We start from the raw sequence: 72,089 nt of genomic DNA, 5'->3' as shown, positions 1-72,089 counted from the left end.
GCATACACAATCAATACACTTGCATTGAATCAAGAGGAGTTGGCTAGATTAAGCCTCAGACGACCAAGTGTCCCTTTCAATTGACCCATCAGGTACCATTCCGTGAGTGTAAACGGCTTCATAATCAGCTGTATCTCCGTATTTGACATACAATACTCAATAAACGGTTTCCATTTTTGAAACAACCTTTTTGCCTGTCGTTCCTTCTCTGCAAGAGAATTTAACCTTTCTATATGAAAAATATGCTTTAATTGCTCAATTATAACCTGTAACCTTGGGGTATCATTTTGAAGCCATTGTTGCAGGAGGCTACGCTTCACTACCATACATATCGTATGAAACAAGCGGGGTATCCCACCTTGCCCTACCTCTCCCTCCCCGTAGTGAAATAGATACAGTGTAGCTGATAACGGAAGCTCCCTTCCCCAAATCCCCCGAACCAAATTTCCCACTTCCTCCCATAACCTTTTACTATTTGGGCAGGTCCAGATCCCATGGAATAAATCGGGGAACCCTATTCCACATTTCGGGCAACTTGTAATCCTGTCTGGTTTAGCTGGATGAGGGGGAATATTAAAACCATAAATAGCTCTGTGCATAAATCGAACCTGAGTGTCCCTCCAAGACTCATTAATTATATGCCTCCTCACTACCTCCCACCCTTTCACTATCTTTGGTTTAATGTCATCATCACCCAGTTGCCTCGCCCATTTTCCAAAACATTTACTCCCATCCCTAATCCCTTCTTCCTTCCGCATATCCGCATATATCGCAGAAATCGAAACCCTCCCACCCCCCAGGTCCAAGATCTTATCCAGAGTGTTTTTTCGTATTTTCTTCTGCACCAATACTAGCTGATTCACCACTGCCTCCTTCACTTGAGACCACTGAATAGTCTGAAATGACGACAAAGAAAACTTTGCAATCACTTCCTCCCCAGTCAGCCACCTAGGATCCGAATCGTGTAATAAATGTTTCACGCACAAAATCCCTTTTCTCTTCCATTCCTCAAATAGCTTGTTCCTATTACCCTGTGGGAATTCAGGATTGTTCCACAATGGGAGATGCTTGGAGATTCTGTACGACAACCAGTACTTTTTCCTAAGAATCCTCCATGCAGCTATTGTGTCCTTAACCAATAAAGACTGTTTGATCCAAATAGGAATCACCTGCAACCGTGAATGCAGCAACGCCACCGGAGACCAGGGAGCACAGAATTCCTTTTCCAACAGTAAAGCTGAATAAAAGCTAGAGTCATTAATCCAGTCGCAAATATGCCTTGCCATGCATGCCAGATTGTAATTTCTTATATCAGGAAATGCTATCCCTCCCTGCTCGATTCCCTTCATCAGGGAGCGCATTAATATCCTAGGTCTCTTGCCATGCCACAAAATTTTTTTGAAAGCTTTGATAAGTTTGGAGACATCTTTATGTTTTAACAGAATGGGGATAGTCTGCATAGGATATAGCAATTTAGAAACTGACATCATCTTAATAAGATAATTACGCCCCAGCAACTACAACGGCAAATCATGCCACCTACGCAATTCTTGAATTATTTTAGTAAATAATGGGTCATAGTTAAGTCTATATATAGACTCGGGAGTGATCCCCACTTTAATCCCCAAGTAAGTTATGTAAGACCGAGCGATAGGTATACCCCCCAATTGATCCCCCATCCCCCTCTGCCCCCCACCCTTTAAAAATAGTATCTCGCTTTTTGATTTATTTATCTTCAACCCTGAGAGAAGACCGAACTCCTCTAGTGCATCCATAATCTTCCCAATATCCCTTTGAGGGTCAGACAAGAAAAGCAAGATATCATCAGCAAACAACGCCGTACGTAGCTGCTTCTTGCCCACCTCCAAACCCTCAAAGAAATCTCCTGAGTCCAGCCATCTAGACAATGGCTCTATAGCCAAGTCAAACAGGAGAGGAGACAAGGGGCATCCCTGCCTAGTTCCCCTTTTCAACATAAAAGAATCAGACTCAAAACCCCCTGTACAAACCCTTGCCTTTGGACCTAAATATAACCCATCTAATAGAGTGCGAAACAATCCTGTAATGCCCGCCGAATCCAAAGCTAGACCCAGCCATCTCCAATTAATGCTATCGAAAGTCTTTTCCGTATCTAAAGTGAGGATGGCTGGGTCCCGCCCCCGGTATTCCGCCTTTCCAACCAAAGAAAGATCTAACAACACTTTTCTCAAATTGGTGACAGCCGCCCTACCTTTAATAAAACCAACCTGTGCAGGGGAGATCAAAGAGGGAAGAACCGCAGCCAACCTATTGGCAAGCAATTTTGATATGATCTTAATGTCATGGTTGATCAGAGATATTGGCCTATAAGACGCCAAATCCTCCGGATCTTTCCCAGTTTTATGAAGTAACGTTATATGCGCCGTGTTCATATGCTCTGACAACGGAGTCCCCTCCACTATAGAAGAATACAGGGACGTCAAATAAGGCACCACCTGAGCATCTAATGCTTTGTAAAAGTCCGCCGTATACCCGTCCGGGCCTGGGGCTTTACCAGAAGGAAAGGATTTTATAGTCGCCTGAAACTCCACTGCCGTCAAAGGGGCGTTCAACACATCCAGCTGTTCCGCTGTCAAAGTTGGCAAGGACATAAGCTCCAAGAAAGCCATCCCCTCTTCCACCCTATCCCTAGTGTTTTGATAAAATGCTTCCATATAACGCTCAAACAACTTATTGATCTGTTGTGGTCTGTGCTCCCTGGTCCCATCTCCTTTCCTCACCACCTGGATATGATTCAGAGGACGTCTACCTTTAGCTAAAGAAGCTAGTAGCTTCCCTGACTTATTGCCAAATCTGTGCAACCTGGCCTCTAGTTGAGATCTCTTTGAAATCTCTATTTTCTCTGCCCATTCATCAAAGTCTCTCTTAGCCGAGATCCAGCGTTCTTTAGCAATCTGGGTCTGGGCCAAGAGAAAGTTACTATATGCTTCCCTTAAACATGTACTCGCCTTCTCATACTGATTCCTGGCTATTTTCCTAATGGAGGACACATATGCCATCAGCCTACCCCTCAATACAGCTTTGGCAGTTTCCCAAAATAATATCGGATCATTCACATGCTGCCCATTGTCATCAACAAATTCCATCCACCATCCTTTCAATAATTTTACAAACTCGGCATCTTTCACCAAATAATTAGGAAACCTCCATATATACTCCCCTCCCCCATTGTACACTTCCCTGATATCCATTAGGAGAGGTGAATGATCCGATATTACCATATCCCCTATAACAATATCAGTCACTCTATGCACAATAGCTGCTGATACAAACAGGTAATCAATTCTAGACCAACTCTTGTGCATATGGGAATAGTGAGTAAACTCCCGACCTTGAGGATTAGAGACCCTCCACATATCCCTGAGGGACAACGACTCGGCAAAGTCCCCCAGAGAATTATGACGACAAATATCACTGGTAGTCCTCCTGTCCTCATGCTGATTCATTACGGCATTAAAATCACCCCCTAATACTTTTACACCATGTGTATCCTGCAACACTTTGGTGCATAAAGAATCAAAGAAGGCTTTCTGGCCCGTATTGGGTGCATAGATATTGTAAAGGCTAATGTCCCCAAACAGGCCAGAAATATGCAGACGTAACACCCTTCCTGCATCATCTGCTGTTGCAGAGTGAACAGTATGTGACAAGTGACGACCTATCAAGACTAGGACACCCGCTTTTCTGTCCACCGCCGCGGAGCCATATACCTCCCCAACCCACAACTTCTTCATCCTGTTGAAGTCTTCCGTCGACAGGCGGGTCTCCTGCAACAAGGCAATATCTGCCTTCAATCTGCGCAAGTGCCTCAGAATTTTCATACGCTTATTAGGAGATTTCAACCCCTTTACATTCCACGAGATTATTCTCATAAACTGAATAGTTACGTAAGACCCACCTGGCGACAGAGAACCCCTCCCCACCTTACTGCCACAGTTTGAATATTATCCAAAAAAGCACTGCCTCCCAGCCCGACAGCACTCCATTCATTGTCATACATTGATTGCTCACAGATTGCCCTAGAACATAAAAAAATAAGCCACATAGGAACTATGGCTAAGCAATATAAGTAAACTAAGTAGAACCACATACTTTAGACACCACAATTAGTTCTAGAACTCCCTTTTTTCTAGCATTAGACACTCACCACCACCGCCTATTAGCCGATATTGACCAGAGTCCCCCGGCATTGTGGAAGTCACTGTAAAAACTTCTGTCATGGCGGATGTAACGGATCACCTGGTACACCGACCGGGTACCTCCGTTGAATGAATGCTCCTAGTGCTTTCCGAGGACTCCAAGCACTCCACTTGACGCCGTACGCACTGCAGACCCCACGAACCGCCGAAGCTTGGTTGAGGTCTCACCGTCTCCTACCCACCCTGGACCTACGACAAGGCTCCAGGCTCCAGTGGGTGGACCTCTCCTAAAACCAGAGATCAGGAACAGCCCTTAAAAGAGCTAGTAGTTATAGCCAGGGGAGTATACACGTATAGCAATCCCCACACACATGAGACGAGGCTCTATGTTGAAGGTGAAACAGGAACTGACTGTACTTCACGTACAGCCTCTTTTATTCACAAACCAAAAACATAGTACTGCCCACAGGGGTTTGAAATACAACCAATCAGTAATTAACAACACATACAATGCAACTACAGCAACCAATCGTTCACGCCCCCAGAGGACCAGAATGAAGACTGGGACATAGGACAACATATCCCCACAATGCATCATGGTCTCCTCCCCTCTGTCTGGAGACAACCTGAGGAGCAATCCAATTATCTCTCAGAACAAAGGGAGATCGCCAATACACATGTAGATACAACAGGACAGACATCACCATTTAAACACACAATGGGACAATGGCACAATAGAAACACACCCAGCATTTTCCTCCCAAGCTGACAAGTTACAATTATTATAGATTGTTACAACTTTGTGAGTTTACATTGGCCATACATATAACTTACATTAATTCAAACAGTATAACGTGGGGACAAACCTATCCAAAATTCACTTGAATCGGTTCAGGGGTTTAAAAGTTAGTATATGGCCCATAATCCTGGGGCAAGAGGCCAGCAGCCAGTCCTCTCCAAAACCCAGTGGCGAGGTTGGTTTCGCCACACATCTCCCCCTCCCAGGGAAGACTAACCAGATACCTGACCTCACGGTCAGTACCGGAGTTAGTCTGGCAGTCCAACCACAACCCAATACTGGACCTGTTGAATCTTGGGGCCTGGCTCTGTTCTGTATGTCCCCAGCTGTTGAGTGGGCATCTGCTACTCCTCGCTTCCTTGTGGTTCTCCAGCTTGGAGCTGTAGGTACTTGGTGGGCAGAGGCCGACTGCGCTCTGCCCAGATGCCAGCTCTTCTGCTGGGGTAGCCTGTGGGAAGTCCGGCTCTGGAGAAGAGGATAGGGGAGGGCAGAGGCCGACTGCGCTCTGCCCAGATGCCAGCTCTTCCGCTGGGATGTGGTCAGGGAATCCTATCCCCAGGACCTTGTTGCAGATCGGCTGTGGAGAGGAGGAATCGCTTACCTCCTCCTCCTGGCATTCCTGCAGGGTTGGTGGGGGATCTGAACCGGCCGTCCAGTATCTCTGTAGGTCTGGTGCAGAGACCGTGGTCCCATCTGCACCATCGGAGTTAGGGGTGCTGTCCCCCTGTGGTTGGGGAGAGAGATCAGTGGATATCGCAGGCTCATCCCCTGCCCCCAGAACTCGGTTGGGAAGTACCTGGGAAGGGGAGGGCTCGCTTACCTCCTCCTCCTGGTATCCCTGCGGAGATGGCTGGAGATCTGGACCAACCGTCCAGCATCCCTGTAGGACTGGTAGAGAGACCTCGGTCCCATCTCCACCTGCCATCTGTGGGTCCTCCCAGGACCAGTCTGTGAGGTCCCTCAACAGTTGCGAGTAAGAACCACCTGCGTCCACACCTGGCAACTCCGGCTGCTGTTGAGCGTCTGGGCCAGCTGCCCAGCATCCCGGTGGAGAGACCTCGGTCCCGTCTCCACCTGCCTGTTGTGGTTCCTCACAGGACCAGTCTATGAGGACCCCTACTTCGGGTTCCTCTGGCCGCCTCAGGGGGAGACTGCTAACCTCCTCGGATGCAGCCTCTGCTCGGCTGCTGTAACACTCCTTCCGCTGGGCAATTTCGCTCTCTTTCGCCAGTCGGAATTCTCGTTCCATCCTTGCATGTCGCTTGGCTGTGACCTGGTTCCAGATGGCCTGGTATATATCCATGGACACATTACCTCCATACTGGGCCACTCGCTGCCTCACCTCGGCCAGCCAGTCATCTTCAGAGCCTTCCATACTTGTCTGCTCCAAGTCGCTGGATACCTCTGCTCCCAGGGGCGCTGTACGGATACTAGCGTTGCCCTCAATTTGTAACTCCACGAACGGTGTCTCCGAGCTGCTTCTCCTCACACTAGGACGCCATCCCACTGCTTGCCACCAATGTAACGGATCACCTGGTACACCGACCGGGTACCTCCGTTGAATGAATGCTCCTAGTGCTTTCCGAGGACTCCAAGCACTCCACTTGACGCCGTACGCACTGCAGACCCCACGAACCGCCGAAGCTTGGTTGAGGTCTCACCGTCTCCTACCCACCCTGGACCTACGACAAGGCTCCAGGCTCCAGTGGGTGGACCTCTCCTAAAACCAGAGATCAGGAACAGCCCTTAAAAGAGCTAGTAGTTATAGCCAGGGGAGTATACACGTATAGCAATCCCCACACACATGAGACGAGGCTCTATGTTGAAGGTGAAACAGGAACTGACTGTACTTCACGTACAGCCTCTTTTATTCACAAACCAAAAACATAGTACTGCCCACAGGGGTTTGAAATACAACCAATCAGTAATTAACAACACATACAATGCAACTACAGCAACCAATCGTTCACGCCCCCAGAGGACCAGAATGAAGACTGGGACATAGGACAACATATCCCCACAATGCATCATGGTCTCCTCCCCTCTGTCTGGAGACAACCTGAGGAGCAATCCAATTATCTCTCAGAACAAAGGGAGATCGCCAATACACATGTAGATACAACAGGACAGACATCACCATTTAAACACACAATGGGACAATGGCACAATAGAAACACACCCAGCATTTTCCTCCCAAGCTGACAAGTTACAATTATTATAGATTGTTACAACTTTGTGAGTTTACATTGGCCATACATATAACTTACATTAATTCAAACAGTATAACGTGGGGACAAACCTATCCAAAATTCACTTGAATCGGTTCAGGGGTTTAAAAGTTAGTATATGGCCCATAATCCTGGGGCAAGAGGCCAGCAGCCAGTCCTCTCCAAAACCCAGTGGCGAGGTTGGTTTCGCCACAGCGGAAAAGGCAAAAAAACTCCCTCCCCCCTTCCCCAAAGCCATGAAGATAAGATCTAATATTTAGGACATAACCTGACATTATTATCACAGTCCACCCGTCTGCCGTGCAAACTTTGCTCCTGAAGATTTTGGCATCTTATTCATCCTCTGTGGAAGAGACGAGGAAACCTGATGCACCCGATGCCAACCATTAGCTCCCTGCCGCATGGAAGTGACTTGATGGTCCTCCACAATATCAACAGCTCCCGGTCCACGATCCACTTGGTTTCGCATAAATTCTTCCGCCTCCACTGGATCCGTAAACTGTTTAGCACCACCATCCGACAACTGTATCCGTAAGATAGCGGGATACGCTAGCTGAAATCTGGTTCCATTTTTATAAAGGCTAGAACAAATAGGCCCAAAAGCCCTCCGTTTACGCGCCACTTCTGCAGAGTAATCGGCAAAAAGCAGGACCTTAGACCCTCTCAATATTAACGGCTCCCGTCTTGCTCGGTAAGCCCACAGAATGTCCTCCTTATCGGAGTAGTCCAGATACTTGCAAATCGCCTGCCTTGGCCTTTGGTCTGTTCTGGTGTTAGCAGACGAACCTTGATCTCTCCAGGGTCCCACTCTATGAGCCCTTTCCACCTTCCTTCTTCCGCCCTGGAGCCCCAGGGCCTGAGGTAATTCTGTTTCAAAGACTCGGCGGAGTTCTGCCACCGGTACCGATTCAGGCACCCCGACCAATCGTAGATTGCTGCGTCTGGACCTATTTTCAAGGTCCTCAACGCGGTCATTCAATTTCTCAGCCAGTTGGTATAGATCCCGCATCCTCTGTGCGGTGTCTGTCGCCTCCTCCTCCATGCAGGCCACCCGTTGTTCCACCTCAGATACCCTATGGTCCTGTAATTCCACTTCCTCCTTCAGCTTATTTAGCGCAGCTTGCAGGGTGGTAGATAAAGAGGCTATAATATCGGGGGCTAGTTGTTTCGCCACTACAATGGCCAAAGTTTTAACATTGATCGCCTTAACGGAGGTTTCAAATAGATCCAGCTGCGTGTTAACTATCTGGGGATCTTGCTCCTCAGGAGACGCAGGCTTCGGCGAGGGGGGAGGGAACGGCGCCATCTTGAGACAAGTCCCACTTGCACTGTCAGCGTCGGCTGCCGTCTGGGGAAAAGCTTTCTGTCCGCTTCTTAGCAGGTAACGCTCCATACACCTTTCAGGGCTCCACTCTGCCAGAAGCAGCCCTCTCACCACTCTCAGCTGATCGTTATTAGCAGATATTCTCGGCGGTTGGACGGAGCAGCAGTCTCCAGCGTCTTCACATGCTAGCGCCGGAACCGGAAGTCGAGACATTTTTTTAGAGGGGGCCAAACACCGTGTTACGGTTCTTACTGACAATAAAAACCTAGTGTTTCTTGAAACCGCCAAACGCTTTAATCCTAGGCAAGCTAGATGGGCCCTGTTCTTCACTCGTTTTAACTTCTCCATTACTTTCAGGCCAGGAAGTAAGAACATCAAGGCGGACGCCTTGTCCCGATGTTTTTGCGCTTTCCAGCCTCCTGACACCCCTCCTGAACCCATCCTGCCGGCTGATATCATTGTGGTTTTGGTTTCTGCTGACCTTTCTTCCGAAATTATTTCTGCACAGCATCTCGCACCTGCACGAACCCCCTCAGATAAGTTGTTTGTCCCTGGGCACTTCCGTCTTCGACTGTTAGGTGAGTGTCACGACTCTGTTTTTTGCGGCCATCCCTGTATCAATGCTACCATGGAGCTGGTATCTAGATCTTTCTGGTGGCCCACCTTGTCCAGAGATGTCCGTTCCTATGTGTCCGCTTGTGAGGTATGTGCGAGATCCAAGTCTCCTGAAACTCGCCCTGTGGAACTTTGACCTCTACCCATTCCCTGCAGGCCATGGTCTCATATCTCCATGGACTTTATCACCGATTTGCCCGCCTCTGAGGGGAAGTCAGTGGTGTGGGTAGTGGTCGACCTTTTTAGTAAAATGGTGCATTTCGTCCCGCTGGCTAGACTACCCAATGCCAGGACACTAGCGTCCTTATTTGTTGACCTCATTGTACGGCTGCATGGCGTTCCTGAGAATGTTATTTCTGACAGGGGTGTTCAGTTTGTATCCAAGTTTTGGAGAGCTTTCTGTCAAAGGTGTAAGATTTCTTTATCCTTTTCATTAGCCTTCCACCTCGAGACCAACGGGCAGACGGAAAGGTTAAACCAGGCAGTCGAGCAGTTTTTCAGATTTTGTGTCCGATAATCAGCATCGCTGGGTGGGGGATCTTCCGTTGGCAGAGTTCGCCATTAATAATCAGGTAAATTCCTCCACGGGAGTGTCCCTTTTTTTCTGTAACCTGGGTTATCATCCTTGTTTTAGCTCAAATGTTTCTTTGTCCTCTCTCAACCCGGAGGCCGATAGCTTCACATCAGACCTGTGCACAGTCTGGGCCCAGGTTCAATCGAACCTGGAGAAGACCCAAGAGGCTCAAAAAGTTCAAGCCAATAGGAAGCGCTCCATGGGGGTTGACTTCGTGGTCGGTGATAAGGTGTGGTTATCCAACAAAAATTTGTCTCTGAAAGGGGTTGTCAGGAAGTTTGCGGCGCGCTTTGTAGGACCTTACGAGGTTACCGAGATTCTCAATCCAGTGTCCCTCCGCATCCACAATGTGTTTCATAAGTCACTGTTAAAGAGGTACATTTCACCTGTGGTTCCTTCACAAGGTCCTCCCTCTCCCGTGGAAGTAGAAGGCCATGACGAGTTTTTTATATCTAAGATCCTTGATGTCAGGAAGGTTCGAAACTCCTTGCAGTACTTAGTGCACTGGAGGGGTTTTGGACCTGAGGAGAGGTCCTGGGTGCCGTCACACCGGATGCATGCCTCCTCTTTGGTTAGAAAGTTCCACCGGGAACATCCTGAGGCCCCCCGTGGAAGGGGGGTACTGTCACAGGACGCTGGCGACGCGCGTCCTTCCCCTTGCGCCGCCGAAGTCCTGTTCCTCTCCGGCAGCTGCAAGAGGCGTCCTCTGCGCAGAGCGGGGAGAAGCTCGGCGTCTCCGCTGCCATGGCAATGGCTCTGTTGCCAGGATACCTGTGTTGGCTGAGCGCAAAGCCGGACACTCGGCACTCAGCTGGCCACATCACATGACCTTAGCCCTTCAGTTTATAAGCAGGCAACCTGCTGGCCACAGGTTGCCTGTGATATTGTTTATATAGGCTCATGATACTCTGCTCCATGGCTCTTGAATTTGACCGACAGCTAGTTATTTGACCACGCTCCTGCTTCTCCCTTGTACTCTGACGCGACCTCCAGGTTTGACCTCCGGCTTGTTATTGGTATTGTCTTTGCATCTCCCTCGTAGTTTGATGTGACCTTTGCTAGTTTGTTGACCCTTCTCGACTGCTGTACGCTCCTGTCGCTGCCCGTTGCCTGTCTCTGCTTTTCTCTGTCCCTCCTGCACTTACTCAAGTTAGGGATCGCCGCCCAGTTGCGCTCCGTCGCCTAGGACGGGTAAGTGCAAGTAGGCAGAAACAGGGGCGTGGGTGGCAGACTAGTGGGTGCACGATCTCCCTCTCTCCTTCCGGTGCGGCGTGACAAGTTTATTGCTGTTCATAATGGTGAGATGGGTAGGTGCAGCGCATCTAAGGGAGGGGTTAGACAATTAGTGTGTATTCTGTAAGAGGATGGGCTGCAGCTTTCACTTGTGACACTAAGTGAGAGCATGACCCATCTGGGAGGAGTCAGGGGAGAGCAGGGGCAGAATTGGAACTTAAAGTGGCCCTGGAAAAGAGACTAAAAGTAGTCCTCATGTTGTAGGTGGGTCCAAATTGACAGAAGGTGGGGTCTTTGAACAAGTCCTGCAAAGCGGCTGCAATCTTAGTAAAGTCCTGAATAACTCATCTGTAATATTCAGCAAAGCCTAAAAATTTCTTCACCTCATAGATATTAGTGGGTGCGGGCCAATCTTTAACTGCAGCAAATTTATTGGGGTGAAGGGACGACTCCATGAGCACTGACCACATGCACCAGATAGTGCACCTCAGACTGCAATAAGTGGCACATGGAAGGCTTTAACTTGAGACCATGAAGGGCTGATAGGGATTCCTCTATTCTTGGAAAAGGGTATGGGTGATGTTATTTAATTTGCGGTAGTCTATACAGACTCGTATTGTATCATCCTTTGTACACACAAGCACTAAGGGTGCGGCCCAAGGGCTATGACTGTCATGACGTTAGAGGCTTTCATGTCATTCTTTAGTTGTTTCACTTGCTGGTACATGGCTGGTGGTATGGGACTGTATCTTTTTTTAATGGGTAGGTGGGACTCAGTCGGGATGGTGTGTTGGATCACCTCTACTTTCCCAAAATCTGTGAGATGTTTACTGAAAGCAGCCTCATTCTCCTTAACAATTTTCAGGACACCCCCCTTCCACTCAGCAAGGGTGTTCTGATACCCAATATGCAGTTGCTCCCACCAGAGACCCTCTGAACAGACTTCTGCCTGGCTGGTAGACTGCGTGGCTGGACAGTCGAAGTGGACAATATCATCATTCCCAATATGTATTAATTTAGCGACAGTTTGGTATTTGTTCATCTCAATGGGCTGGTCACTAATGTTTAGCATGCAGATTGGCACCCAGCCACGCTTCACAGTAACTAGACTATGGGCAGCAAGCAAATATTCCTTGCCCCCCTCCAGTATAGATTCCACAAGGGCCTGGTAAGCTTGCCCATGTGGCCCTATATGTGCTTTACACCAAAGTAATGTCTCAGAGTGAGGTTGTAACCATATGGTTTAAGTATCAGTAACCCTTACATTTCCAATCTCACCCTTGTGATCACAGAAATTTTTATGCCCTCTGAGTGCTCTCAGTGTAGGATCCTCCAGAGGCTTGCAGCTGTACATAAACCTACTTTTAAGCCACCTCTAACCAGTGCTCAGAAGCTGAAACAGTTGCAGTGGGCCCAGACATACATGAAGACTCATTTTCAAACAGTCTTGATTACTGATAAGTGCTGTGCAACCCTGGATGGTCCAGATGGATGGAGTTGTGGATGGTTGGTGGATGGTCATCATGTCCCAACAAGGCTGCAATGTTAGCAAGGAGGTGGCAAAGTCATGTTTTGGGCTGGAATCATAGTGCAAAAAAATGCAAGACTAAAAAAGAAGAAAGGACAGCCCCTTGTGTTTGGTGTTGCTTGAAAGTATTATCGTATACAAATAAACAGTTTGCTGACCAGAGTCTACTGTGAGGTAGTCACAACAGCTATACAGGCTCCTGCTGGTGTATATCCAGACCAGCACACGGGGACTTGGCTGCAGCCTAGGTTTCTGTCTGCGCCCAAAAATACGGGTGCTGGAACTAAAGTACGACGTGGGTAAAAAGAAACCAGATGAACCTCTTCTGTGGGCGCTGTCAAGGATACCATTAAAGTCGAGCGTATAGCGCCCACAGAAGAGGTTCATCTGGTTTCTTTTTACCCACGTCCATGGTACAAAAATAAGAATTGTGACTTCCGTAGCAAATTCATCTTAATGCATGACAATGCACCATCTCATGCTGCAAAGAACACCTCATCATTAGCTGCTATGGGCATTAAAGGAGAGAAAATCATGATGTGGCCACCATCCTCCCCTGGCCCCTACTCTTTTGAGAACCTTTGAAGTATCCTCAAGCAAAAGATCTATGAAAGTGAGGCTGATTTCAGTAAATGTGACCTCTTAAAGGGTTTCTGTCACCAGAATTAACCCTATTAAACTAGCTGACATTAGCGATGAAACTAACGACAAATCCAGCTCACCCTGTATGTTGAATTCCTCGTGCACGGATCAAACCAGAACAAGTCTCGTGTCCAGTTGAACCTAACTAGCCTATTCCTACTTTTATCTATGCCCCCGTTACTCCACAAATATAACTTTTATAATATGCTAATTAGTCTCTAGGAGGCCATGTAAATCTCGCACCTGCGCCGTCCCGTTCAGTATTTGGTGCAGGTACGGTGAGTGAAGGGCTGACGCTGGCTTCCTCACAGTGCCTGCGCCGAATACTGAACGGCGCGAGATTTCCCCAGCGCACAGGGCCGGCAGTTGGAGGTGAAGGCTGCCTGGCCCTGTCAATCTAGTGTAGCAGGGTGTGGCCAGAGGTGGGAGAACGGAGCCTCTAGGAGCAGGGGCAATTCCCCCCTGCACCTAGAGGCTAATTAGCATATTAGAAAAGTTATATTTCAGGAGTAACGGGGGCATAGATACAAGTAGGAATAGGCTAGTTAGGTTTGGCTGACATTAGCACATCGCTAATGTCGGCTAGATTAATAGGGTTAATTCTGGTGACAGAAACCCTTAAATGCAGCACATTCAACAAATGACCATTTTTAGTTCTTTATTACAACCTATAAAATGTTTTGAAATGCTGTTGTGCACAATAATTTGAAACACTACTTTTTGAGTTTTTTTTATTTGTAAAAGAAATACTGTTAACATTGGAAGGTTTGTTCAATAAAATGTTATTTATTCTCTAATGGTTGATGGCTTGAAAATTATACTGACTGTCATTTGCATCAAACATTTAGTAGTGATATGGTCAATGCTGCTATAACTTGGGTATCTCCTGTATATAATTATATATGTGCAGCTTGTATAAGTTATACATCTTCTTGTATAGCCTGGGCATCTCCTGTATATAAGTCCGACACTGATCATAGTAATGCCCTTACAGAGCTAAGCTGCAGTGTAAAGCAGGACAAACAATGTGTCTCTACATCAGTGCATGAAGCTGACAGAGACACTTAGTGTCTCTGTCTCTAAGTGCAAAGAGCAGGGCATGGCAGCGTTATACTATGTCAGTGACTAAGAGGGTTAAGAATTAGGTTCATCTGCAGAGCTGAGAAGGTAGAACTCTGCATCAGAACTGGGGGTTCAATCAGCACTGGAGATGAGGGGTTCACTTCATACCCAAAACACATATTACTAACAGCAAAAGTTGCTTGCAGAGAAATGAAATCCCGATACTAATGTCTCTCTTCTGGGCGCTAGGCAAGCCAATCAGCAGCAGGCTCTGCAAGCACTGCTAATGCTGATTGGCAATCCCAGTGCCCAGCAGCAAGACAACATAGAGCGCAAGTGGGAAATTAAGTGGGTACAGCGCTAGCCACTGATGATGTGCTGAGTAAAGGGGGGCCCCCGAGGACAGGACAGAGGAAGCTGGAAAGCAGAGCTTGAGCCCCGAACAGGGACTCAAAACAGGAGCAAAAATTAAGTGTAATTTGGAGCCAGGGCCTTTTGTCCAAGACCAGGCCCCCTTCCTCCAGGGGCACCAAAGCAGCTGCGTGGTCTGCCTCCGTTGGAGGTGCACCGCTGACTGTACCTCTTAATTTTTTTACATTTTTTTTGCAATAGGATCTTTATAAGGCCTCATGCACACAACCATATCCGTTGTGCGGTCTGCCAATCGTGGATCCGCTAAAAAATATCGATGTGGTCTATGTTACATCCACATTTTTTGCGGACCAGTTAATTTCAATGGGTATGTGGTCCGGAGATAGTTTCTGTCAATACAAAACTTTTCCCTATATACAGAATATCTGGGACCACCACTGGATCCTGTATCCCCTATGAATGAAGTGGCAGGTCAAGCGTGCACATAGCTACTCTGTTCACTCTCTATGGGACTGCTGGAGATAGCCAAGTACAGATGCAGTGTCCACTCCTTGATATGCGTGGGCACTTTAAACTTTGGTATATGCTATTGTAATGTATTGGTGTATGTACCCTGTATATTCCAATAACAGGCTGTTAGGGTGTCATTTCAACTATTCACCCCTAGGTGGTGCTGGCATCACTTAGATATAACAAAAAAAAAAGGAAGTTAGGTTAATCAGGGAAAGTGAAAAAAAGTAGTAAGTTGCTGGAGGTGAGGAGCAAGAATTGTCTAAGATGTAGCTGCTATTTTAGCCATTAGAGGGAGCAGAGAGAACAGGATTACAGCTACCTAGCACTGATCAGAGAGTCATTACCTGGATAGAGTGAGTCTAGTGGAGATACAAGCAGCCTTAGCTCGTGGGCTCCACAAGCACCAGTGACTGGGAGAAGCCTAAAAGCACCTGGACACAACCAGACGACTAATGCGCAAAGTTGTCAATTGCCACATGCCTCTTTGGACATCGTGGATCAGAGTATATACAAGCATCCTGCACAAATAATGGAGTAGAAGGATTTTGCCTGCCATTAGGGAGACCGCCCTGTGGATTGCTTATAACAAGTAAGAAGTTATTATATCCAGTACCTGGCTGCAAGAGTGTGGACATAGTGTAGACAGATATAAGAAAGAACCAATCCCACCTGTTAGAAAGTAAATTCTGCAAGCTACAATTACCAAGCCTGTTATAAGGATTACAGTGGAGATATTATTGGGATTATCATCTTTGCCAGGTGAATGAACTGTACTGACTATTCTGAGACAAGGGATTCAAGTAAATGTTCCATTGTTTTCAACCATTGACTCCTCATCCTTTCTACAACCTTCCTTTGCACCTAACGGTGCTGGTGTCACGAACACTAGGCACCCTGCCTCCAAGGCACCTAAGAACCCATTCCAAAATATAACTAATTATGACTGAACATGGAGCAGTGGAAAATTACATATAAGTGACAGACAATTTACTTTTAAACTGATGATTTTAAACTGATGACAGACAATTTACTGTCACTGTGGGTTATTGTAATTCCTTTAACTTTATTAAACTTGGGCCAATGTTTCTAACAGCAATACCCACGCTTTTCAATGTCATTGACTGTTATAGCTGTTATTCTTGTTCTGGGACCCACTGCTGTATCCAACCTAAACAGAATACACCTTATAATTGTGGGCTCATTTATTTTCATATATTTTTTATAGGGTTTGGAGCTCAGCTTTCCTGATACAAATCGCCAAAACCCCTGCTTTCTTACACACTTCCACACTTTAAAATTCTGGGAGCCATTGCTCAAGGTGATCTACATATCAAGGTCAATGGGAGCTCCCCCTAGTGGTGACTGCAGGCAGTTAGAATTTTACCATACTTATATGCCATGTATCAGGGGATTTTGATGATTTTCCACTAATGGTCACTGCTCTGCTCATCTTCGTGAAGAATCTAAACCCTAAATTATTCTGTGTCATCACTCTGGTGTCTCCAGAACTTGGCATCATGTCTGTTATTATTATGAGCTCCTGTCAAAAATCACATTACATTTTAAGACTCCTATAACAAGGATCTTACCTTATTTAGGGATTTTTTGGGTTCTTAAGACCAAAACCTTCAAGCAGGGGTCACTGGTGAAGATCAGTAGATGGTTTATTCTGCGCCTCATTTTGTCTCAGACCCCTGGTGATCCGATCTACTGCAATTGTCTTCTTAACCCCAGGCAGTTTTTATTTCCAGTAGTGACCAGTGGATACCGCTGTGTCCAAGTTATACAGAAAACACCATAAATATTAAGAAGCAGAAAATCACAAATCATCAATATAGCCAATAAAGACACAAGGTCTTCTCATGGATGGGGTCCCTATCATCTGATAGATATAGAACAACAGACCAAGTTTATATGGAGACTGGACCTCCTATACACAATGCAGCTAAGCTGCAGTCACTGATCATAGTCAGACTCTGACTGGCCCACAGGGGTGCAGGTGAATCCCCATGTGGACCCCTGAGCAAGGTGCGCCCCTAGTCCCCCCCCCCCCCTGCACAAGTGGCACATAACACAGTAGACTTACCGCACTACATACATATATTCAATGTACAGAACCTCCACCAGCCTATGTTCATATAAAAAACTTGATAGATTATCAAAAAAACTACCAAGTTTATTATAGACATGATCAGAGCTGAGATGACTTCTAGGTATAGAGGAAAGCTAGCCAGTGTCTTCTTTTCCCCTAAGACCTTCTCAAAGTTGCTGCAGGGACCATCATCTGGTAGCATCTTGCTTCTATGTGAGCAGGTAATATTTGAATGTATCCGTACGGTGGGCCACCAAAATAAATTTTACTGGTGGGCCCTAGGCATCCCAATCTGACACTGCTGACATGGACAATGCTGGTATAAGTTAAATATTATATATAGTGATATGGACCATGCTGGTATAACATGGGCATTTCCTATGTATAATGATATACACTCACCTAAAGAATTATTAGGAACACCTGTTCTATTTCTCATTAATGCAATTATCTAGTCAACCAATCACATGGCAGTTGCTTCAATGCATTTAGGGGTGTGGTCCTGGTCAAGACAATCTCCTGAACTCCAAACTGAATGTCAGAATGGGAAAGAAAGGTGATTTAAGCAATTTTGAGCGTGGCATGGTTGTTGGTGCCAGACGGGCCGGTCTGAGTATTTCACAATCTGCTCAGTTACTGGGATTTTCATGCACAACCATTTCTAGGGTTTACAAAGAATGGTGTGAAAATGGAAAAACATCCAGTATGTGGCAGTCCTGTGGGCAAAAATGCCTTGTGGATGCTAGAGGTCAGAGGAGAATGGGCCGACTGATTCAAGCTGATAGAAGAGCAACGTTGACTGAAATAACCACTCGTTACAACCGAGGTATGCAGCAAAGCATTTGTGAAGCCACAACACGCACAAGCTTGAGGCGGATGGGCTACAACAGCAGAAGACCCCACCGGGTACCACTCATCTCCACTACAAATAGGAAAAAGAGGCTACAATTTGCACGAGCTCACCAAAATTGGACTGTTGAAGACTGGAAAAATGTTGCCTGGTCTGATGAGTCTCGATTTCTGTTGAGACATTCAAATGGTAGAGTCCGAATTTGGCGTAAACAGAATGAGAACATGTATCCATCCTCTGATGGCTACTTCCAGCAGGATAATGCACCATGTCACAAAGCTCGAATCATTTCAAATTGGATTTTTGAACATGACAATGAGTTCACTGTACTAAAATGGCCCCCACAGTCACCAGATCTCAACCCAATAGAGCATCTTTGGGATGTGGTGGAACGGGAGCTTCGTGCCCTGGATGTGCATCCCTCAAATCTCCATCAACTGCAAGATGCTATCCTATCAATATGGGCCAACATTTCTAAAGAATGCTATCAGCACCTTGTTGAATCAATGCCACATAGAATTAAGGCAGTTCTGAAGGCAAAAGGGGGTCCAACACCATATTAGTATGGTGTTCCTAATGATTCTTTAGGTGAGTGTATGTTCAGCTGGTATAAGTTATACATCTTCTTTTACATGGTGATATAGACCATGTTGGTATAACCTGGGCATCTCCTGTATATAATTATATATGTACAGCTGGTATAAATTATCCTTCTTGTACATAGTGATAAGGACCATGCTAGTATAACGTCGGCATCTCCCAAGTATAACTATTGTAAGGGATCGCTCTCTCTCAGGGGGTCACAATCACAGATTTATCCTCTGACAACGGTGTTCAAGTCCAAATGGTGCTTTATTCTGACACTTCGGCACCATCACAAACATAAACCAAAACAAACACCTGTCCATCTGGGCTCTAGCTAATACAGAGGTCTTCTCCCTGACTCACCTGGGGTTATCATTACTCCACTTTTACATATGTCCAAAGTCACTTTTGGCTAAGTCAGATTTAATAATGGTCCTTTAATACTGTAATAAATATGGTTTGACGGTAGCAGTTTATCCTTCAGTAAGCGGCTTTACAAAAGTCGCACGTCTTTACGAAAAAGTCGCATGTTGTATTAAAAAGTTGCATAAGATAAGCATGGTCCTCACTGGAGTGAAATTGCGCAATTTTTTATGCGACTTTTAAAATTGTCGCAATAGTAAATCTGTCTAGAGATTCATTTACATAAGAAAACACGCCCACTTTTAGAAAACTGGCGAGCAAAGCGTAGAGCCAAAAAAAGTCACCAATTTCTGCGCAGTTTTAACGACTTTTTCACTCCATTATTTTGACTTGATAAATCTGGCCCATGGTCTCCAGCTCCAACCCTTTTTGTAGGATCACTTCCTCTCCCCAGTCATACACAGAGGGTGTCTTATCCCTCCTTGATTATAGCCCAGCTGACCTCACCTATGATCTCCTCAGCTAAAGGGAATATCTGTAGTGGACTGGAGCTGTGGACTCCCACTAGAGAGACTCCCACTACCAACCTGTCTCAAGGGTCATTTATTAAGACGCTGGTCTTAATAACCCCTATAACTGGCGGTGGGATCCGCTGAAGTTATGAAGAAGCGCCGACCTCCACATAACTTTGGCGCATCCTGCGTTTCCCAGCCGTGGCCGTACTGCGGCCTGCATGTGGCGGGTCCGCAATACACGGGCACCGACCGTGTGCATCCCGCATCACGGATCGCGGACCCATTTACTTAAAAAAAAAGTAGTGCATGCAAGTTGAATGGGTCCAGATCTGTCTGCAGCAGCCGCATGGACTTTGCCGTGCATTGGGGACCGCAAATTGCGGTCCCCAATGCACGGAACAGCCAGCACATGGTTGTGTGCATGAGCCCTAAATGTAAGCCTGCATCTTTGCTGGCATATATTGAGACCATTTTCTACGTCTAAAACAGGAATAGAAAATGATGAATGAGACAGCCCCTTCCCTGTTCACACCACACCCACTTTTTTAGACCTGGCGTGAGCAGGGAAAAGTTACAGATTGCGATGCAAAAAACCTTTGCACCATAATCTGCGTCAGAAATACGCGTATATGGGTGTATTTGTGGATAGAAAATGACCCCCATAGTTTCTGGAATAGTTTAGTAAGTTTTGTAAGTTTTTTCATGCACATATATTTCCCAGTTCAAAAAGAGGGACACTTAAAGGGGTTCTGCAGTTCTTTTAAACTGATGATCTATCCTCTGGATAGATCATCAGCATCTGATTGGCGGAGGCCTGACACCCGGGACCCCTGCCGATCAGCTGTTTGAGAAGGCAGTGGCACTCCAGGAGTGCCGCTGCCTTTTCTCGGTTTCCCTCAGGCCCAGTGACGTCACGACTAGTATCACGGGCCTGAGCGGGGCTAAACTCTGTTCACTTGAATGGAGCTTAGCTGCGCCAAGGCCAGTGATACTAGTCGTGACGTCACTGGGCCTGCGGTAAACAGCGAGAAGGCTGCGGCGCTACTGCCAGCGCCGCTGCCTTCTCAAACAGCTGATCGGCAGAGGTCCCGGGTGTCGGACTCTGCCGATCAGATGCTGATGATCTATCCAGAGAATAAATCATCAGTTTAAAAGAACTGCAGAACCCTTAAAGGAAAAAGAAGGGACAGAGTGACTTGAGTCAAAAGGAGGGACTCTTCCTCCAAAAGAGGGAGACTTTGGAGGCATGTTATAGGAGGAGGAGGTATATGTTCACACTATTATGCAATATTGGAGGACATTACAGGAGGAGAGAACTACAACTCCCTGCATTTCCTGGCTGTTATTATTAAGTGATATCAGGGAACATTACAGAAGGAGGGGGCATAAGAAGAGACAACTACAACTCCAAGTATTTCCCTGGCTCTTACATTTAAACCATGCTTCTTCAGTTTCTTTTACTGCATACAAAGCTGGGCCCCTCATGCGACAGGGCATCATCACAGGTCCTTCACCACCTCTTCCATCTCCACTGCTGAGCTCCGCCCCTCCTGCACTGATCACATGATGGTGATGTCATCAAAGGTCCTTCATAACCATTTCTCTTCCCTCCACAGCTGAGCACCGCCCAACCTGCACTGATCACATAACGTAACATCCACAGGGCTTTCAGCTCTTGCTAATGACTTAGGCATAGCGGGACATGCAGGCAACTACCCAGATCCGGATATGTATAATATATATATATATATATATGCACTGAACAAAAATATAATCGCAACACTTTCGGTTTTGCTCCCATTTTGCATGAGCTGAACTCAAAGATCTGAAACATTTTCTACATACACAAAAGACCCATTACTCTCAAATATTGTTCACAAATCTGTCTAAATCTGAGTTAGTGAGCACGTCTCCTTTGCGGAGATAATCCATCCCACCTCACAGGTGTGGCATATCAAGGTGCTGATTAGACAGCATGAATATTGCACAGGTGTGCCTTAGACATATTAGAAAACCATAAAAAAAATGTCCTTTATTGGGGACACACATGGTGTTAACACTAAAAAAAACTGTGACTTGTTGGGACCAAGTGTCCAAAAATTATGCCTTAACTCCTTCAGGTCCCTGTCATTTTTCACCTTAAGGACCAGGCCATTTTTTGGAAATCTGACATGTGTCACTTTGTGTGGTGATAACTTTAAAATGCTTTTACATATTCTACTTCATGACAGTGGTAAATTTGAGTCAAAATATTTAATTTTTATTTATAAAAAATACCAAATTTACCAAAAATTTTGAAAAATTTGCAACTTTCAAAATTTCAATTTCTCTGCTTTTAAAACAGATAGTGATACCTCCTAAAATAGTTATTACTTTACATTTCGCATATGTCTACTTCATGTTTGGATCATTTTTTAAATTACATTTTTCTTTTTTTGGGACATTAGAAGGCTTAGAAGTTTAGAAGCAAATCTTAAAATATTTAAGAAAATTTCCAAAACCCAATTTTTAAGAACCAGTTCAGTTATGAAGTCACTTTGTGAGGCTTACATAATAGAAACCACCCATAAACGGCCCCATCTTAGAAACTACACCCCTCAAGGTATTCAAAACTGATTTAACAAACTTTGTTAATCCTTTAGGTGTTCCACAACAATTAAAGGAAAATGTAGAGGACATTTCAGAATTTCACTTTATTGGCAGATCTTCCATTTTAATTCATTTTTTCCAGTAACAAAGCAAGGGTTAACAGACAAACTAGAAGCTCTCTGGTCCTTCATTTATAGCCTAACTGACATACACATGGTCACATGACCCCTATTGGCGAATAGAAAATCACAAGTCCTTCAGTCTTTGCCTAGTTTTACACCAGGTTTCAATAACAGTCCACTCATTTGTATTCCATGTTATAAGGCCACTGGGGAATTCACTGTTAGGCCTCATGCACACGACCGTATGTGTTTTGCGGTCTGCAAATTGCGGATCCACAAAAAAACGGATGACGTTCCGTATGGCATCCGTTTTTTTTGCGGATCCGTTTTTTTTGCGGATCCATTGTAATAATGGCTATCCTTGTCCGCAAACTAGAAAAAAAATAGGACATGCACTATTTTTTTTGCGGAGCAATGGAACGGACATACTACGGACCCATTAAAATGAATGGGTCCACATCCTATCCGCAAAAATAACGGAACGGACACGGAAACAAAATACGGTCGTGTGCATGAGGCCTTATGAGAATGCTGTGGATATCACTGTTCTCTCTCCTGTTAAGGGTCACTGTAGATGTCACTGGTATGGGGCCACTGTGGATGTCAGTGTTATGGGACTGCTGTGGATGTCACTGTTATGGGGCCGCTGTAGATGTTACTATTATGGGTGCACTGTGGATGTCAATGTTATGGGGCAACTGTGGATGTCACTGTAATCGGAGCTCAAAGAAAAAAATATAGGAGAAAAAAGTATGGATCGCACATCCCCATCAGCACAATTCATATCACTTCTTAGCATAAATAATAGTATACTAAGCCCTTATCTACATAATGCACATGAGTTATTAGTTTGTGAACTGTTCAGGTGCTGCTGTGGTGAGAGTATCATGAGAGGACAGATGGCACCATTGTGAATAAGCAACATGGAAACAGCGGAGTACCACGTGCCATTGATGTAAGAGGTGAAGGTCGGCTACAAAGTGGAGCGAGGGCAGACCAACACGCTACAGTGGAGCAGTTCACTACCAAAATGAATCAGGTCGCTACCAGTATAAGTTCAGTGAACCCTACAGGTTATGGGGCTCCGAAGCAGACGGATGGTCACTGCACCTCTGCTAATGTTGTTGTATCAGCAGAAAAGGCTTAAATTTTAATTGCATTATCGTAATTGGAAATCCACTCATTGGCAAAGGGTTGCCTTCTCGATAGTCATATTTTCTTCTTCAAACGGCTGGACCTTGACATGTCAGGTGAGAGACCTCAAAGAACAAACACCCTGAAACCATTGCGGGAAGAACACAAGCTGGTGTTGGCAGAGTTATGGCCTGAAGAATGTTTTTGTTGCATTTTCTGGGCCCACTCATCCATGTGGAAGGCACTGTCAACTAATTTGGGTATGAATTCATCCTTGCAGATCACATACACCCATACATGCTGGTTGTCTTCTCTGAGGAATCCTGGGGATGTTCCAGCAAGACAGTTCAACATGTAAGACATCTAGAAATGTCCAGCATTGGTTGATTGGTCATGACCAAGACTTCCAACTACTACCGTGACCCCCTAATTTCTCACACATGAACCCAACTGAGCATCTGTGAATCCACCTCATTTTCATGTTTGCTCTATGGATCCTCCCCAATCACCCTTCAGCAGCTGTTGGATGAATTCCAGTCTGCATGGCTCCACATACCTGTGACAACCTACCAGGACCTTACTGAGTCACTCCCAGCCCGTCTAGCTGCTGTCCGTGCTGCACACTAAATATTAGCTGGTGGTCACGATAATGTCACTCGACTATGTACACCTAGTACTGTACTAGTTTCACCTGGTTTAGGTGGGGGTTCTATTAACCCCTTAAGGACTTAGGGCGCACCGGTACGCCCTGTTTCCCAAGTCCTTAAAGGGGTTATCCGAGTTAACTTAACCTTATCTTTATGGCTTTATTTCTCCTATACCTTAGTTTTCCTAAATCACTTACTGTACCTATCTTGTGCCGTTTCTCTGCTACACTAAACAGTCATGTGACCGCCCACGTCATCAGCTGTGACGTTCCATTGACATGGAGCTCTCTGCTTGTCGGAGTGACTAAGCCATGTCAACGGAACGTCATCAGCCTTGGCCACGCCCCCACCTCTCTGCATTACAGTCCGTGCGGCTGTGAGTTGATCGCGCATGCGCGATCCTCACTTGTGCTGCGGCTACCTCCAACTTTCTAACTGCGGCTAATAGCTCAACCCCTCCCACAAATATAACAGATCAACCCCTCCCACAAATATTCATGAGGGAGAGATGAGTCATTGTTGTTACTGCTGCATGTAAACACAGCAATAACAGAACCTGGAAAAGGTGTAAGGATCGTTCTTTTTTCAAAAAATCAAGCTTGACTAATGTATATGTATATCCTGATTAATTTTGTTAGGTTTTATTTTTTTTCCCATAACTCGGATAACCCCTTTAAGGACTCAGGGCGTACAGGTACGTCCTAAGTTTAAATCGCGATTGCGGCACGGCGGAGGTTAATCGCAACAGGATGTTCGCTGAAATCATTCAGCGGGCATCCTGTCACAACGCCGGGGGGGGTCCCGTGACCCCCCCGTGTCGGCGATCGCCGCAAACCGCAGGTCATTTCAGACCTGCGGTTTGCGGCTTTTACCTTATTCGGCAATTGCGGGCGGCGGTGCCATCGGGTCCCCATGCGGCTGTAGGGGGGACCCGATGGCATGGAAGGCAGCGCGATGTCTAAGGAAGGTATCGCGCTGCCTTCCGGTGACGAGCCTGTGAGATCCAGCCCCCTGGATCTCACAGGCCGGAAGCTGTATGAGTAATACACACAGTATTACTCATACAGCCAATGCATTCCAATACAGAAGTATTGGAATGCATTGTAAAAGGGATTAGACCCCCAAAAGTTGAAGTCCCAAAGTGACACAAAAAATAAAGTGGAAAAAAAAGTTGAAAAAATAAAGTTTTCCCCCCCAAAAATTAAAAGTTTCAAGTAAAAATAAACAAAAATGTAATTTCCCCCAAATAAAGTAAAAAAAATTGGTGAAAAATAGGAAAAAAAAGTATACATATTAGGTATCGCCGCGTCCGTATCGACCGTATCTATAAACATATCCCATGACCTAACCCCTCAGATAAACACCGTGAAAAAATAAAAAAATAAAAAACTGTGCTAAATAAACCATTTTTTGTCACCTTACATCACAAAAAGTGTAATAGCAAGCGATCAAAAAGTCATATGCACCGCAATATAGTGCCAATAAAACCGTCATCTCATCCCGCAAAAATCATACCCTACTCAAAGTAATCGCCCAAAAACTGAAAAAATTATGGCTCTCAGACTATGGAAACACTAAAACATGATTTTTTTTGCTTCAAAAGTGAAATCATTGTGTAAAACTTACATAAATAAAAAAAAAGTATACATATTAGGTATCGCAGCATCCGTAATAACTTGCTCTATAAATATATCACATGACCTAACCCTTCAGATGAATACCGTAAAAAAGTAAAAATAAAAACGGTGTAAAAAAAGCCATTTTCTGTCACCTTACATCACAAAAAGTGTAATGGCAAGCGATCAAAAAGTCATCAAAATAGTGCCAATAAAACCGTCATCTCATCCCGCAAAAATCATACCCTACCCAAGGTAATCGCCCAAAAACTGAAAAGATTAAGGCTCTCAGACTATGGAAACACTAAAACATGATTTAAAAAAAAAAAAAAGAAATCATTGTGTAAAACTTACATAAATAAAAAAATGTATACATATTAGGTATCGCCGCATCCGTGAAAACCTGGTCTATAAAAATATCACATGATCTAACCTGTCAGATGAATGTTGTAAATAACAAAAAATAAAAACGGTGCCAAAACAGCTATTTCTTGTTACCTTGCCTCACAAAAAGTGTAATATAGAGCAACCAAAAATCATATGTACCCTAAACTAGTACCAACAAAACTGCCACCCTATCCCGTAGTTTCTAAAATGGGGTCACTTTTTTGGAGTTTTTACTCTAGGGGTGCATCAGGGGGTCTTCAAATGGGACATGGTGTCAAAAATAACAGTCCAGCAAAACCTGCCTTCCAAAAACCGTATAGCATTCCTTTCCTTCTGCGTCCTGCCGTGTGCCCGTACAGTGGTTTACGACCACATATGGGGTGTTTCTGTAAACTACATAAATATTGAGTTTGGTTTGGCTGTTAACCCTTGCTTTGTAACTGGAAAAAAACTATTAAAATGGAAAATCTGCCAAAAAAGTGAAATTTTGAAATTGTATCTCTATATTCCATTAATTCTTGTGGAACACCTAAAGGGTTAACGACGTTTGTAAAATCAGTTTTGAATACCTTGAGGGGTGTAGTTTCTAGAATGGGGTCATTTTTTGGTGGTTTCTATTATGTAAGCCTCGCAAAGTGGCTTCAGACCTGAACTGAAAAATTTCAAGATTTGCTTCTAAACATCTAAGCCTTGTAACATCCCCAAAAAATAAAATATCATTCCCAAAATGATCCAAACATGAATAGACATATGGGGAATGTAAAATAATAACTATTTGTTGAGGTATTACTATGTATTATGAAAGTAGAGAAATTGAAACTTGGAAATTTGCAATTTTTTTAAATTTTTGGTAAATTTGGTATTTTTTTATAAATAAAAATGATTTTTTTTTTACTTCATTTTACCAGTGTCATGAAGTACAATATGTGACGGAAAAACTATCTCAGAATGGCCTGGATAAGTCAAAGCGTTTTAAAGTTATCAGCACTTAAAGTGACACTGGTCAGATTTGCAAAAAATGGCCAAGTCCTTAAGGTGAAATAGGGCTGAGTCCTTAAGGGGTTAAAGGCTGAGCTTTGGGGCCCAGGAGCTTTGTCACACCTCTGCTCAGTGTACTCTTAAAAACACAGCAGAACATCTGTAGTCCACATTTGAACACTATTCCTATTACAGTGATACAGTTGTATATATTAAATGATGAGTGATGACTACATTATCTCACAAGGCAGCATGTCATTCAGAAGATCCACATACTATGTACTGTAGTCACAAGAGCACAACGTAGGTGGAGTTAAAACTAGTCAGACTGGTTTAAAGGCAGAGCCGCCCCAAGGTGGATCCCAGGAAAGGAACTGTACCATCAGGGAACAGAGACTAAAAGAGAGAGAACATAGGAAAGCTACATGACTACAAAGCAACCATGTGTGGACCCAGTAAGTTGCCTTTTTTTACTTAATACAACCTGTTGGTATTTATAGCATATTAAACAGCACATCAAGGACTGTAAACTATGTCCATACTTTGTCTTCTGCCCTCCCACACAAATATTTAGAGTATGTTCCTTTTGGAGGGTTCGCATGTGATGTGTAGAACTATGGTAATGTTTGAGGAGGTTGTACAGAGACACATTGGTGAACATTAGGCAATGTTGGTTGATACTGCTGGATATACAATGTGAGCTGTGAATAGGATATAGAACATTCTCATTGCCCTTATTAAACTTCAGCTCTAGAAGACATTGTTATTGTCATGTTTCTTTGTGTAATCTGTAGGAGTGTTTATGCTGGGCATGTTAGAAGTACTGTATATTCAGGTGGTCTAAACCATGTGGTGCCTTATTATGGCTTTTAGGTCAGTGGTCCCTGCCCGCCGCTGCCCTGCTACTCAGAATACCGCCCAGCGTCCTCTGCAAACTACTCTCTATTGCTCCAGTCTCACGCGCTCACCTGTGACCTCTTATAGGGCCAGTGCACACATTTGCAAATTCTTCCCCAGCCAATTGCTGAGGGTCCCCAAGTATATTAGTCTCCATCTCCAGGTAGAGGGTGCATGAGCTTAAGGCTCCCTGTGACCAGCAAAGGTGAAGACTTTGTGCTTCTGCGATTCTCTTGCATTAATCCTGCGTTATCCAGCCTGTGTCCCGTCTGTGTTCCTGCCATGTACCCATCCTGCCTGTGTACTCCAGTCCTCACAGTTCAGCTTTCAGTTTAAGGGTACTTTCACACTAGCGTTTTTCTTTTCCGGCGCTGAGTTCCGTCCTAGGGGCTCAAATCCAGAAAATAACTGATCCGGCCAAAAACCCTGAACACTTTGACTGAACGCCGGATCCGGCCTTTTTCCCATTGACTTGCATTAACGGTGTGTGTTTAGTCAAACCGGATCCGGCTTTTGCATGTTAAACCTGAAAAATGGGGAAAAAAAGTTAAAGTCCATAAATGGCGGATCCGTTTTTTCCAATGCATTTTTTCATTGTGATAAAAATCCTGATCAGGATTCAAATGTAATCAGTTTTGACATGTTTTTCCGGAGCCGGCGGGCAGTTCCGGTGTCGGAATTGAACGCCGGATTCAAACAACGCTAGTGTGAAAGTAGCCTAAGTCCATGCTTTGGTTCTCTTAGGCTACTTTCACACTTGCGTTGTTTGATTCGGCAGGCAGTTCCGTTGCCTGAACTGCCTGCCTGATCAGGCAAACTGTATGCAAACGCATGTCATTTTTTTTGACTGATCAAGCATTTTTCAGACTGATCAGGATCCTGATCAGTCAGAAAAATGCCTGATCAGTCAGAAAAATGCATTGCAATACCGGATCCGTTTTTCCGGTGTCATCAGGCAAAATGGATCCGGTATTTATTTTTTTTCTCATTTTTAAAGGTCTGCGCATGCGCAGACCGGAAGGACGGATCCGGCATTCCGGCATTCAGGCAAGTCTTCCGTTTTTTTCGCCGGAGATAAAACTGTAGCATGCTACGGTTTTCTCTTTTGCCTGATCAGTCAAAATGACTGAACTGAAGGCATCCTGAACGGATTACTCTCCATTCAAAATGCATGGGGATATGCCTGATCAGTTCTTTTCCGGTATAGAGCCCCTGTGACGGAACTCTATGCGGGAAAAGAAAAACACAAATATGAAAGTAGCCTTAGGGCTCTTTCACACTTGCGGCAGGACGGATCCGACATGCTGTTCACCATGTCTGATCCGTCCTGCCGCTATTTCGCCATGCCGCCGGACCGCCGCTCCGTCCCCATTGACTGTAATGGGGACGGGGGTTGAGCTCCGGCACAGCACGGCGGTGCACGGCGAAAGCCGCCGGACTAAAAAGTCCTGCATGTCCGACTTTTTAGTCCAGCAGCTTTCGCCGTGCACCGCCGTGCTGCGCCGGAGTCCGCCCCCGTCCCCATTACAGTCAATGGGGACGGAGCGGCGGTCCGGCGGCATGGCGAAATAGCGGCAGGACGGATCAGACATGGTGAACAGCATGTCGGATCCATCCTGCCGCAAGTGTGAAAGAGCCCTAAGTCTGTCTGCTCTGTCTGTGGTAAAGGTTTTTGTTTCCTGCTTGCCTTGTTCCTGCATCCGCCACTACCCAACCCGCAAGCATTCCTAGTGTCTCCAGATCAGTGTTGGCAATGTCTGCAGCTCCAGTATTAGAGACTGTCTAGACTGTTTCTGCGATTGTGGTTTGGTTTCCCTGTGTCCCAGCCATCAAGCCAAGTTTCCTATTGCCAAAATCCACAGATTCAGTATTAGTGACTGTTCCCATTGCACCTTTTGATTTTGTGCATTTTTGGTGTATTTTCTGTGCTTAGAGCCTCTGATGTTTGCACCAGAGTCCCTGACCCAGTAAGTCAGCTGCTAACTATACTGTTGAGGTAGCGGTCTGATTGCTTCTACAGGGATTAAAAAGTGATTACTAGGGGAGTGCCAGAATAACACCCTTAGGGTTTAGCCTAAAGCCAAACCAGTTAGGGCTCATGCACACGACCGTATGCCCTCCGAGACATACGGTCCGTGAGCTGGCCATATGTCCCGGAGCGGCATACATCGTGCGCACGGGAGCGCACGGGAGTGCACAGCATCATAGGTTACTATGATGCTGAGCGCATCGGGCCGCCCGCGGGGCTATTGTTCCGCACTCATAATATCATATGAGTGCGGGACAATAGTCTGGCGGGCGGCCCGATGCGCACAGCATCATAGTAACCTATGATGCTGTGCACTCCCGTGCGTACGATGTATGCCGCTCCGGGACATATGGCCCGCTCACGGACCGTATGTCTCGGAGGGCATACGGTCGTGTGCAAGAGCCCTTAGGGGGACAGTGGTTCCACACTCACTGATCCGTAACAATGGCCACGTGAAATCACCGTAAAATGAAATGATATAATTGAGACCATGTCTGGAGAACCCGCCATAAAAGTGAATTATATCCTTTAACTCTGTTCATTTTAATGAGGGAATATTAATTATACTGAATATTGTAAAGCATTTCTTTTCTTATAAAAAACATTCTAAATGAATGAAGTTCAATGATGCATTTCCACAGGAATTCCTCTGTAATCCTATATGGTCACAAAAATAAAAATGAAGCAAAAAATACAATACGGCCTTGCATATACAGATCTTGTTAATAATTACAAACTGTTTATTTAACGTTAGGTATGAGTGGGACCCTGTACCTTCCGCAGATGGCTCACTACATAGTAACCTGTCACCCCACCCTTATCTGATAGTCAGCTGCCAGCTGCACTACATCATCTTAGCAATAAAATCAAATATCTCAGATGTCCATTTACAAAAATGTAAACTGCTATGATCATAAAAATACAGTTAACATACGCAAGCAGAGAAAAATAGCAAAATGACAATAGGCAGTAATGTAAATTCACGAGCGAGGTCAGATGCAATTTGGTGTTAGTGGGTAAATTTAAATCATATAGTAGATTTTTGTCCATTACTTACCCTCCCAACTAATAAAAAAAGACAAAGTTTCCAAAGGAAAGGCTTGGAAATCTTAAAGAATGGACCCCAGTATTATGAGCAAAGCCTAAGGCCTCTTTCACACGGCCGTTTTTTTTTTCCGTTTTGCGGGCCGTTTTTTGCGGTCCGTATACGGAACCATTGATTTCAATGGTTCCGCAAAAAAAACGGAATGTACTCCGTATGCATTCCGTTTCCGTTTTTCCGTTCCGTTTTAACATAGAACATGTCCTATATTTGGCCGCAAATCACGTTCCGTGGCTCCATTAAAGTCTATGGGTCCGCAAAAAAACGGAATGCATACGGAAGTGCATCCGTATGTCTTCCGTATCCGTTCCGTTTTTTGCGGATCCATCTATTGAAAATGTTATGCCCAGCCCAATTTTTTCTATGAAATTACTGTATACTGTATTTGCCATACAGAAAAACGGAACGGACAAACGGAACGGAAACGGAAACACAACGGAAACAAAAAAACGGAACAACGGATCCGTTTAAAACGGACCGCAAAACACTGAAAAAGACATACTGTCGTGTGAAAGAGACCTAAGGGTGATTTATACGTCCTGATGAGGGGACATAACGAGCGCCACAAATATAAAAAAAGATGATCAGCATTTATTTAAAGGGCCTTCAAAATGGCTGATGGACACTGCATGGGTGACAAACAATCGTTTCTACAATCATTTGCATTATGTTAGCAGCACATGTTTACTTGGGGAGATGAGCAATTTTCTGCTTGCACAAAAGATCCAATCAGCTGAAAGACGAGTGATTGCTCATTTGTTGGCTACTTGTCACCCTGTTTACACTGGGCTATGATTGGGAACTTGTGAACACTCATTTGCCTGATGTGTAAAAAGACATTAAAGGGCAATTCCCATCTGCGACATTGATGGCATATTGTTAGGATACTCCATTAGTGTCAGATAGGTGTGGGTCCCATATCTCTAGTTTCAGGGTGGCAGTGATCTATGTCTCCAGGGCCTTTGACCTCTTTATTGCATAGACCAGGCCCCTGCACATACATCAAGTAATTACAATAAAGTATATTCTAGAAAACACAGGGTAAATTTTAAATTTTCCCAACACATTATAAACTTCTCGTTTCCATGGTTATGACCACCCTGCAATCCAGCAGCAGCGGGCGACTGTGAGTGAGTGTACTTAGACACGCATGTGCAGCAGCTTCCTTCCTTGCCCTGCAGCTGTGGCCATAACCATGGAAACGAGCAGTGTATAACGTAATGGAAAAATGAATCCAGCCAGCAAAGGAAGCAATATGGATAATAACGATACATTAGTAAGTGCCTTGTATTAACTTTCTCTACATGATAAATGCCATTTGCTCAAGTGAGACAGCCCCTTTAAGGCGTACCTCCCAACTTTTGAAAATGAAGAAGAGGGACATTATGTGCGGCCAGTTTTGTGCGCTGTGGCAAATTTTTTTCAGCACTAGGCCTTGCCTCTAACTCCGCCAAAACATAACTAAACACCTAATCCCACCAGTCCCCTAAATGCCCCCACATAGTAATTACTCTTCCGTTATGCCACGACACAGTAGTTATGTCAGCATTGTGCCCCCTTCACAGTAGTTATGTAAAGATACGTGCCTCTCAAAGTAGTGATGCCTAGATATTTGCCCCCTCACAGTAATTATGCTCCAATATGTGCCCCCTCACAGTAGTTATCCCCACATTGTGCCCCCTCAAAGTAGTTATGGCCAGATATGTGCCCCCTCAAAGTAGTTATGGCCAGGTATGTTCCCCCTCACAGTATTGATGCTCAGATATGTGCCCCCTCACAGTAGTTATGGCCAGATAGGTCGCCCCTCACAGTAGTTATGGCCAGATATGTGCCCCCTCACAGTAGTTATGGCCAGATATGTGCCCCCTCACAGTAGTTATGCCCAGTTATATGTCCCCTGACAGTAATATGCCCAGTAAAGTGCAACCTGATAGTAATATGCCTAGGAAAGTGACCCCTATTAGTAATATGCTCAGTACAGTGCCCACTGACAGTAATAGTAACTTAACATAGTTTATGTTCACTCTGTTTTTATTAAGAGGTTCAAGTATAACAATATATCATGACATAGCCAACCATTACATGGACAAAACAAATGTAGGATCACGCAGGATCCAATCTACAATATTACAGAAGAAGAAGTGTCAAAATTACATGTATATATGAATCTGAGTGTCTCTGTATAATAAAACAAACCTTTATGAATATAACACTTTGTTATCAATAAATGGTGTGAGGAAAAATAAAGGCTATCTTCTGTAGACCATGTTTCTCACGTTGTTACTGCTGTAATGAAGCTCGAAGTATATAGCCATGGCATAAAATAAAAGAAAGAGGAAAGAAAAAGAATAAGAAAGGAGGAAAAAGAAGCTGAAAAAGAGGGGGAGGGGAAATGGGAGGAAAAGTTAAGTTTGAGAACATTCAAGGGACAAGCCAGGTTTAAGATTCCCCAAGGGTCTCGACTGAGGTTTAAGTTTACTCTCACTTTAATACACAACAATCTCCATGGCATACAATGTCGTAAGATCTATTTGTACAGGGTTACCAACCACAGCTTAAATCAACATTCCCAATCGTAGCATGTTGATGCAATGGGGAAGCGACAGCCATTTTAGATGACCTTATGAAATACTGTCACACCTCTAACAAAAAAGAGATGAAAGGAAGGAGATATCAAGGGGCTTTAAAGGAGGGAATATTAACCGAACACAAAGTAGGTAGCTGACCTTCACTTCACGTCTGTGCTCTATGTATTATCGCCTGCCTGTTCTCCAAGAATTGTGGAGAATTCGGTAGAATAGAGAAACTCAGAAAGAGAAGGCCATCTGGTATAAAACCCATCACCTTGATCATGTGATAACGCAATCAGCTCTTCCATTCTAAGTAGGTGTCTGAGCTCTTTTGCCCATTCACAGTGCCTCGGAATCACGATGCGTGCCTCCGTGAGAAAAAATCTCAACGCATTTTTCTTCATCTGCGCTAGTCTACCTGAAGTCAGCGACAGAAGAGTCACTTTGGGAGAATTAGTTATTTTCTTCCCCGAAAATTTCTCGTAGACCCAGAGCAACTGATCCCAGAATCCTTTAATCACCTGACATGACCACCAGATATGTAACATGGTACCTTCCTCCTCTGTGTATCAGGTTTTAGGAAGAGCATGTCAAAGTCTGACTCTTCAGAGCAGCGCTGCCGTGCAAACAGCCCTTCTACAAATGTTTTCATCTGAGCATATTCAAGCCACCCTGTTCTCTGTCTCTTAGCCTCAGGCACGATGGATTCAAAATGAGCTATTCTCAAGTTTTTTTTAGAACATCTCGGACCCAAAACGGATTTCCGTTGTTCCATGATCCGTGACCGTTTTTTCTTCCGTGGGTCTTCCTTGATTTTTGGAGGATCCACTGACATGAAGGAAAAAGTCATTTTGGTGTCCGCCTGGCCGTGCGGAGCCAAACGGATCTGTCCTGACTTACAATGCAAGTCAATGGGGACGGATCCGTTTGACGTTGACACAATATGGTGCAATTGCAAACGGATCCGTCCCCCATTGACTTTCAATGTAAAGTCAGAAGTCCCTATTATACCATCGGATCGGAGAGTTCTCCAATCCGATGGTATATTTTAACTTGAAGCGTCCCCATCACCATGGGAACGCCTCTATGTTTGAATATACCATCGGATTTGAGTTAGATCGTGAAACTCAGATCCGACAGTATATTTTAACACAGAGGCGTTCCCATAGTGATGGGGACGCTTAAAGTTAGAATATACTGAGAACTGTGTAATAACTGCCCCCTGCTGCCTGGCAGCACCCGATCTCTTACAGGGGGCTGTGATCCGCACAATTAACCCCTCAGGTGTTGCACCTGAGGGTTTAATTGTGCGTATCATAGCCCCCTGTAAGAGATCAGGTGCTGCCAGGCAGGAGGGGGCAGACCCCCTCCCTCCCCAGTTTTAAATTCATTGGTGGCCAGTGTGGCCCCCCTCCCTCCCTCCCTCCCCTGTATTTAACTCATTGGTGGCCAGTGCGGCCCCCCTCCCTCCCTTCCCAGTATTATATTCATTGGTGGCCAGTGCGGCCTCCCCTCACAGCCCTCCCTAATTAAAATCACCTTCCCCCATCATTGGTGGCCAGTGCGGCCTCCCCTCCCCCCCCTAATTAAAATCACCTTCCCCCATCATTGGTGGCCAGTGCGGACTCCCCTCTCCCCCCCCTAATTAAAATCACCTTCCCCCATCATTGGTGGCCAGTGCGGCCTCCCCTCTCCCCTCCCTAATTAAAATCACCTTCCCCCATCATTGGTGGCCAGTGCGGCCTCCCCTCTCCCCCCCCCCTAATTAAAATCACCTTCCCCCATCATTGGTGGCCAGTGCGGCCTCCCCTCTCCCCCCCCCCTAATTAAAATCACCTTCCCCCATCATTGGTGGCAGCGGAGAGTTCCGATCGGAGTCCCAGTTTAATCGCTGGGGCTCCGATCGGTTACCATGGCAGCCAAGACGCTACTGCAGTCCTGGCTGCCATGGTTACTTAGCAATAGAAGCATTATACTTACCTGCGATGTCTGTGACCGGCCGGGCGCTCCTCCTACTGGTAAGTGACAGGTCTGTGCGGCGCATTGCTTATTGCACAGACCTGTCACTTACCAGTAGGAGGAGCGCCCGGCCGGTCACAGACATCGCAGGTAAGTATAATGCTTCTATTGCTAAGTAACCATGGCAGCCAGGACTGCAGTAGCGTCTTGGCTGCCATGGTAACCGATCGGAGCCCCAGCGATTAAACTGGGACTCCGATCGGAACTCTCCGCTGCCACCAATGATGGGGGAAGGTGATTTTAATTGGGGGGGGGAGAGAGAGGAGGCCGCACTGGCCACCAATGATGGAGGGGGTGATTTTAATTAGGGGGGGGAGGGGAGGCTGCACTGGCCACCAATGATGGGGGAAGGTGATTTTAATTAGGGGGGGGGAGAGGGGAGGCCGCACTGGCCACCAATGATGGGGGAAGGTGATTTTAATTAGGGGGGGAGAGGGGAGGCCGCACTGGCCACCAACGAGTTAAATACAGGGGAGGGAGGGGGGGGCAGCACTGGCCACCAATGAGTTAAATACAGGGGAGGGAGGGAGGGAGGGAGGGGGGGCCACACTGGCCACCAATAAATTTAAAACTGGGGAGGGAGGGGGTCTTCCCCCTCCTGCCTGGCAGCAGGGGGCAGTCATGTACACAGTTCGTAGTATATTCTAACTTGAAGCGTCCCCATCACCATGGGAACGCCTCTGTGTTAGAATATACTGTCAGATCTGAGTTCTCACGAAGTGAAAACTCAGATCTAAAAAGCTTTTATGCAGACAGATCAGCGGATCCGTCTGTGTGAAAGTAGCCTACGGACACGGATGACGGACGCGGATGACAATCTTGTGTGCATCCGTGTTTTTTCACGAACCCATTGACTTGAATGGGTCCGTGAACCGTTGTCCGTCCAAAAAATAGGACAGGTCATATTTTTTTGACGGACAGGAAACACGGATCACGGACGCGGATGTACAACGGTGCATTTTCCGTGTTTTTAACAGACCCATTGAAAGTCAATGGGTCCGCAGAAAATCACGGAAACCGGAACAACGGACACGGATGCACACAACGGTCGTGTGCATGAGGCCTTAATATGTCCATTTTAATTACATTCATCCTTCCAAACCATGACAGAGCTTTTAATGAATATTTTTTCATGTCTTCTATGTTTTTTTCTGTAGGGGCAGGTAGTTGAGTGGGAATAGTAAGTGTAGCTGGGATGGGATTTGCAGTCCTAGATATGTAATGCTAGTGGTCTGCCGCCTAAAGGAAAAGTTGGTCCGTACAAGAGACACCTCATTGTCTGGCAACGAGATGTACAACATCTCGCTTTTGGTAAGATTAATCTTGAAGTTACTGAGACGTCCAAACCTCTGAAACTCTTTGAGAACAGACGGAAGAGAGATGTGGGGGTTTGAGATATACATGAGTAAGTCATCAGCATAAAGCACCAATTTATGTTGGTGACCTCCTATGTCAACCCCAGTGATATCCTGATTGTTTCTTAGTGCATTATCTAGGTGTTACATTACTAGTACATATAGTAGTGGCGAGAGCGGACATCCCTGGCGGGTACCGTTCCTAATGTCAAAAGATGGTGCCAATATGCCGTTAGTTCGAACTCTAGCTGAGGGATTTGTGTAAAGAGCACAGACTCTATCCACAAAGGTAGGACCTAGACCTAATTGTCTTAATGTAGCTAAACTTCGTGGCACTCTGCCGTCCGTTTGCCGCTGGAAGTCGGGTTCCCACCCCGTCTTAGTAGAAATATAGAAACTCCAGCAATTGCGTTGCAAAAAAGGAATTCTTTTAATTGGTATTTGCGGCTTAATGTAGCTGTCATGAATCCCCAGTGGACCCTGTCAAATGCTTTTTCAGCATCAATCGACAAGAGGCACATAGGGATTCGGCGATGTTGTGCTGTAGAGATAAGATTTATAGTCCAAATCGTATTGTCTCTAGCTTCTCTGCCTAGTATGAAGCCCACTTGATCTCTGTGGATTATCTCAGGGATCACTTTGTTGAGGCGGGTTGCTAATAATTTGGAGTACATTTTGATATTGCAATTAATTAGCGATATAGGATGGTAATTACTGCAGAAAGATGCATCTTTGTTAGGTTTTGGGATCACGACTATGTGTGCCTCCAAAGCTTGTTTAGGAAAGGGGCAGGAAGGGGATATGCTATTAAAAACTTTCACTAGGAATGGTTCAAGAAAATCTTTAAATTGCTTTAAAAAAGGTGCCGTAAAACTGTCTGGTCCAGGACTCTTCCCTCCCATTAATGTGGTCAAAATCTCCTTAACCTCGGATTCCGAGAATTCCTCCTCTAACACGGTAGCCGCTTCCGTAGATACTGTAGGGAGCGCTGTTTCATCTACATACATTTTTATCCTGTCCTCCAAATCTGTAGTAGACATGTCAGCTAATTGCCCCTTAATATTGTAGTGTTTCGTAGTATGATTTAAAGACTTCAGCTATTTGGAAAGGGAGATGAATTGGTGTGCCCGTTGCATCTTTTATACTAGGGATATATATATAGGCACTACAGGGGAGTTTAAACTGCAGGGGGCAGTAGAACTACAGGGGGCACTGCAGGAGGGGCTTTATAAATACTGGGGCACCATGCTTATATTATTGCTACTGGGGTAACTGTAGGGGCATTGTTATTGGACACAACATGTAGGCATTGCTACTAATGGGGCACTCTTGGGGAGTATAATCACTCTTGGGGGGCACTATTACTAATGAGGGAAGTCTGGGAGCACTATTAATATAGGGGGACTATCTGTATGGCACTATTATTTCTGACAGTATAGTGTTTGTGGGCATGGGGAAACACAGCAGGCACAGTATTGGGAGTAGCAGCAGGATGACAGTGGCCTGTATAAATCTAGGGGCTGATCTGTATACATTTGAAATCTGAGTTGCAAAATCTGTAACCGTCCCCCATGTGCCATATAGTAATCCTGGTGAAATCCATGTGCCATATAGTAATCCCCACATAGTTCCAGTATAAAATGCTCTTCTGTCTTCCCCCGTCCATAGTGCCAGTATATATATGGTCCCCGTAATGCCCGGTAAATATATATATATAGATAATGCTCCCCCTGTAATGCCAGTAGATAATGCCCTCCTGTAGTGTCAGTGTGTATATATATATATATATATATATATATATATATATATATATATATATATAATACCCTCCCTGTAGTAACAAGGAAATGAAATGTTGCCCCCAGTAGATAATGACCCCCCACTGTAGTGCCAAGAACATATAATGCTCCCCTTGGTGCCCCCGGTAGTTAATAACCCCCACTGTACTGCCAAGAATATATAATGCCCCCTTAGTGCCCCTAGTAGACAATGACCCACACTGTAGTGCCAAGGAAATGTAATGCTCCCCCTTGGTGCCCCTAGCAGATGATATCCCCCACTGTAGTACCAAGAATATGTAATTCTCCTGGCCATGTTCCTCCCACATTCAGTTTACATCGTCCTGTATAATAGGCCGATGCAAATGAGCTCCGATGAATGTGTCATTATCCATCACTGAACATCAGGCAGTGTACTACAGCCCTTGGAGTGATAGGTTACATAGACAAAATTAATTTAGTTTCAGATCCCTTCCCTCCAAACAGTTAAATGTTGTAGAATTGGTCAGCTAGGCAGGGTATCACAACTCTTCCCTTTTTGGGATGGCCTTGGTAGTTACAGCTGTCAATGTGCTGTGCAGACTTACCCAATAACCCAAAAGTTGTACTGCTGAGGCAAAGATTGGGCTAAGTGATATATGCAAATATCTGGCAATGAAGTGTAGCTTTTTTTTGCACAGATCCTATCATGTTTCAATGTGATCGCTGAAGTTTGTGGGTAATTAGTAAACCACAATTTTTAAAAAAATAAAAAGTAAATACTTGTCACGAGGGTGTTACGAGCCACGTCTGACTCCGTTATACCCGGGGTCAGGAAGTCGCAGCGGGTGGCTGTGCGCTCTATGTCTAAAGATCGCGCTGTTTCTTAATGGTAGCTTTCTGTGTTGGCCTTGCAATCCTTTTTGTCTCACTCAGGGATCCGTAGCTTCTTCTCCTCAGCTGTTTCTTGTCCGTCACTCCCAACCTCCTAATATTCTCCCTCCCACTTCTCTGGTTGCCAGATATAGAGCTTCCTGCCTGGACTTCTATACTGACCCACTGGAGCTGTGTAGCTGAGATTCCTGGTTGTTGTTCCAGAACGTTACCCTCCGGATCCCTGTTGGGCTTCTGTTGTCTGCTGTTGTCGCCCACCTGGGATTATATGTTTTGTCTGTATTGTCTGTCCTCTCCCTAGTGTTTCCCTTTAGAGTTAGTGGTGAGGACTAGTGTCCCCACCGCCCTATTCACTACTTAGGGCTCATCTTAGGGAAAGGCAGGGTTTAGGCATGTGATCGGCGTACGGGTGAGAAACCCGTCTAGGGGTCACCACCTTTCCCTCTCCCTTGGACAGGGCCTTCCCTTTTCCCTTCCTTTGCGTCACGTATGTGATCGGCACGCTGGTCGTGATAATACTTTGTTCTGCTATGAAACACCTACCCCCACAAGCCTACACCAAGAGGGCTTTACCCCCTGGTAAGGCGATACTCTTTCATTGTAAGGTGGAATAATAGCTGTAAGCACATTACACCCCTTCATCAATTCTTTTCAGTGTCTGTTTCAGTCTCTAGGTGGGATGCTATTCAAATGGTATTTGTATGGAACTATCCAAAGGTTATGTACATGATTAACAGACACAGTGACAGTGTCACACGGGCCTTGTTCAGAATGTTTTACCGCTATGTTAGAGAGGGACTGCAGAAATCACCAGTGCAAATCATTGGGCTGTCCTCTGTTGTGAGGTGAGAAAGTCTATACAGATGTTTCTAAGGGCCTTTTTACACAAACACTCATTAGGAATAATCTGCCTGTGTAAAGGTGCTGCCAATTTCCAACTTGTGTTTTACAGTTCGGGGCTCGGATTTTATTACAATTCCCACGGGCCATAACAAAATTCTATGACGGAATGCATAATGGAATGCCTTTAAGAGGCATTCCGCTTTGCATTCCGTCATAATAGAAGTCTATAGGTAGCATAACGGATCTGTCTGGTTTCCGTTATGCAGGAGCCCTCTCATATTATATTATCATAATGCTTCTCATGTAATGCCAGTAGTTATAAGGCTCCAATGTGGTGCCCTGAGTAGTTTTAACGCCTCCTGTAGGTTTAATGCTACCCTCTGTAGTGTTTATAATTCCATTCCTATAGTGCCCCAGTAGTTATAATGCCTCTTGTGGTTATAATGTCTCCCGCTGTAGTGCCCCCAGTATTTATAATGCTCCTCCTGTAGTACTCCTGGAGTTATAATGCCCCCAGCAGTGGCCTCAGTATTCATAATGCCACCTCATAGTGCCCCCGTATTATAATTCCCCCGTAATGTAGTGCCAAGATATATATCTCAAAATACTCACCTGACACCTGCTCCTTGCTGCTTTCTATGATGTAGGCCACAGGCTTCTTCAAGACTGTAGCCTAAGTTCATACATTCTGGTGCAGGCAGTTGTGATGACATTACTATGATCTCTTGTGCTGTGTCATAGTGGGGCAGGCATTCGTGACTGCTTGATCGCACTGCCTAAGACCCGATGCAGGAGGTTCCTGTGATGCCATTGTGACCTCCTGCTCGATAAAAATCTCATGATCTATGAGATTGAACAGCGGAAATGGGGGACACCAGCTCCCATGCCCCGCGGTAAACTGCTGCTCCTCCAAATGTCTAATGGCAGATGCGGCAGTGATTACATGCTGATCTTAACTTATCTCCCACTGGTGTCCTATGTGCTACAATTATCAAGAGGTGCATGCCTCTTAATAATTGTGGCGCCTTTGTGCAGGACTGTGCTCAAAAACAGAAATTCTGCTTCAATCTATGCCTGGCTTGCACCACTCACTCCCTATTACTCTCTGCCCAATTTTAGGAAGAGTGGGGAGAGAGGCTCAAATTTTGGCATGTCATGCGCCAAAATTTGCAGCCTTTTGATGCCAGTTTTCTGATAACAAATGTCTCCCATTGAGGTTTAAAAATACCCCTTTCTGATAAAAATATCTCTTTAAATATAAGAACTGGATATGCAGCGTACTCAAGTTTGGGTTAATAGTGTTCCTGGGTGTTGTAGTGCAATCATGACACTAACCTGAGACGGCTGACTCTCTGCAAGGGCAGGGGATAATAGGAAATGTTTGTGACGCCAGTGCCAATTAAACGGTGGCACGCCGTTTGCTGATAGCAGGAATAACTGAGGAACCACGTGATGTTAAAGCAGAACTCAAACTTTAGTAGTCATCATATAGGGACATTGACAGAAACGCAGTTCCTTTGCAGACAGTTGATTTTCAATACAGTTGATGCAGGCAATATATGTATAGCAAGGTGACTTCAGAGTGTTAAACACAGGACTTGCAGTACAGGCAGCTTGCACTCTATTCCTGACTGATCCTGGAACATAGAAAATCTTCTCCAAGGCCCAATACCCTAGCTCTGGCGTATATCCTTGGTTTTATCTTTATCAAGTACCTCCTCTGTTGTCTTGAGTACCTCTTGCTTTTCTGGACTTTGCCTCTGTCTCTCTCTCAGCTTCCTCAGGCTCTTTAACTGCGGTATTCCTGTTACTGCATATGGGAACTCAGGAGGGGAACCTTCTCCTAGAATCTGGAACCCGGTTACAGGGACTGCAATACCCTCTCCTGGTCTGCAGGCTTCCGGCCTGGACTTGACTCTGACATTGTCTAATCTCTGGTTAGACTAGACCATGAACCTCAGACTCCTTAGACTCCAACTACCACTCTAGACTCCCACTTTAGACTCCCCTTCCTTTCCCTGACTGGGCCTTATATAAACTAGGGCTCCCTAGCTCCCTCTAGTGACTAAGAGCTGGAATGACACCCCTAGCAGGCCTGTACATGCAAGTTTCACAGTAACAGGGAAATACATAGCATTACAGTTTATAAAGATGACTTATACCAACTTCCCCATAAATAAGGGGACACGACAGCACAACAAGTGACCCTTTTGTAGTGACGGGACTTACAGTCCCCGTACACTACAGATATGAAATGTCTATTATGTAGCCTCCTTCATATTTGAAATAATACTTCTCTCTCTTTTCACAGAGGCCATGGATAACAAGCTGTTTGGAAAAGTTCTGATGAAACAGGGCCTGGCACTGATAGTGATTGGGCATCTTAATTTTATAGTGGGGGCTATAGTTCATGGATTGATTTTGAGGCATGTAGCTAAAATGGTCGACGGCTTGTCACTACAGTATTCTGTAACCAACATCACTGCTGTGGCTTCTGCAATTCTGGTAGGTTACCGAGTGTGTGTTAAAATGGTCATTTTCTACCTACAATGAGTATAATGTGTATTTTGACTTAAACGGGTCATCTGTATAGAAAAACTATTTTTAAATACTCTGTTCAGGAATTATGAGTTAATAGAAAGCGGTCCCTCTTTAGAACACCCATCAATTAGCTGAAGAAGAGAGTGGATATAAAATGCATCTCTATGATGCTGGAGATCTCAACACGTCTAGGCATCCAACAGACAGCACTAGAGATGAGCGAAGCGACGTCGGATGCTACATCCGAAGCCACTTCGCTAAAAAATTTGTTATAATACTGTACGGAGATTCATCTCCATACAATATTAGAATGTATGGGCTCCGATGAGCTGAAGTAAGTTATTTACAAAGTTGCGCGAGATTTCGCTGAATAACTTTGGTAATTGATTATTACAGTGAAAAATCTTGGAACCGAACTCGGCTTCGGTTCCAAGGTACCACTCGGAACCAAAGACAAGTTCAGTTCCAAGTTTTGAAGTGGTTTTTCACTGTACTAATTACCAAAGTTATTCAACAAAGTCTCACGTGACTTTGTGAGTAACTTACTTCAGCTCATTGGAGCCCATACATTTAAAAATTGTACGGAGACAAATCTTGACAAAGCACACTTCGCTCATCTCTAGACAGCACACTAATTTCAAAGGATACTGTTATACTTCATTTCTCTTGTGGTGGAGAAAGTGTAAGGAAAGTGAGAACTTACTTGCACACCTGCGGTAAGGTACCCAGCTGGCTATTATACCAGAGGAACAGCCTGCCGGAGTTCACTGGATCTGGCCTAACCGGATATTGCTGCGTTCATTGAGCCCATTGACTATGACGGTTTCTCGCATGAGCCCCTGGTTTTGGCCAGACAAAAACTGATGAACACAGTGGTAACCTGCTAGGTCAGATCTGGTGAACTCTGACATGCTGTTCCTCTGCCGGCACAGCCTGCCAGATACCTTACTGCACGTGTGAAACTATAGGAGATTAGGGATCCTTCTACCGTAGCTAAAATGGATTGTCCAAAGTAGCCAGTTTAAATGGACCCAAAAGCCGTAACTTGTTCCCGTCCCGACAAAGCAGCAGGCCGATCATGCACTCTGCCACCCCATTCTCTCTCTATGGGACTACTGGAAATATCCATTCAGTGGATAGCAGATAACTTTCATACTTGGCACAACTCATTTAACATGTCTAGCTAGATACCCCAAATTTATCACACAAAAGCACCACTGTAAGGAATTTGCTTGTCTGGTCTAGTTTTAATACTGTCTAATTTTAAGAAAGTATTAATAAATTTCCTCACTCCAAGGACAATGCACTGAATGGTGGTTATTATTGTGACACGATAGCTGATTATCTCTTTATTCACATGGGTGACATTATTTTGTCTGTTTCAATTATGGAAACACTTTTGGATTTAACATGAAATATGAGCAAACAATAGTGCATTTGTAATTATACGCTGAACTATACAAGCTGTAAAACAATGACAGTTATTGCTACCTATAATGTCACAATAAGTCACCTAACTTGTGAAATAACAGGAAAGACAGGGTCAATAGGCGGTGGCATGTGCCTGTATGTGAGGAGTGGTCTGAAGAGAAGTGTGAAAGAGGCAATTGTGGGTGAGGATGGTGAGGATGTGGAAACCTTATGGGTGGAAGTTCAAAGGGATATAAACACTGAAAAAATAATACTTGGTGTAATCTATAGACCCCTAACATCACAGAGGAGATTGAAACGCTACTGTATAACCAAATAGAGCGGGCTGCACAGGCTGGTACAGTGGTCATAATGGGAGATTTTAACTTCCCAGACATTGACTGGGGTCATGATTCTGCCTCAACCGCAAAGGGAAGAAGATTCCTCAACTTGCTGCAGGACCACTTTATGGGTCAGTGTTTGTAGAAGCTCCCACTAGGGGCAAAGCGCTGTCGGATCTGGTAATTTCTGAAATGTTACTGTTTGAGAAACACTAGGTAATAGTTACCACAATATATTTAGATTCTCCCTAAACTATAAGAAGCAAACTCTGTCAGGCAGAGCAAAGACACAGAATTTTAAAAAGGCTAATTTTCCTTCAGGGCATACACTGGGAGCAGCTATTGTCACACAAAAATACTGAGGAAAAATGGGAGAGCTTTAAATCCACATTGAGTTATTGCACTAAAAAATTTATTCCTTTAGGTAACAAGTATAAACAGCTAACATTAAACCCCCCATGGCTTATAGCTACTGTAAAAAGGGCAATAAAAGACAAAAAAAGGCATTAAAAAAATACAAATCTGAGGGGTCGGCTGTAGCGTTTGAAGATTACAAAGGACTTAATAAAATCTGTAAAAAGGAGATAAAATTAGCAAAAATACAAAACGAATGGCAGGTGGCAAAAGAAAGCAAAACAAATCCCAATTTTTAAAAAAAATATATAAATGCTAAAAAACCATGGTCCGAGCAGGTAGGTCCCCTAAATAATGGTAAAGGGGGGGTAGTCACTGAAGATAAGGAAAAGGCAGAGTTACTAAATGTTTTTTTTAGCTCTGTATATACAAAAGAAGAGAAAGGGGCTGATATCTGTGGTGCTGGGGCTGTTCGTACATCCAGTAATATACTCAATTGGCTAACTGTAGATATGGTCCAAGATAAGTTAAATAAGGTAAATGTGAGGGTCCAGATGGCTCCGGGTCCAGATGGATTACACCCAAGAGTGCTTAAAGAGCTCAGTTTAGTCATTGCTGTGCCACTGTTTATAAGTTTTAAAGATTCTCCAGGTACTGGTACAGTGCCAAGTGATTGCCGCAAGGCAAATATGGTGCCCATATTCAAAAAAGGATCTAGGTCCTCCACAGGTAATTATAGACCAGTTAGTTTAACTTCTGTTGTGGGAAAAATGTTTAAAGGACTCTTAAGGGACTATATACAGGAGTATGTGACTGTAAATAATATAATAAGTGATAACCAACATGGGTTTACCAAGGACAGAAGTTGTCAGACTAACCTGATTTGTTTTTATGAGGAGGTGCGTAGTAGCCTGGACAGAGGGGCGGCTGTGGATGCAGTGTTTCTGGAATTTGCAAAGACTTTTGATACTGTCCCTCATAGACGTTTAATACATAAAGTAAGGTCTTTAGGCTTGGAAAGTATAGTCTGTAATTGGATTGAAAACTGGCTGAAGGACCGTGTCCAGAGAGTTGTGGTCAATGATTCCTATTCAAAATGGTCCCGGGTTATAAATGGTGTACCCCAAGGTTCAGTGCTGGGTTCTCTATTATTTAATTTATTTATTAATGATATTAAGGATGGGATTAATTCCTTCAGGACACAGCCAATTTTCACCTTCAGGACCCGACCTAATTTAGCAAATCTGACATTTGTCACTTTATGTGGTAATAACTTTAAAACGCTTCTAGTTATCCAAGCCATTCTGAAAATTGTTTTCCCGTCACATATTATACTTCATGACAGTGGTAAATTTGAGTCAAAATATTTCATTTTTATTTATAAAAAATACCAAATTTACCAAAAATTCTGAAAAGTTTGCAATTTTCAAAATGTCTATTTCTCTGCTTTTAAAACAGATAGTGATACCTCCTAAAATAGTTATTACTTTACATTTCCCATATGTCTACTTCATGTTTGGATCATTTGGTAAATGACATTATTTTTGGGGGGACGTTAGAAGGCTTAGACGTTTAGAAGCAAATCTTAAAAACTTTATGAAAATTTCCAAAGCCCACTTTTTAAGGACCAGTTCAGGTCTGAAGTCACTTTGAGAGGCTTACATAATAGAAACCATGATAAATGGCCCCATTTTAGAAACTACACCCCTCAAGGTATTCAAAATGATTTTACAAACTTTGTTAATCCTTTAGGTGTTTCACAAGAATTAAAGGAAAATGTAGATGAAATTTCAGAATTTCACTTTTTTGGCAGATTTTCCATTTTTAATCAATTTTTTTTCCGCTTACAAAGCAAGGGTTAACAGCCAAACAAAACTAAATATTTATTACCCTGATTCTGTAGTTTACAGAAGCACCCCATATGTGGTCATAAACTGCTGTACGGGCACACGGCAGGGCGCAGAAGGAAAGGAACACCATATGGTTTTTGGAAGGCAGATTTCACTGGGATATTTTTAAGTTGCCATGTCACATTTGAAGATCCCCTGATGCACCCCTAGAGTAGAAACTCCCCAAAAAGGACCCCATTTTGGAAACTACGGGATAAGGTGGCAGTTGTTGGTACTGTTTTAGGGTAGATATGATTTTTGGTTGCTCTATATTACACTTTTTGTGAGCCAAGGTAACCATAGCTGTTTTTGGCAGCGTTTTTATTTTTTGTTATTTTCAATGTTCATCTGACAGGTTAGATTATGTGGTATTTTTCTAGAGCTAGTTGTTATGGATGCGATAATACCAAATATGAGCAAATTTTTTTTGGTTTGTTTCAGTTTTACATAATAAAGCATTTTTGTAAAAAAAAAATTTGTGTCTCCATATTCTGAAAGCCATATTTATTTTTTATTTTTTGGGCGACTTATGTAGGGGCTAATTTTTTTTGGCATGAGATGACGGTTTGATTGGTACTATTTTAGGGTGCATATGACTTTTTGATCACTTGTGATATAAGGTGACAATAAATTGCTTTTTTGACACAATTTTTATTTTTTTACGGTGTTCACCTTAGGGGTTAGGTCATGTCATATTTTTATACAGCAGGTTCTTATGGATGTGGCAATACCTAATATATATACTTTTTTTTATATATTTAAGTTTTACACACTAACAGCATTTTTTAAACAAAAAAAACATGTTTTAGTGTCTCCATATTCTGAGAGCCATAGTGTTTTTTTAATTTCTGGGCGATTGTCTTAGGTAGGGTCTCATGTTTTGTGGGATGAGATGATGATTTGATTGGTATGATTTTGGGCAGGGGCGTACATAGAAATCACTGGGCCCCATAGCAAGAATCTAAATTGGGCCCCCATTCCCCTTTTATAGCCCCTCCCACTACCCATTCCAGGCCTCTCTCTTTGTTCCATGAACTATGTTTGCTGCTGCGTTTTATAATTTATGCATCAGGGCCGGATTGGGATTACAAAACAGGCCTGGCAGACAAAAGAGGTATAATAGATGCAGTGTGTACAGATGTATAGTGTATATAGCAGTGTACTGATATGTGAGGAACATGGTATAATATATGCAGTGTGTACAGGTATATAGTATATACAGCAGTGTATTGATATGTGCAGTACAGGGTATATTATATGCAGTCTGTACAGATATATAGTATATACAGTAGTGTAATGTGAGGTACGAGGTATAATAGATGCAGTGTGTACAGATGTATAGTGTATACAGCAGTGTACTGATATGTGAGGAACATGGTATAATATATGCAGTGTGTACAGGTATATAGTATATACAGCAGTGTATTGATATGTGCAGTACAGGGTATATTATATGCAGTCTGTACAGATATATAGTATATACAGTAGTGTAATGTGAGGTACGAGGTATACTAGATGCAGTGTACAGATATATTGTATATATAGCAGTGTACTGATATGTGAGGTATAAATTACAGCTCGTACCTCACATATCAATCCAATACTGTATATACAATATATCTGTACACACTTCATCTATTATACCTCGTACCTAACATATCAGTACACTGCTGTATATACAATATATCTATACACACTGCATATATTATACCTCGTACCTCACATATCAGTACACTGCAATATATATTATATATCTGTATATATTGCATCTATAATACTGTTTAATATATGCAGTGTGTGTGTGTGTGTATATATATATATATATATATATATATATATATATAGATGTGAGGCATACAAGGTATAATACTGTAGATGCATTGTTTATAGAAATATGTGGTCAGTTATACATTATGGTCACTGTGTGGGAGGTACATGAGGTAGTGGTCACTATACCTGTCTGAAGTATTATACATGAGTGAGCAATGAGTAAAAACAGGGCATGAGGGGGGGGGGGGGTAAATGACAAGAAGTGGAGGACCTCCTCTTACCACTCCATTCCAGTCTGTATGGATCAATGCAGAGCTGATTGTGAACTTCTAATACTTACTGTTAGGGGTTGAAGGACCTGTGATGATGTCATCACAGGTCCTGGCAGATGTACCTTTCAAACCTAGGAACTACACCATTTTTGGTGCAGTTCCTTTGCTAGATCCTGCAGGACCTGTGATGCTGAAGATGATGTCATCACAGGTCCTGGCAGATGTACTGTTCTAACCTGTGAACTACACTTTAAACTGTGCAGTTCCCTTACAGGACCTGTGATGACATCATCAAAGGTCCTTTAGCTTTAGAAAGATAGACCGGAGCAATTAGGGGGCGGGGCCTCTCCTCCACTGCGGGCCCCTCTTCCTCACGGGCCCCATAGCAGCTGCGTGGTCTGCCTATATGGTAGGTACGCCACTGATTTTGGGGTGCGTATGACTTTTTTTATCGCTTGCTATTACACTTTTTGTGATGTAAGATGCCAATATAGAGCAGGTCGTTATGGACGTGGCAATATTTAATATGTATACTTTTTTATTTTATTTAAGTTTTACACAATAATATCATTTTTGAAACAAAAAAAAATAATCATGTTTTAGTGTCTCCATAGTCTGAGAGCCATAGTTTTTTTTCATTTTTTAGGCGATTATCTTAGGTAGGGTATCATTTTTGTGGGATGAGATGACGGTTTGATTTTTTTTAGCAACGTTTTTATTAAAAATGTTTGACTGTGTTCTTTGAGGGGTTAGACCCTCTGATATTTTTATAGAGCTGGTCTATACGGATGCGGTGATACTTAATATGTCTACTTTTCTTATTTTCCCTATTTGAAAAAAAAATATTTTACTTTATTTCACTATTTTTTTTATTTTTTTTTTATATTTGTCCCACTGTGGGACTTCACCTTTTCAGGGTTTGATCCCTGTTTCAATTCAGTACAATAGATGATGTATTGTACTGAACTGAACTGTCAGCGTCTTACACATTAAGATGCTGACAGTTGCCTAGGAGACCCAGCCCTCAGGCTGGATCTCCTGGGTTTCCGCAGCTGGCAGGCTCCGATGCCTGTGGAAGGCATCAGGGCTGCCATGGCAACCATCAGCCCCCTGTCAGCGCAGAGCGGTGGGCCGATGGAATCAGAGGGAGCCCCCCTCTCTGTAAACCCTCCACGTGCCACGGTCAGCGCTGACCTCGGCATGTGAAAGGTTTACTCTGCTGGCATCACCGCATTCAGCGATGCCGGTGGATGCAGCAAGGGCTCCTGCACCCGCCCGATCACATCACGTACATGCACGTGGGAATGCGGTAACTAAGGCACCACATTCCCCCACGTACATGTACGTGATATTGCGGACAGGGGTTAATAGCACCATTTCTATTTTTGCAGATGACACTAAACTGTGTAGTACTGTATAATCTATAGAGGATGTCTATAAACTACAAGCTGAATTGAACACACTGAGTAATTGGGCATCAACTTGGCATATGAGGTTCAATGTGGATAAATGTAAAGTTATGCATCTCGGTAGTAATAATCTCTGTGCTTCATATGTCCTAGGTGATGTAACACTGGGAGAATCACTCATAGAGAAGCAGGGACGTACATAGAAATCATTAGGCCCCATAGCAAGAATCTGGATTAAGCCCCCATGCCCCATCCTTAGCCCCTCTTACTACCTGTTCCTGGTCCCTCCTCCTGCTGCCAGCTAATGCTTACTATATAATGTGCCATACCTCACCCCCATAAACTGTGCCTGTTGCTGCATATAATAGACAGTGTGCCACACCCCCATAAAATATGCCTATTGCTGAGTAAAATATATAGTGTGCCATACCCCCCACACTTATGAACTACTGTATGCCTATATAGTATGCCATACGAGCCAAGAACTATGCCTATTGCTGCATATAATATATAATGTGTCATACCCCCCTTCTCCCCGGCTGCCTTCTGCAGCATATTATATAGTGTGCCATATATCCCATCCCCCCCGTAAAAGTGTGCCTGCCACATATAATGTATAGTGTGCCATAGCTCCCCAATGATCTGTGCCTGCTGTTGGGCATTATATAGTGTGCCATACCCGCCCCCAAGAACTGTGCCTGTTTCTCCCTATTATATACTGTGCCACCACTCCCCCCCACCCAGTAACTGGCACCGGCTGCCTGCTGCAGCTTATTATATTGTGTTACATACACCCCCCTAAAAGTGTGCCTGCTGTGTATAATGTATAGTGTGCCTTAGCCTCCAATGATCTGTGGTTGTTGCTCCCTATTATATAGTGTGCTATACCCTCCCCCCCCCCCCCCCCTTTATTCACTGCGTCGGCCCCAGCCACCATGAACTTTTATTTTGAACCTGTAGTAAATGTAGCTGCTCGGCTGTCACTTGGACTGGGGTCTGCAGTGCCTAGCGTCAGTCATTACTTGCTGGCAGAAAGACTCCCGCGTGGCACTGCTCACTAAAGTTTCTCTGCTGCTGCAGGCTAGGCCAGCCAATCATCAGCAGACTCTGCTAGCACTGCAAATGCTGATTGGCCAGCCCAGGAGAGAGACAACACACACAGAGTGAGTGCTGGACTGGACCTGAGAGACAGCAGCCGGACACTGATGTGCTGGGTAAGGAGGAGGGAGCGAACAGGGAACTGGAAGGCAAGGACTGAGCCCAAGGCAGGACTTGGGAAGTGACAGGAGCTTGTGTGTGTAATTAGGAGGCATCCACGGCTGGGCCCCTTTCCCCCAGGGGCCCCATAGCAACTGTGTGGTCTGTCTCTATTGGAGGTACGCCACTGTAGAGAAGGATTTGGGTGTCCTTGTAGATGGTAGATTAAATAACAGCATACAATGTCAATCATCTGCTTCTAAGGCCACCAGGTTATTGTCATGCATTAAACGAGGCATGGACTCGCGGGGCAGGGATGTAATACTACCACTTTACAAAGTGTTGGTGCGGCCTCATCTGGAATATGCCGTTCAGTTCTGGGCACCAGTCCATAGAAAGGATGAACTACAGCTGGAAAAAGTACAGAGGAGAGCGACTAAACTGATAAGGGGCATGGAGGGTCTTAGTTAAAGATTAAAAGAATTGAATTTATTTAGTCTTGAGAAGAGACGTCTAAGGGGGAACATGATTAACCTATACAAATATATAAATGTTCCATACAAAAAATACGGTTAAAAGCTGTTCCATGCACTCAAAAAACAAGGGGGCACTGCCTCCGACTGGAGAGGAAAAAGTTCAGTCTCTGGAAGCGTCAAAGCTTCTTTACTGTAAGAACGGTGAAGCTGTGGAATAGACTTCCTCAGGACGTGGTCACAGCAGAAACGGTGGACAGTTTTAAAAAGGGTTTAGATGAATTCTTAAAAGTAAACAACATTAATGCTTATGAAAACGTGTAGAAATCTAGAGTATCACTTCTGGGATTTGCGTCCCCACCTATCCTTGGTTGAACTTGATGGACTTTTTTCAACCGTATCAACTACCAACACTGATCTGAACTCAGTTATCCGACCCAGCCTGTGACAAGGTGTCACTCCAGTGACTAAGGCCTCTTGCACACGAACGTAAGGGCTCCGTGCCCGTGCTGCGGCCCACAAATTGCGGTCTGCATTGCACGGGCACCGACCATGGGGCAGCCGCATGTGGATCGCAGAGCCATTCATTTAATTGGGGTCCATGATCCGTCCGTTCCGCAAAAAGATAGAACAAGTTCTATCTTTTTTGCGGAACGGAAGCACAGACTGGAACACCACAGAAGCACTCTGTAGTGCTTCCGAGGGGTTCCGTTCTGCACCGCATCTCCAGACCCATTCAAGTGAATGGGCCCGCATCCGTGATGCGGAATGCACACGGCTGGTGACCCGTGTATTGCGGAACCGCCATATGCAGTCTGCAGCACGGGCACGGAGCCCTTATGTTCATGTGCAAGAGGCCTAATAGACATGGGGTGTTAGCACTATTTTTAATGACTCAGTCTCATTATTTAGGTATGTTTAGGTAAGTCTTTAACAAGGCTAGTCATGTGTTATTGCAAACAGATCACCTTTAGGCCATCTGCACACGTTGCAGAAAAAGTGCGGGTTTTCCATGCGTATTCCCATGCGGAAAAAATGCAGTGTAACACAGTACCAGCAAAGTGTATGAGATTACACTCTGAATTTTTCCAATCCGGAAACTGACATGTATTGCAGTTTTCAAATTTAATAGCATGTTCAATTATGTTTGTGGTTTTAGCTGCAGATTTCACCCTTATCAATGCAAGGGTCAGATCTCCGGCAAAACTGGATCAAATCCGCACCAAATCCGCTTTTAGACATTGCAGATTTTGGTGCAGATATGCTGCAGAAAATGTATGCAGATCTTAGGGTACTTTCACTCTAGCGTTTTTCTTTTCCGGTGTTGAGTTCCGTCACAGGAGTTTTATCCTAAAGCATTCTGAATGGAGAGCCATCCGTTCAGGATGCATCAGTTCAGTCCCTCTTACATTTTTTGGCCGGAGAAAATGCCGCAGCATGCTGCAGTTTTCTCTCCGGTCAAAAATCCTAAACACTTGCCGGAATGCCGGATCTGGCATTAATTTCCATTGAAATATATTGGTGCCAGATCCGGCATTAAGTATAAAATAAAAATAAATACTGGATCCGTTTTTCCGGATGACACCGGAGAGACGGATTCGGTATTTCAATGCATTTGTCAGATGGATCCGCATCCGGATCCGTCTGACAAATGCCATCCGTTTGCGTTCAGGAAACTGCCTGCCGGAATCCTCTGCCGCAAGTGTGAAAGTACCCTTGTGTGCGTTTACCCGCACTCATGTCCAAGTAGCCTTAAGGCTTCTTTCACATTAGCGTTAGGATTGTCAGCCTGCCGGATCCGTACTAAAGGTAGCACACGTCTGTCACCTGAAGTCCGACCCGTCCCCATTATAGTAAATTGGGCCACAGAGGACTTCCGGCGGCACATGTGTGCTAGCGTTAGTATGGATCCGGCTGTTCCCCTGCTGGACAATCCTAACGCTAATGTGAAAGAAGCCTAAGGTTTGGTGGATCCTTTTACATCGGCCGATCAGTAGTGAGGAAGGTTACCCTAAGGTCACTAATAAAGAAGTTGGATGTTCTCGTGGAGTGCTGGTCATGCAGAACCTGGTCAAGTGAATAAGTCCGCATCTGTGATGAGGGGTGCACACGGCTGGTGCCCGTGTATTGCAGACCCCGTCTATGCGGGCCGCAATACGGCCACGATCGTGTGCATGAGCCCTTATGCTACACACAAAACATTTTTAGGTATAGGCCCCTATTAAGCCCCATTACATACAATGAAATGTACAGACAATAATATGTCAATATTATACATAATACAATAATATTATACATAATACCCCCATAGAGTCCCCCAATAATGCCAATATGCAGTGACTGATGCCAATACACAGTGACAGAATAATGCCAATGGCATCATATACTAACTACAGTGACATACCATGACTAAATTAGTATCACGCAAGCTGCAAAGGAATTTATTACTGATTACCATTGTTATTATTACACTCATTGGGGAAAAAAAGACACACCGAGGAGTTGTTGGAATTCAATAAAAATGTTATATGTGTAAATGTAATGATGATATATTTTCTTGGGGAAAACTGTACAATTGAGTGAAGGCTCTAGTCCCCTGTTAGGCTACTTTTACACTAGCGTTTTTCTTTTCCGGGGCTGAGTTCCATCCTAGGGGCTCAAATCCGGAAAAGAACTGATCAGTTTTATCCTAATGCATTCTGAATGGAGAGCAATCCGTTCAGGATGCATCAGGATGTCTTCAGTTCAGTCTTTTTGACTGATCAGGCTTTTCAGAAAACCGTAGCATGTTGTATTTTTACCTCCGGCCAAAAATCTGGAACACTTTGACTGAACGCCGGGGGCGGCCTTTTTCCCATTGACTTCCATTAACGCCGGATCCGGCTTTTGCATGTTAAACCCGAAAAATGTTAAAAAAAAGTTAAAGTCCATAAATGGCGGATCCGTTTTTTCCAATGCATTTTTTCATTGTGATCAAAATCCTGATCAGTATTCAAATGTAAACCGTTTTCACACGTTTTTCCGGATCTGGTGGGCAGTTCTGATGACGGAATTGAACGCCGGATTCAAACAACGCTAGTGTGAAAGTAGCCTTAGGCCACCTTTAGCCTGGATACAAGATGAGATACGGTTGGGCACGGAGACATACAGGTTCTATATGGCATACTGCAGCAGATTTGCCCACAGAGATTACAGCTGGTCCTGTAGATCCTGCGCACTCGTAGGTTGCTGAAGCTGGCGTCCAGTGGCGTAACTAGAAATGACTGGGCCCCACAGACAATTCTTTTAAGGATTTGGTGATTGCAAGGAGATAACCCAGTGACTCCAGGTTACGCATTGCGGTCAAGTTAGCAACTTTTTCAAAATGTTATTTCTGCAAAATGGCTGAGGACAGTTTTACTAAAAGAAAAAAGGAGTGGAAACGTATGAGATGAGCAGCAGGGCCATGTAAATAATTACATGGGCAAAATCTGATGGCAGGCTCTCTTTTAAAATAAAGAGGCTGTGACTATGTAACATGACCTATCAACACGTTATTTATATGAAAAAATTCTAGACCCCCCATGTGAAAAATGTAAGAAGGACAGTGAAGTTTTCAATAAGGCTACTTTCACACTGGCGTTTCTGGGTCCGCTTGTGAGATCCGTTTCAGGGCCAAAGCGGATCAGTTCAGCCCCAATGCATTCTGAATGGATAAGGATCCGTTCAGAATGCATCAATTTGGCTGCGTTTGGTCTCCGTTGCGTTTTTGAGGCGGTCACTAAAACGCAGCTTGCAGCGTTTTGGTGTCTGCCTGACGATGCGGAGCCCAACGGATCCGTCCTGACTTACAATGTAAGTCAATAGGGACAGATCCGTTTTTAACTGACACAATATGGTGAAATTGAAAACGGATCCGTCCTCTATTGACTTTCAATGTAAGTCAAGATGGATCCGTTTTGACTCAAACTTTTTTTTAAATAAATAATGCAAACGAATCCGTTATGAACGGATACAAGCGTTTTCCTTATCAGTGCGGATCCGTCTGTGCAGATACAAGACGGATCCGCACCAGACGCGAGTGTGAAAGTAGCCTTATATATTACAGATTTGTCATGTTCGTTAAATGCATTTCCCTTTGTGAAAAAAATGTATTACAATCCTCATTTTCACTGAGGTTACATATTAGAACATATATCTCACTAACCAACATTTGTAAAAAAAAGAATATTTCACACATTTATTGGTTTTTATCATATTATAGGATTTTCATTGTTTTGTAGCCTGATGCATGATGAATATCTTCTTTCCTTAGAGCATTTCCTGTGGAATAGTGGCCATCGTTCTCTCGCGGTATCTAGCACACGTTTCTTTGGTGAGAAAGAACATATGACATATGGGTACTATTTGAGGTTTGGAATGAAGGATTAATGGGATTAAATGGTTTCGCTCTTTAATATTTCATCGGACATCATGCAGTAATGGCGTTTATACAGACTGACATTGTTTCTTATTTTTGCAGCGCTGGGCAGCGGCGATACTAAGTATAATTAATACAATAATCTCTGCAGCTTGTACGGTAGGCCTTACTGTATCTGTTATCATCACTGTGGCCAACGAGGGGCGCACTCTGCTGTCTACATGTACATTTACCAACCTGCAGTTTATACAGATATCACATGAATGTCCCTTTGATCCTACACGAATCTATGTGAGTAACGGCAGTGTATAATCCCAGACTTCACTACCACGGGTCATGCGGTGAGATGACGTATAATCGTTATGTTTTACAGAGCACCACATTATGTCTCTGGGTAATATCTATCCTGCTGTCTGCTGTAGAAATGGTGTTCAGCGCGCGCTGCTACTTTACAGTTCTCCAGCTGATGGATGTTCATCTGTGTCACAAGATGAGAAAGAAAGTAAGTGGCATCATATTGAGACTCTTATCTCTGTCTCCACTGCAAAAAAATAAAAAATTATAGGAAAAAAGGCATCTAGCAGGAAAACCTTGTGAACCGCGCACTAGGCCTGGTAAATGTCGATATGAATCACAGCACAGTACAGCACAGCCAAAGATCATAGTGTAGCGCTGCTTGTGTACCACTGTGAAATTCACTGAGCATCATAACTGTTGTTGGAGTGCTGTCTAAATCTATACGACATATACAGTTCTTGTGGTGGAGCTAAGAACAAAACTCGGACGTGCACCCAGTTTTGCCAGGTCAAGAAAGAGTGCTGTGGTCAAAAAAATTTGAAACTATAGTGTAGCGCTGCAGCATCACAAATAGTGAAAGTGAATTTCTTTCAACTGTTGGGTCGCCATAATTTGCAGATTGCAACTTGATCCCATTCACCTTTCGGCTTCCAACAACAGCCATTTATGTGCAATCTGCTTGGATTAACTATAAATCATATTTCTATTGTTTGTTGCTTTTTTTCACATTTAGGCCGAATGCACACGGCTGTGGAACAAGGCCGCGAGCGGTCCGTGGTATCCCGGTCTGGCATCCTGCTGAGAGCAGGAGAGCACGGCGTCATTGTTTGCTATGATGCCGTGCGCTTCATGCCGCCGCTGCACTACAATGATCTATACGAGTGTATTACTGTAGTGCAGCGGCGGCATGAAGCGCACGGCGTCATAGCAACCAATGACGCCGTGCGCTCCTGCTCTCAGCAGGATGCCAGGCCGGGATACCACGGACCGCTCACGGCCGTGTGCATTCGGCCTTACTCAGTAATTATCATTATGACTCATGTGAAGAGAGCTATACTCACCTGCCTAAAGTCTCTCCTGGGCTGTCTTCACTAGACTTCTGGTCCCAGCTTGTAAACTGACCTCAGCGGTGACATGTCCCCAAGTGATGTGTGACCCAGCAGTGCCATGGCGTTGGCTGCAGTGGTGCATGTGACCCTATCCAAGCAGGACGTTTACAGGTGGGAACTGGAAGCCTGGTCAAGACAGCCTGGGAGCTACAGAGCTCAAATTGGAGGGGAGCAGGTAAGTATTACCCTCTTCCCAGGTACTGCTGAGTGAGGGGAATAAAAAAAATTGATAATATATATATATTTATATATATATATATATATATATATATATATATATATATATTGGAAAACCCCTGGTCATTTTTACAGAACAAAAACAGCTCTTATTTTACAAGCAGATCCATCTTGAATAGCCATGGTTGCCCTCATATGGCTAGGCGAACCTAAATTTTTTACATTTATGGCCCCTGTAAGGCAGGGAGGAAAAACAAAATAGGCTACATCAGGAAGAGGCGAATTATTCAGATCCCATACAGGATTAAGAACTGCTTCCTGCTGTGCAAAGGCTGCGGCACATAAAGAATACTCCCATGATGACTTGTAACATCACAGTCTTGTAGGTACAGTAACTGAAATAGATACAACATCCATCAGTGTTAGCACAGTATGTATGCAGTGCCAGATCCACATGTTCATGTCATAAGACTGCATGGGCAGACATGGCATCAGAAGTATCAAACATCAACTATATCTATCTATCCATCTATATATCTTTTTGTTTTAATATTTATTATTTCAATACAATAAAAATTTAGATTTTGAGGATTGCTTACCGTCTTATAAGTTATATATTTTTGTTGTAGGTCAGAATACAGATACCCCTAGAAGAGAGGATGAGTGCAGAAGAGGAAACGCTTGGCAGCCAAAGTGAGTGGCTTTGAAGTTTGAAGGACTGACCGATGGCTGGAGATTAGGTTTATCAAATGTGTTAATGGACACAGAGCAACCCTATTGGATAAATAGGAAGACATACCTCTGGACGGTCTGGCAATCTCTGCAGCAAGATCCTGTGGAGAAATATCTAAACTACAGTGCACGGACCCACATTTTTTACGTGGATAGGACTTTCTGAAGTTGTACAGTGATACATGGTTGATCTTATGTTGGGCTCCAGGATTTTATCATAATATACAATACTATTTTATGGAGCAAGAATACAGTATCTTACAAAAGTAAGTACACCCTTCAAATTTTTGCAAATATTTTATTCTATCTTTTCATGGGACAACACTGAAGATATGACACTTTGATACAATGTAAAGTAGTCCTTGTACAGCTTGTCTAACAGTGTAAGGGTCCATTCACACGTCCGTATGTGTTTTGCGGATCCGCAAAACACGGACACTGGCAATGTGCGTTCCGCATTTTGCGGACCGCACATCACCGGCACTCTCATAGAAAATGCCTTTTCTTGTCCGCAAGAATAGGACATGTTCTATTTTTTTGTAGAACGGAAGTTCGGATCCGGAAGTGCGGATCCGCAAATGCGGATGCAGACAGCATATTCCGGCCCCAATGAAAATGAATGGGTCCGCACCTGTTCCGCAAAATAGCGGAACGGATGCGGACCAATTTTGCGGACGTGTGAATGTACCCTAAATTTGGTGTGCGCTCAAAATAATTCAACACACATCCATTAATGTCTAAACCGATGGGAACAGAAGTGAGTACACTGAAAATGGCCAAATTGTGCCTAATTAACCATTTTCCCTACGCTGTGTCATGTGACTCGTTAGTGTTACAAGGTCTCAGGTGTGAATAGGGAGTAAGTATGTTAAATTTGGTGTTATTGCTCTCATACGCTCCCCTACTGGTCACTGGAAGTTCAACATGGCACCTCATGGCAAAGAACTCTCTGAGGATCTGGAAAAAAAAATTGTTGCTCTACAAAAAGATGGCCGATGCTATAAGAGGATTTCCAACACCCTGAAACTGAGCTGCAGCACGGTGGCCAAGACTGTACAGCGGTTTAACCAGACAGGTTCCACTCAGAAAGGCCTCATCATGGTCGACCAAGGAAGTTGAGTACACATGCTCAGTGTCATATCCAGAGGTTGTCTTTTCAAAATAGACATATAAGTGCTGTCAGCATTGCTGCAGAGGTTAAAGGGGTTTGGGGTAAGCCTGTCAGTGCTCAGACCATACGCCACACACTGTATCAAATTGGTCTGCATGGCTGTCATCCCAGTAGGAAGCTTCTTCTAAAGCTGACACACAAGAAAGCCCACAAACAGTTTGCTGAAGATAAATAGACTAAGAACATGGATTACTGGAACCATGTCCTGTGGTCTGATGAGACCAAAATAAAATTATTTGGTTCAGATGGTATCAAGCGTGTGTGGGGGCAACCAGGTGAGGAGTACAAAGACAAGTGTGTCTTTCCTACAGTCAAGCATGGTGGTGGGAGTGTGGTTGTTTGGGGCTGCAAGGGTGCTGCCGGCTGTGGGGAGCTACAGTTCATTGACGGAACCATGAATGCCAACATGTACTGTGACATACTGAACCAGAGCATGATCTCCTCCTTTTGGAAACTGGGCCGCATGGCAGTATTCCAACATGATAACGCCCCAAACACACCTCCAAGACGACCACTGCCTTGCTAACGAAAATGAGGGTAAAGGTGCTGGACTGGCCAAGCATGTCTCCAGCCCTAAACCCTATTGAGCATCTGTAGGACATCCTCAAATGGAAGGTGGAGGAAAGCAACGTCTCTAACATCCACCAACTCTGTGATGTCATCATGGAGGAGTAGAAGAAAATTCCAGTGGCAACCTGTGAAGCTCTAGTGAACTTCATGCCCAAGAGAGTTAAGGCAGTACTGGAAAATACTGGTGGCCACACAAAATATTGACACTTTGATGAGTTATTTTGAGGGCACACCAAATTTACATAGTTATACAAGCTGTATACCGACTACTTTACATTGAATCAAAGAGTCATATCTTCAGTGTTGTCCCATGAAAAGATAGGATAAAATATTTACATAAATGTGAGGGGTGTACTCACTTTTGTGAGATACTGTATATGCCCCTATATATGTGCGTTTCCATTAAGTTTAGGACAGCATTTGGACATGGACACTTTATATCTCACAAAAAGGAAACATATTACCGCGACAGTACCAGAACCAGCTTTTCACTTTTATTGGAAATATGTCTAACCCAATGTAACCATACTACAGTAAAACCATCCCTGCATACAGAGAAGGAAGCAGTGTCACGCTGTGAACATTCACAGAAATACAGTGCTAACAAATGCAGGTTGCTTTCTAGCCATGTTATAAATAGCAATGATAAAGTATAATTTCTAGGATTCAGTCCACGTGTGGTTTTCTTCAATGATGGGAAAGGACACTCAGATTATGAATATGCCATTGTGATCTGTACCGTCGTAAACGTACAGTCCCTTGTTTATTCTGTGACCTGTTAGAAAGGTGCATGATGTAAACTGTAGTGAAGGTAATTTTCTTACCAGTGACTGTATTTGGAGTCACCCCCTCCCTTCTGATCCTCAGGTGTGTCATGTGACCAACACTCTGACTCTCCAACTGACTGTCACGGGGTTCCGAAGGTGCACTCGGTCCCCCATCGCCCGCAGACCTGTTGCTTAGCTTTGGGAATGAGGATTTGTGCTTGACCTCATTCCCAGGGCAGCTTTGCTGACTGGGTGGCTCCCTGCTCCTAGTCTGCCTTGAGTGCCGAGCTGATCACTCGGTGCTCGACTGGTTGGCCTGTCGGTCATGTGACGCTGGCCACGTCACATGACCCTCACTCCCCACTATAAATACAGGCAGCCTGCTGGCCACAGGTTGCCTGTTAATTTCTAGGTTCCTGGCTATTTGTTGGACTACTGAATATTTACCTGATCCTGTTCCCTGACGATCCTCTGCCTGCTCCTCCTGTACTGCGCATACATCCTGGTATTGTGACCTCGGCTCCCACCTGACTACTCTCTTAGGACTCCTCTTGTACTTCGCTACTCTCCTGGTATTTGACCCCGGCTTCTCCTGACCATTCTTTGCTTAATCCGTTGTACTGCGTAGCTCTCTTGGTTCTGACCCGGTCTGTTCATGTTCCGTATTTTGTCTTGTCTGTCTTCCCTGCACATATCCTAAGTTAGGGACTGCCGTCCAGTTGTCCCCTGTCATCAGGACTCGTGAGGCAAGTAGGCAGGGCCAGGGGTGAGGGTGGAGCGCAGTGGTCACTACCCTTCCCCCTGTGTGTGTGTGTGGACGTGACCGTTACAGATTAACAGGCCCAATAACCACTGTATCATGAATCCTCTTACTACCCTGACTGACCATGTCTCTAACTTGACACAGAGGGTGCGGGAGCTAGGAGAGAAACTCCGTTCTTGTGAGTTAGGGCAAGGTTCTTCCACTCCTCTGTCCTCCAGTCCATATTTTGAACCCCAGATCAAGCTCCCAGAACCCTTTTCTGGAGACCGGAAGAGGTTTCTCTCCTTTAAGGAGAATTGCAAACTCTACTTCCGTTTGCGCCCCGTGTCCTCCGGTCCCGAGAGCCAACGCGTGGGGATTATCATTTCTCTACTACAGGGTGATCCCCAGGACTGGGCATTTTCGTTACCTCCTGGGGCCAGTTGTCTAACTTCTGTGGAGGGGTTTTTTCAGGCCCTGGGTACCCTCTATGACGAACCAGACAGGGCCCTGGTAGCCGAGACAGCTCTTAGGGCACTGGTTTAGGGCCATCTCCCTGTGGAGGAGTATTGCACCCAATTCAGACGGTGGTGTGTCCCCTCAGGATGGAATGAACCAGCCCTGAAGAGTCAGTTTAGGTCTGGTCTATCTGATAATTTAAAAGATCTATCGGTCAATTACCAAATTCCTGAGACCTTAGAGGAGATGATGACCCTAGTTGTCCGACTTGACAGACGAGTTAGAGAGAGACGACAAGAACGACAGTTCTGTTCTCAGATGGTGGTCCAGCCAGAGGCCTTTTCCAGGGACAACACTGAGGTCTCCACCGAGGAACCCATGCAGGTTGGTAGGACCCGGGGTAATCTTCGTCGCAGACGCGGAGAGTGCTTCTACTGTGGAGATCCTGGCCATTGGATCAACAAGTGTCCTAAGAGGGACCTCTCTGACAAGTCTTCTAAGGCAAGACAACCTAAAGACCAGGTACACCCTGATTTTTCTAAAGGTAAGCTTTTGGTACCCATAACAATTTCTCTGGGGGTTAATAAGTGGCCGGGTAAGGCCTTTATTGACTCCGGTTCAGCGGCCAGCTTTATTGACTTTGAGTTTGCTTGTAAATTGGGTATTCCAATGTTTGCGTTACCTACACCTATCCATGTCATGGCTATTGATGCTACTCCCCTGATTGGTGGTACGGTGAGGTCATGTACCTCTGAAATTTCTCTGTCCGTGGGTGTGTGCCACTCTGAGAGATGTTCTCTTCTAGTCCTGGAGAATCTACCGGTTGAGGTGGTACTAGGGTTGCCTTGGCTCCGTTTACATAACCCCACAATTGATTGTTCCAAAGGAGAGTTAGTGAAATAGGGACCTAAGTGTGACTCATGCTTGTCCGTGGTCCAGGCTGGGGTTTCAGTAAGGTCTAATACATTACCCTCTGTTATTAAGGAATATTCTGATGTGTTCTCATCCCTTACTCCAGAGGTTCTACCCCCCCATAGACCTTATGATTGCGCCATAGAGCTAATTGAGGGTGCCGAATTTCCTAAAGGTCGAATTTATAATCTTTCAGGGCCCGAACGCAAGGCTATGGAAGATTATATTAAGGAGAGCCTTGCTAAAGGGAATATTAGACCTTCAGTCTCTCCTATGGGAGCAGGGTTTTTCTTTGTTAAAAAGAAGGATGGTGGTCTTAGGCCTTGTATTGATTACCAGAGATTAAATAAAATCACTGTCCAAAATAGATACTCTCTCCCATTGATTCCGGATTTATTTAACCAGGTTTTGGGGGCAACCTGGTTTTCCAAGATTGACCTGAAAGGGGCATACAATCTAATCCGAATCAAGGAGGGAGACGAATGGAAGACAGCGTTCAATACTCCGATAGGACACTTTGAATATCAGGTGATGCCTTTTGGACTCAGCAATGCCCCAGCTGTGTTCCAAAACTTAATGAACGATATTCTTAGGGAGTTCTTAGGTAAATTTATTATTGTCTATCTTGACGACATTTTGATATTCTCTCCTGATTTCGAATCTCATGTCTCCCATGTCAAACAAGTATTAGAGGTGTTGAGGGAGAACCAGCTATCCGCTAAGCAAGAGAAATGTGTCTTTGGTGTACAGGAGATACTGTTTCTAGGGCATGTTTTGACTCCTCACGCCTTTAAGATGGATCCTGGTAAGGTTTTAGCAATTAAGGAATGGGTAAGGCCTTCATCCTTAAAGGCTTTACAACGGTTTTTGGGTTTCGCTAATTACTACCGTAAATTTATCATGAATTTTTCTGTAATTGCTAAGCCATTGACCGACCTTACTAAGAAAGGAGCGGATTTGGAGAATTGGTCTACCAAGGCCATTTCTTCATTTGAAACATTAAAAAAGGCATTTAGTAGCGCTCCCATTCTGATCCAGCCTGATCAGGAGAGACCCTTTATTGTGGAGGTGGATGCGTCCGAGGACGGCGCAGGAGCAGTCCTTTCACAAGGTCCTGCTAGCCTCACTAACCTGAGACCGTGTGCCTTCTTCTCTAGGAAATTCTCTCCCACGGAGAGAAACTACGACATAGGGAATATGGAGCTGTTGGCCATTAAATGGGCATTTGAGGAGTGGAGACATTTTTTGGAGGGGGCAAGGCATCGAGTAACTGTTGTCACTGACCATAAAAACCTAATGTTTCTCGAGTCCGCTAAGAGGTTGAATCCCCGACAAGCCCGATGGGCTCTGTTTTTTACCCGTTTTGATTTCTCCATTACGTTCAGGCCGGGAAGTAAAAATGTGAAGGCAGATGCATTATCTCGGAGCTTCCATGCTTTTCAACCCACTGAGACGCCGCCTGAATCCATCCTACCAGCAAACATCTTCTTAGCGGCTCTAACCCAGGATATCTCGGCTCGCATTAAGGCTGAACAACATCTGGCACCGGCATCCACCCCAACAGATAAGTTGTTTGTTCCCGTACAATTTCGTCTCCAGCTGTTGGGTGAGTGTCACGATTCTGCCTTTTGTGGACATCCGGGTATTGAGGGCACTAAGGATCTGGTTTCTAGATCTTATTGGTGGCCCACTCTGACCAGGGATGTCAAGTCTTACGTGTCAGCCTGTGAGGTTTGTGCCAGGTCTAAGACACCTAGGACTCGCCCTGCTGGTAACCTACGACCCCTACCCATTCCCAGTAGACCCTGGTCCCATATCTCAATGGACTTTATAACTGACCTACCGCTGGCGGAGGGTAAGACTGTGGTTTGGGTAGTGGTCGATAGGTTTAGCAAGATGGTTCATTTCATTCCCCTGTCTAAACTTCCGAATGCTAAAACCCTGGCGTCTATTTTTGTGAGAGAGATTGTTCGTTTACATGGCATCCCGGAAAATATTGTTTCGGACAGGGGTGTGCAGTTTGTGTCCAAATTCTGGAGGGCCTTCTGTCAAAGATGTAAAATTTCGTTGTCTTTTTCTTCCGCCTACCATCCTGAGAGTAATGGGCAGACTGAACGCCTTAACCCCTTAAGGACACAGCCTTTTTACACCTTAGGACCAGGCCATTTTTTGCAAATCTGACCAGAGTCCCTTTAAGTGCTGATAACTTTAAAACGCTTTGACTTATCCAGGCCGTTCTGAGATTGTTTTTTTCGTCACATATTGTACTTCATGACACTGGTAAAATGAAGTCAAAAAAATTATTTTTTTTGCACCAAAAAATACCTAATTTAACAAAAATTTGGAAAAATTTGCAAATGTCAAAGTTTCAGTTTCTCTACTTCTGTAATACATAGTAATACCCCCCAAAATTGTGATGACTTTACATTCCCCATATGTCTACTTCATGTTTGAATTGTTTTGGGAATGATATTTTATTTTTTGGGGATGTTATAAGGCTTAGAAGTTTAGAAGCAAATCTTGAAATTTTTCAGAAATTTACAAAAACACAATTTTTAGGGACCAGTTCAGGTCTCAAGTCACTTTGCGAGGCTTACATAATAGAAACCACCCAAAAATGATCTCATCTAAGAAACTACACCCCTCAAGGTATTCAAAACTGATTTTGCATACGTTGTTAACCCTTTAGGTGTTGCACAAGAGTTATTGGCAAATGGGGATGAAATTTGCGAATTTCATTTTTTTGTCTAATTTTCCATTTTAACCCATTTTTTCCACTAACAAAGCAAGGGTTAACAGCCAAACAAGACTGTATCTTTATTGCCCTGACTCTGCCGTTTACAGAAACACCCAATATGTGGCTGTAAACTACTGTACGGCCACACAGCGGGGCATAGAGTGAAAGGTGCGCCGTTTGGCTTTTGGAAGGCAGATTTTGCTGGACTGTTTTTTTGACACCATGTCCCATTTGAAGCCCCCTGATGCACCCCTAGAGTAGAAACTCCATAAAAGTGACCCCATCTAAGAAACTACACCCCTCAAGGTATTCAAAACTGATTTTACAAACGTTGTTAACCCTTTAGGTGTTGCACAAGATTTAATGGAAAATAGAGATACAATTTCAAAATTTCACTTTTTTGGCAGATTTTCCATTTTAATATTTTTTTTCCAGTTACAAAGCAAGGGTTAACAGTCAAACAAAACTCATTATTTATGGCCCTGATTCTGTAGTTTACAGAAACACCCCATATGTGGTTGTAAACTGCTGTACGGGCACACGGCAGGGCGCAGAAGGAAAGGAATGCCATACGGTTTTTGGAAGGCAGATTTTGCTGGACTGGTTTTTTTGACACCATGTCCTATTTGAAGCCCCCCTGATGCACCCCTAGAGTAGAAACTCCAGAAAAGTGACCCCATTTTAGAAACTACGGGATAGGGTGGCAGTTTTGTTGGTACTAGTTTAGGGTACATATGATTTTTGGTTGCTCTATATTACACTTTTTGTGCGGCAAGGTAACAAGAAATAGCTTTTTTGGCATCGTTTTTTTTTTTGTTATTTACACCATTCATCTGACAGGTTAGATCATGTGGTAATTTCATAGAGCAGGTTGTCACGGACGCGGCGATACCTAATATGTATACAATTTTTTTAATTTATGTAAGTTTTACCCAATGATTTCATTTTTAAAACAAAAAAAAGTTTTAGTGTCTCCATAGTCTAAGAGCCATAGTTTTTTCAGTTTTTGGGCGATTATCTTAAGTAGGGTCTCATTTTTTGCGGGATGAGATGACGGTTTGATTGGCACTATTTTGGGGTGCATATGACTTTTTGATCGCTTGCTATTACACTTTTTGTGACGTAAGATGACACAAAATGGCTTTTTTTACACCGTTTTTATTTTTATTTTTTTACGGTGGTCACCTGAGGGGTTAGGTCATGTGATATTTTTATAGAGCCGGTCGATACGGACGCGGCGATACCTAATATGTATACTTTTTTTTTATTTATGTAAGTTTTACACAATGATTTCATTTTTGAAACAAAAAAAATGATGTTTTAGTGTTTCCATAGTCTAAGAGCCATAGTTTTTTCAGTTTTTGGGCGATTATCTTAAGTAGGGTCTCATTTTTTGCGGGATGAGATGACGGTTTGATTGTTACAATTTTGGCGTACATGCGACTTTTTTGATCACTTTTATTACCTTTTTTTGGGAAGTAAGGTGGGCAAAATTTCAATTTCATCATAGTTTTTTATTTTTTATTTTTATGGCGTTCACCGTTCGGGTAAAGTAACATGACCTTTTTATAGATCAGGTCGTTACGGACGCGGCGATACCAAACATGTGTAGGGAATTTTATTTTTTAATTTTTAATCAGTGATAAATGTGTTTTTTGATTTTTACTTTTTTTTCACTTTTTTTTACTTTTTTTTTTTGACCCAGACCCACTTGGTTCTTGAAGATCCAGTGGGTCTGATGTCTGTATAATACAGTACAGTACAATATATATTGTTCTGTACTGTATTTTACTTACACTGAACAGATCTATGCTTTCAGCATAGATCTGTTCAGCACCATGGACAGCAGGACGCCAGAGCAGGCGTCCTGTTGCCATGGGAACCTTCCCCATCTGCTCAGAACTTCGCAGACGGGGAAGGGTGAGCACGGGGCTGCGGGGGGCTGTCTGGGGGCTCTCTCCCTCTCCATCGGGGGGCTGCAAAGGCACAGCAGCCCCCCGATCGGAGAGGGAGGGAGCTCCCTCTTACTGTTAACTTTTTCCATACAGCGGTCCGTACGGACCGCTGTATGGAAAGGGTTAAACGGCTGACATCGCATCACCGATGTCAGCCGTTTATACCAGGGTGCCAGCAATGTGCTGGCACCCTGGTATACCCACTTTACACCAACGATTATGCAATGGGAGGCGGGCGGGGGATCGCGATCCCGCCTGCCGCACCGCCCGCCTCCCGCACCGCCCCCACCGCCCGCAACACCCCCCCTGCACCTCCCACCGGGCTAAAATCATTCAGAGGTGCAGGGGGGGGTGATAAATATATATTTCCGCCACACTAAAGTTTCTGATCGCCGCGGTCAGGGACCGCAGCGATCAGAAACTGCAGAAAGCGCAACAAACCGCAGGTCTGAATTGACCTGCGGCTTGTTGCGATCGCGGACATCGGGGGGTCACGGGACCCCCCCGCACATTTAGCCGAGGTGCCTGCTCATGTGTCCTTAAGGACTCGGGAAACATGCCGTACCGATACGTCATGTGTCCTTAAGGGGTTAATCAGTCTGTGGAACAATTCCTGAGGTTGTATGTTGCTGATGACCAGCAATTATGGGTCAAATTCCTTCCGTTGGCTGAATTTGCTCTGAATAACCGTGTCAATTCTTCTGCTGGGGTCTCCCCTTTCTTTTGTAACCATGGTTTTCATCCCCGTTTTCATTCTGGGTCGTCCGTCTTCTCCTCTAACCCTGAAGCTGATAAACTCTCCTCCGAACTGTGCACAGTTTGGGCCCGGGTTCAATCGAACCTAGAAAAGGCTCAAAGTTCTCAAAAACTCAAGGCCGATAGGAGATGTTCAAGGGGGGTGAACTTTCAGGTTGGGGATAAAGTATGGTTGTCCTCCAAGAATCTATCTCTCAAGGTAGCTTCTAGTAAATTTGCTCCTCGTTTTATTGGACCATATAAGATCACGGAGGTGATTAACCCGGTATCTTTTAGGTTGGAGCTGCCCGAGTCATTCCACATTCATAATGTGTTCCATAAATCTCTGCTTAAAAAATATTTTGAACCGGTAGTACCATCAAAAGCCTCGCCTCCGCCGGTTCTTGTTAATGATTCTGTCGAGTATGTGGTGTCTAAAATAGTGGATGTCAGGAAGGTGCGTAATGCCTTGCAGTACCTGATTCACTGGAAGGGGTATGGACCTGAAGAGAGATCTTGGGTACCTGCTAGGGAGGTTCATGCTCCTAGACTTGTTCGTAAATTTCATTTAGAACACCCTGAAAAGCCATCGCCTGAAGTCTTGGGTCCGGTGGCCCCCTCGTAAAAGGGGGGGTACTGTCACGGGGTTCCGAAGGTGCACTCGGTCCCCCATCGCCCGCAGACCTGTTGCTTAGCTTTGGGAATGAGGATTTGTGCTTGACCTCATTCCCAGGGCGGCTTTGCTGACTGGGTGGCTCCCTGCTCCTAGTCTGCCTTGAGTGCCGAGCTGATCACTCGGTGCTCGACTGGTTGGCCTGTCGGTCATGTGACGCTGGCCACGTCACATGACCCTCACTCCCCACTATAAATACAGGCAGCCTGCTGGCCACAGGTTGCCTGTTAATTTCTAGGTTCCTGGCTATTTGTTGGACTACTGAATATTTACCTGATCCTGTTCCCTGACGATCCTCTGCCTGCTCCTCCTGTACTGCGCATACATCCTGGTATTGTGACCTCGGCTCCCACCTGACTACTCTCTTAGGACTCTTCTTGTACTTCGCTACTCTCCTGGTATTTGACCCCGGCTTCTCCTGACCATTCTTTGCTTAATCCGTTGTACTGCGTAGCTCACTTGGTTCTGACCCGGTCTGTTCATGTTCCGTATTTTGTCTTGTCTGTCTTCCCTGCACATATCCTAAGTTAGGGACTGCCGTCCAGTTGTCCCCTGTCATCAGGACTCGCGAGGCAAGTAGGCAGGGCCAGGGGTGAGGGTGGAGCGCAGTGGTCACTACCCTTCCCCCTGTGTGTGTGTGGACGTGACCGTTATACTGACACAGGACAGGAAATAAGCTACTTCTCTATTCATTCCTATGAGACTAACATTGAAGCTCCCACGGGAATACATGGATAAACAGACTTCCTGGCCACACAAGATGCTGTGTTATTTTGGAGTGTCAGAGTGCTGGTCACATGACACAGCTAAGGATCAGGAGGGAGGTTATAACTCACAAATACATCAGGTACCTTTCTAACAGGTCAGAGAACAAAAATATTTGTGGGAGTGCTAGACAGTAGTGTTGATCGAGCACCTTAGTGCATGGGTGCTTGGGCACCCGAGCACAATGGAAGTCAATGGGAGAACCCTGCTTTGAAGAGGGGAGGGTGCCTGGTTCATAGGAAAAGGTCAGAAATTGATGGAAACACCACTGAAATGGTTCGGCAACAGCATGGGGAGGATGTCTGGATGCATCTTGGACTCCCAGGTCGCTGCTGGGAATGATGTTGTCCGAGTAGTACGCCACTGTATATTTAGGCTACTTTCACAGCTGCGTGAGGTGCGGATCCGTCTGGTATCTGCACAGACGGATCCGTACCTATAATGCAAACGCTTGTATCCGTTCAGAACGGATCCGTTTGCATTACCATTTTTTGTTTTTGTTTATGATAATGCCAACGGATCCGTTTTGACTTACACTGAAAGTCAATGGGAGGCGGATCCGTTTTTAATTGCACTATATTGTGTCAGTGAAAACGGATCCGTCCCCATTGACTTACATTGTAAGTCAGGACGGATCCGTTTGGCTCCGCATCGTCAGGCGGACATCAAAACGCTGCAAGCAGCGTTTTGGTGTCCGCCTCCAGAGCGGAATGGAGGCTGAACGGAGGCAAACTGATGCATTCTGAGCGGATCCTTATCCATTCAGAATGCATTGGGGCTGAACTGATCCATTTTGGGCCGCTTGTGAGAGCCCTGAAACGGATCTCACAAGTGGACCCAGAAACGCCAGTGTGAAAGTAGCCTTACTTGTATATAAAGTGCAAGTGCTGCCAAAAATTACAAGGAAGAGGCACTCCGATACAACCTGTATATCACATAAAGGAGGGCCTCATTCACATTGTGGTACAATTGTTCAGGTAGTGGGACTCCTACACCTATAGAGCCTATGCACTAAGTGAAAGGGCTGCCAAAATTACAAGGAATTGGCACTCCAATACACCCTTTGTTACACATAAAGGAGGGCATCATACACAGCCTTGAAAAATTATTATTGATGGCCTGCTGGTGACCCTCAAAACATTTGGAGCAAGTGCCTGCTGATCTGACAATCTAAAACATTATGGGCGAGGGCCTGCTGCAGCTATGGTGACTCTAGATAACCTAGGCCCGATCGCACATCCCCGTGACTGCGGCGATCCATTCGGATGTCTGCCCTATCAACTTTTGATGTTATTTTCAGCGCGAACCATGGTGACCATGGGTAACGGGGAATCAGGGTTTGATTCCGGAGAGGGAGCCTGGGAAACATCTACGGCTACAACTTCCAAGCAAGGAAGCATGTGGGCAAATTACCTATTAGGTATAATTAGGTGAGGGCCTGCAGGTGAGCTGACCCTGTAAAAGATTGTAGGTGAGGGTCTGCTAGTGAGCTGACCCCCTAAAAGATTGTAGGTGAGGGCCTGCAGGTGAGCTGACCCTCTAAAACATTATATGCGAGGGCCTGCAGGTGATCTGACCCTCTAAAACATTATATGTGAGGGCCTGCTGCTGAGCTGACCCTCTAAAACATTATGGTTGAGGGCCTGCTGCTGAGCTGACCATTTAAAAAATGTACAGTGTTCAAAGCAGGCCGGATTGCCTGAATACTTCAGCTAGAAATAATGGAATAGGACTCCGGTTCTATTTTGTTGGTTTTCGGAACTGGGGCCATGATTAAGAGGGATGGCCGGGGGCATCCGTATTGCGCCGCTAGAGGTGAAA

The 72,089-nt window shown here is 44.5% G+C and overlaps 1 protein-coding gene across 1 annotated transcript; it reads left to right on the top strand.

Moving 5' to 3' along the window:
• The first annotated feature begins 27,290 nt into the window (after positions 1-27,290).
• TMEM54 (transmembrane protein 54) lies at positions 27,291-59,181 on the top strand. The gene is made up of 6 exons (XM_040424592.1): positions 27,291-27,401; positions 42,724-42,917; positions 56,363-56,422; positions 56,570-56,758; positions 56,841-56,969; positions 58,680-59,181. The coding sequence occupies exons 1-6, from the start codon at positions 27,389-27,391 to the stop codon at positions 58,755-58,757; spliced, it is 663 nt and encodes a 220-aa protein (XP_040280526.1). The 5' UTR covers positions 27,291-27,388; the 3' UTR covers positions 58,758-59,181.
• The last annotated feature ends 12,908 nt before the right edge of the window (positions 59,182-72,089 follow it).

This window comes from Bufo bufo, chromosome 3, assembly GCF_905171765.1.
Source record: "Bufo bufo chromosome 3, aBufBuf1.1, whole genome shotgun sequence".
In the NCBI taxonomy this organism is placed as follows: domain Eukaryota; kingdom Metazoa; phylum Chordata; class Amphibia; order Anura; family Bufonidae; genus Bufo; species Bufo bufo.
The sequence above is the reverse complement of the archived record's forward strand: the minus strand, read 5'-3'. Positions and strand labels throughout refer to the sequence as shown.

Bases quoted from the DNA above. Each gene is read 5' to 3' on its own strand.
- TMEM54 (XM_040424592.1), top strand. The intron at 42,918-56,362 runs GTAGGTTACCGA...TTCTTTCCTTAG, and splicing joins CTGTGGCTTCTGCAATTCTG to AGCATTTCCTGTGGAATAGT. The intron at 56,970-58,679 runs GTAAGTGGCATC...TTTTTGTTGTAG, and splicing joins GTCACAAGATGAGAAAGAAA to GTCAGAATACAGATACCCCT.